Source organism: Vigna unguiculata, chromosome 3 (genome assembly GCF_037176805.1).
Source record: "Vigna unguiculata cultivar grain cowpea cultivar isolate G323 ecotype 2 chromosome 3, ASM3717680v1, whole genome shotgun sequence".
NCBI lineage: Eukaryota > Viridiplantae > Streptophyta > Magnoliopsida > Fabales > Fabaceae > Vigna > Vigna unguiculata.
The window spans coordinates 61,852,795-61,923,902 of NC_140794.1; the positions used below are offsets into that span (position 1 = coordinate 61,852,795).

The 71,108-nt window shown below is 30.0% G+C and overlaps 8 protein-coding genes across 10 annotated transcripts; 3 read left to right on the plus strand and 5 right to left on the minus strand.

Moving 5' to 3' along the window:
- The first annotated feature begins 11,526 nt into the window (after positions 1-11,526).
- Positions 11,527-16,141, plus strand: AVP1 (Inorganic H pyrophosphatase family protein). The gene is made up of 8 exons (XM_028062158.2): positions 11,527-11,914; positions 13,005-13,579; positions 13,685-14,064; positions 14,207-14,293; positions 14,385-14,715; positions 14,817-15,227; positions 15,340-15,399; positions 15,652-16,141. Exons 1-8 carry the CDS (start codon positions 11,665-11,667, stop codon positions 15,856-15,858), a joined length of 2,301 nt encoding a protein of 766 aa, XP_027917959.2. The 5' UTR covers positions 11,527-11,664; the 3' UTR covers positions 15,859-16,141.
- An 811-nt stretch (positions 16,142-16,952) lies between these two features.
- LOC114176958 (protein LATERAL BRANCHING OXIDOREDUCTASE 1-like) lies at positions 16,953-18,705 on the minus strand. The gene is made up of 4 exons (XM_028062160.2): positions 18,402-18,705; positions 17,961-18,208; positions 17,535-17,862; positions 16,953-17,370 (listed from the first exon to the last, which is right to left on the minus strand). The coding sequence occupies exons 1-4, from the start codon at positions 18,615-18,617 to the stop codon at positions 17,119-17,121; spliced, it is 1,044 nt and encodes a 347-aa protein (XP_027917961.2). The 5' UTR covers positions 18,618-18,705; the 3' UTR covers positions 16,953-17,118.
- Positions 18,706-18,982: 277 nt separating this feature from the next.
- LOC114176081 (pyrophosphate-energized vacuolar membrane proton pump-like) lies at positions 18,983-20,687 on the plus strand. The gene is made up of 4 exons (XM_028060992.2): positions 18,983-19,578; positions 19,684-20,063; positions 20,206-20,292; positions 20,384-20,687. The coding sequence occupies exons 1-4, from the start codon at positions 19,051-19,053 to the stop codon at positions 20,670-20,672; spliced, it is 1,284 nt and encodes a 427-aa protein (XP_027916793.2). The 5' UTR covers positions 18,983-19,050; the 3' UTR covers positions 20,673-20,687.
- Positions 20,688-25,414: 4,727 nt separating this feature from the next.
- Positions 25,415-27,165, minus strand: LOC114177178 (protein SRG1-like). Its single transcript, XM_028062435.2, has 4 exons — positions 26,857-27,165; positions 26,423-26,670; positions 25,997-26,324; positions 25,415-25,832 (listed from the first exon to the last, which is right to left on the minus strand). The coding sequence occupies exons 1-4, from the start codon at positions 27,070-27,072 to the stop codon at positions 25,581-25,583; spliced, it is 1,044 nt and encodes a 347-aa protein (XP_027918236.2). The 5' UTR covers positions 27,073-27,165; the 3' UTR covers positions 25,415-25,580.
- A 1,032-nt stretch (positions 27,166-28,197) lies between these two features.
- PHT4;5 (phosphate transporter 4;5) lies at positions 28,198-39,714 on the plus strand. Of its 2 annotated transcripts, XM_028060552.2 has the most exons (15): positions 28,199-28,716; positions 28,919-29,064; positions 31,760-31,859; positions 32,125-32,177; positions 32,417-32,491; positions 32,578-32,658; positions 32,792-32,853; positions 34,961-35,022; positions 35,667-35,782; positions 36,824-36,860; positions 37,697-37,792; positions 38,171-38,312; positions 38,400-38,452; positions 39,181-39,267; positions 39,356-39,714. In XM_028060552.2, exons 1-15 carry the CDS (start codon positions 28,369-28,371, stop codon positions 39,455-39,457), a joined length of 1,560 nt encoding a protein of 519 aa, XP_027916353.2. In that variant the 5' UTR covers positions 28,199-28,368; the 3' UTR covers positions 39,458-39,714. The 2 variants fall into 2 exon arrangements, with proteins under 2 accessions (XP_027916354.2, XP_027916353.2); XM_028060553.2 differs by lacking the exon at positions 32,417-32,491 and having other exon boundaries at positions 28,198-28,716.
- A 1,198-nt stretch (positions 39,715-40,912) lies between these two features.
- LOC114178696 (heparanase-like protein 3) lies at positions 40,913-44,136 on the minus strand. Its single transcript, XM_085670230.1, has 9 exons — positions 43,666-44,136; positions 43,312-43,348; positions 43,000-43,183; positions 42,730-42,875; positions 42,237-42,467; positions 41,973-42,162; positions 41,765-41,890; positions 41,445-41,544; positions 40,913-41,362 (listed from the first exon to the last, which is right to left on the minus strand). Exons 1-9 carry the CDS (start codon positions 43,909-43,911, stop codon positions 41,048-41,050), a joined length of 1,575 nt encoding a protein of 524 aa, XP_085526356.1. The 5' UTR covers positions 43,912-44,136; the 3' UTR covers positions 40,913-41,047.
- Positions 44,137-50,278: 6,142 nt separating this feature from the next.
- On the minus strand, positions 50,279-57,824 carry LOC114176199 (NAD(P)-binding Rossmann-fold superfamily protein). Of its 2 annotated transcripts, XM_085671655.1 has the most exons (5): positions 57,676-57,824; positions 53,401-53,559; positions 53,111-53,316; positions 52,782-53,011; positions 50,279-50,852 (listed from the first exon to the last, which is right to left on the minus strand). In XM_085671655.1, the coding sequence occupies exons 2-5, from the start codon at positions 53,490-53,492 to the stop codon at positions 50,574-50,576; spliced, it is 807 nt and encodes a 268-aa protein (XP_085527781.1). In that variant the 5' UTR covers positions 53,493-53,559; positions 57,676-57,824; the 3' UTR covers positions 50,279-50,573. The 2 variants fall into 2 exon arrangements, with proteins under 2 accessions (XP_085527781.1, XP_027916956.2); XM_028061155.2 differs by lacking the exon at positions 57,676-57,824 and having other exon boundaries at positions 53,401-54,847.
- Positions 57,825-65,457: 7,633 nt separating this feature from the next.
- LOC114177476 (uncharacterized) lies at positions 65,458-67,445 on the minus strand. The gene is made up of 3 exons (XM_028062844.2): positions 67,266-67,445; positions 66,167-66,219; positions 65,458-66,077 (listed from the first exon to the last, which is right to left on the minus strand). The coding sequence occupies exons 1-3, from the start codon at positions 67,365-67,367 to the stop codon at positions 65,726-65,728; spliced, it is 507 nt and encodes a 168-aa protein (XP_027918645.2). The 5' UTR covers positions 67,368-67,445; the 3' UTR covers positions 65,458-65,725.
- Between the last annotated feature and the right edge of the window lie 3,663 nt (positions 67,446-71,108).

Consider the following 71,108-nt stretch of genomic DNA (forward strand, 5'->3'; position numbering starts at 1 on the left):
TGGGGGGGTATGAAAACTTCCATTGTTCGACGAAACATATTCTTCTAAAAGATTTGAAAAATTAATAATACCTATGAATACAAATATATCACATTCATTAAATAATGCATAAACTTTTATAAATATTATCTTTAAATCTTTTTATTTATTTATTAAAACAGACATTAAAATCTCATTTTCATCTTTTTCAAATTTATTTATTCACTCTATTCTCTCCATAGTCCAAACACATTTTTAATAACTTAATAATGAACTGACAAATATTTGTATCCATCTATATATTGTACCGATGAATTTGTCATTAGTCAATTAATAAACACAATTTACCAACTAATTTTTATTACTAACAACAAATAATTAATGGTCGGTATGATTATTTTTGGTAATAGTGCATATTTTTGTGATATTTATCTTTTGAAGATATAATAATTCAATTTGTTGTTAAGATAATTATTATTCGTATGACCTACTATGTACTATTTTCGTTTGGGGTATTACTGTAATTATAATATTTTATTGATAATAATTAGAGAGGTATTTATTTTTTAATAAATTTTCTTTTATAATGTACTATTATCACATTTAAAAAAATATAAGTTACTATGTTGTATAATTAAATATTTTTATGAACTTTTTAATGTTGTTTTGAGGGATAAAGATTTATTTGATATATGTTAATAGATCAATTCTATAAAAACTGCATACTTAATTATAAACTTAAAAATAATAATAATTTTTTTAATTATAAACTTAAAAGTAATTATTTTTGTTTTTTCTATCTTTAGATGTTAAAAACTTTTTTTGTTAAGATAAACAAATTACAAGTATCTCAAAACAAATTGTTTTCAATATTTATTAATTATTGTGAATACAATTGTACAAAAGAAATATAATTTTATAATTGTTTTTATCATTTTAGTCGGATAATTTATTTTTTAGTTAGCTTGACTAATTTTATTATTTAACAAGATAAATATATACAACCATACAATCCTTCTAAACAATAACTTCTCAGCCCTTCAAGTATAAAATAAATATATAACTTTCCAATTTTGATTCTCACAATACTATTTATATTATACTTTTTTTACATATGAAAATACGACATGTTAAAAGACATGTATTTTTTTCTACTTGTTTTAAAACCTATTTTGATGAGTATATAATTTATTTCATTTTTAAGATATAGTTATTAACATGTTGTTTAGTTATATCCTCAATGGTGGATAATAATAATGATATTATTTATTCTGTGAAGAAATATTAAGAATCTTAATTGTGATGTACTAGTAAAATTTGATTTATTGTCATGTATGTTTCGTCTAGAGAACGTTATTCTCATTATCAATCCTTTGTTGGATTTACAACAATCAGATTCAACTCATAGTAATTCAATGATTATTTCTAATTCTCTAACATCTAATAAGATTTTTTTGTAAAAAAATTGAAAATAACTTTGATGAGTGATAATGTTATAATATCGAAGAGGATAACGAATCACTTCAAATTATAATAAAACTTGGTAAGAGTTGAAAAAATACAGAAGGTATAATTATAAATCATTAAAAGCAAATTTGTAAAAATTAAAAACTTTTTTGAAATGTCAAAAGATTGATAATAACATTTTTAATATGTTAAGAGATTTGATTTTTTTAGTTTAAAGTGAATGATTTTTGTGGAGAAAATTATAATTTTTTTTAATAATAACTTTTTTTTAAGTATAATATAATTTTATCATAAATTTAGTTTGATTTCTCTTATAATTTTTTCAATAAAATTTTCATAAAATGACATGTATGTATGAACTTATTTAAAAAAAAGGATCACGTTTTAAAACTAGTTTACGAAAACTGTTAGTAACACTGGTTAACTTTATTTTTTTCTCAACATATTTAATATTTTATATGGAAGAACATTTTTTTCATATATTAGTATTTTTTTTAAATATCAATATTTCTAGGATATTTTAATTATTATACAAAATTTGTTCACACTAAAGAAAATACAACAAAGAAATATAATATAAACCGCGCAGTCTAATAAACAGCCATCAATCGTTATACGGTTGCGAACATTTTAAAGTTTTAAGCAAACAATTTAAAATTTCAATTTCATATAAATAATTGATTTCCCAGCTTGCTTCTTTACTATTATTATGCATTATATCACTGTCATTTTAAGAATTTAAATATAGAACGTATATTTTATCCTGAATTTTTATTTTATTCTATTTACATATTATACATCTCCAAAATATATATTCTTTTATATTTTAAATATATTAAAATTAGTATAATTTGAAAATACAAAACAACAGAAAAGTAGGAATGTAAACTCTTAAATATATCTCTCCAAACATGTTTTTCCTTTCTCAATCAATAACAGCGGCTAAAATTATTATTTTACTGATAAAAGAATTGTAATTTGGGTGGCATAAAAAGTATTCTTTCAAGATATAATGTAAGAAATTTATTAATAGAAAAATAGGAACGACATCTTTTCAAAATATGGTTAAAGTTTGATTCTGTATTTATGTTAAGGTTGGCAAGTTGGACTTTTTTTTTATCATAGTTATTAATAGGACATGCATTGCGTAACCTAACTCCAATCACATTTTTTTCCTTATTTTCATTTTTTATATTGTCAATTCACAATCATTGACTGTCCAATTAATTACACTGCCTCTTATTCAAGCTTTCAATTTCAAATATATTATATTTTTATAGAACAACAGCTATATAAATATCTTCTGCACTGTGCCCAAAGATTTAGTGCATTGAAAAAGAAAATTATATGATATTGCTAAGATCGTACAACAATGTAAATATTATTAACTTCATTAATATTACAATTGCAACAGCTCAAAACATTTAAATGTATTAAAACATACAAATTACATCTTATTGATTAAATTGGATATATGGTATATACTCATATTACTTAAATTAAACATAAATAACCTATATTTATTTTTAGTTTTAATTTAGTTTTAATTTTTATAAAAATAAATTAATATTATCCCTTATTAGATTGACACTCAATTTAATCTTTATATATAATTTATGACGATATTCTTAATAAAATATTTGTAGAAATATTTTTAAATAAGTTTTTTCAGTTTTATTATTAAACAAAGTTAAACATCAAACTTAATTTTAAAAATTCACAATTTTGTTATCATATATAAAGGCATCAAGTGTATCATATTATACAAATTTAGTGAAGATTAAAAATCAAATAACTTGTCACACATAAGTTTATGAACTAAATTTCAAGTTTAAAATAAAATCAAAGTCTAATGTTTTGTATGAAATTTAAAGTTAATTAAAAATATTTAATAAAAACATTAATTTTAGCAAGAATATCACCATAAAATTTATAAAAAAGTTAATTTAGTGTCAATTTAAGGAAGGACAATATTACTTCATTTTTACAAAAATTGGGACTAAATTGAAACTAAAAACAAATATAAGGACCAAATTGAGTCGTTTGAAATGTGACAACTATGAAGTGCACGTGTAAATTTTTTTAAAAAAAACTAGAAATTGACACGTAGCGTTGACCTTAATACCGTCTGGTCAAAGTTAACGGTGAAGACCAAATTAAGTCATTTTTAAAAAAATGATGACCAAATTGAGACAACGAAAAACTTGAGGACCAAACTGAAATTTCATGACAAATAGAAGAATTAAAAGAGTAATTTAACCTTAACTATATTTCTTCAAATTGCATAACATACAATTTTAGTCATATAAACCACTTTTATTCATCTTAATATGTATAAAACATTCAATTTTCATTTATTTTTGTAATCTAAAATATTTTTTTTATCTTTAACTTGGTATATTCTCCACCAATACTCAAATTCAAACAAAATAACATAATTTGACAAGTCTAATTCAAACCCATATTTAACATTCAAGTTAAGGTCACTATATATATTTTTAGATAAGCATTTTAAAATTTGAAACTTATATATATATATATATATATATATATAGATATATTTGAATAATCATTCTACATAATAAAATTTACTGTTTCAATTAGTAAAATAGTTTTTTTTTTTCTTTTTGTTCTACAAGTTAAGTTAACAAGAAGCAAATGAAAAACTTTTTAACCAACTTTTGAGTGTCACGTGAAACTACTATAATGGAAGAGTTGCTTGCACCGATCAAAAGCGACCATTAAACATCTCCACATAGAAATGTTCTTGATGTGCTTAAGCTCTCCTTAATCAGTAGTTGTTTCTTTCTCAAGTAACATTAATTTTAAATTTAGAAAACAAATTATAAAAGTCCAAAATCTCTATAACCCCTAAATTGTACGATCAAACATAGTATGATCAATAATAAAACAAAGTAATAGTAAGTGGACTAAGAGAATAACATTTATAATTAATCGAACATGTAAGAGAATAACATGATATAATCCAACATTGTATACACACAATTATTTTTCTTAACAACAATCTTTATATTATAGTTGTCAATTTGGTTCGGTTCACATGACTTGATCGTAGGACTGTGTCAAAAAAAATTACAAGATCAAAAAGCCCTTGATTAAAAAAATTCACAAGACCAAAAAACCTACAAAAATCATATGAGTCTAGGTCAGTCAATGTTTCTTTAAAATAAATAAATATATATTTTTTAAATATATTACTAAATCTTCAACTTAGTTGTCCTGTCTTGACCTTCAACCAAATCGATCAAGGTTAATCTCTAGTTTGGACCACTCTATCTCAACCATTGATTCAAACCGACCTGTCTTTAACTTCAGTTTAGATCAATTCGAGTCAACCTTGGACCTGAGTGGGTCAACCAATTGCGACTTTCGTCCGATCCATCCCATATCGACCATCAATTTGATTTGGCATGTCATGACACCAAAATGGACAAACCCGTCTTAACATTTAGGTACAGGTAGGGTCAAATTTGGCTTAGGTCTATCTCAACCGAGTTTTTGTCAAAATCGACTTGGTCGAATTTGGTCAAAATTTAATTCGAAACAAACTTAACCAAATTTAACCAAATTGTGCTTAGAGACAACTTGTACAAAATTTGGTCAAAGCTAACTTAGTTGACTAAACCAAATTATACTCAAAAATATCTAATATTCTTTTATTTCTATTTATAAGTTTGTTTAAATTTATTGTAGAATTTCTTAATAATTGACTTCGTACTGTAATGTAAATTGCTCACTGTAAATTTAAAATACTCTTAACGTGTAGATAATGCACATTTATTAGAAAGTTAAACAATATAAATTTATATATTACATCTGTTAATGTATACTAAATGTATGCATTCGTACTTTCTTAATAGCTTAATGATTAGCATGTACTTATAATCAGAGTAATTATGAAATCATGCAAATTTAAATAAGGAAAGGAGAAAAGTTCACTAATAGTGGTTTGTGTGTACTTTCTTCGTGTATATATGAATTGGGAAGTTTTGATCCTAAATAATGCTTCAAAATAGCTCGGTTCTCTATGCTTCACACATGTCGTGTGTCGGTGTATTAGTTATGCGTAGTTTCCATGCACGATTCCTTTTTGTTTTTTCCAATAATGAAGCAATAGATTAATTCTTAACAAAAAATTAAGGTACTTCACCATATTTTATGTAGTCATAATAAGGAGATCAAACTCATGACCTGGAAAAACTAATTATTACTATACCTCTAATCAACAAAAAAGTTACCATAAACATTTCCCCTATTTCAAATACACAGTAACAATTTTTCACAGAAATAAAAAAATATACTCAAATTTATATATTTAATGATTATTATTAATTCAATAAAAATAAATATACAATTTAGTATAACTATAATTACAAAATAAATTATACATAACTGAAAGATTGTCCATCATTTTTTTTATTTTAAAAATTAACAATAATTGAATCATAACTAAGTTTTTTTTCAATATAAATAATTATATTATCTACAAACTATTCATATTTTATTTTATTAATATGCACAAATTAATTCAAAAGTCTTCGTAGACTTTCATTTCATTGTCATGTGATAAGAAATTATATTATCCTGTTTTCATATGGTGTATCTTTTATCACTTTTAAAAAATAAATTTATTATTATTTTTCATCAATATACTTATTTTAAAAAAGTTTAAAACTAAAAAATAATTTAATAAAATATTTAGATACATAATTACTATAATTATCAAGTCAAGTTACTTTTTATTTTATATTAATAAAAATATTAATATTAAAGAGTCATTAGATAAAAAATTAGTATTAAATATTAAACAAATATTTCATCATCAAACGAGACAGTATATAATTATCCTTCTTTCTTTAGAAATGGAAGAAAAAATGTGAAAATATGAGGACAAAAATATTATGTTCTTGTCTACCTTTTTTTTGTCTTCAATAACAAAACAAGATGTATACGTGATATGAGTGCAATAAACTCAAAAGATAATGAGATAAAAAATAGAAAAGTATCTTAATAATTTATTTTATTTGATTTTTTATTTTTTTCATTAATATTAAACGTTGTACTTTATAAAAAAAATACCTAATTTAAATTCTCATTTGATTTTCAGTATACTACTAACTAATTAAAAAAAATATATAATTTAAATTATCATGAATCAATGTCTAAATTGACCATTAGTATTAATTATCATATTAATTTTTCGACTACCAAAAAAATCAATCTTTAATTAGTCATCTGGAGATCAATTCTATTGATAGTTAAAACTTTGATAGCTAATGTTAGTAATCAATTTAAATACAAATTTATAATAAAAATTATTTTAATTACCATTAATTTTTAGTTTATAAATTAATTATTAATAACCAATTATTTTTGTGACTAAGATATTATTTAAATATTTTGTTATAATGAGTAAAATAATATTAACATATTATTCTTAATGAATAAATAATTTATAGGTTGGAATTTAATTCATAGTTAATGAAGAGAGACAAAAATAGCTATAACTCTCGTATATCCATTTTAAACCGATAAAATATGGGAGACATCAAAGAACATAATTAAGATACACAATAAACCAACCGTACAATAAACATAAATTTTAATATATTTACATTTATAATAAGTTAAAATCCAAATATGTCGTTAGTACAATTGATATTAGACTCCATATAAAAAATATATATTTTGAATTCGACTTATAAATACAAAAACTGTCTCTCGATAAATATTAGAATAACTTATAGAAGTTTATGATATTTATGATATTTATTTAAAATAATTTTTTATATTTTATTATTAGAAGACAACACTTATTTTTTCTGCTCTTTCAATTTGGTTGGTTGTCTAAAAACATTAATAGGTTTTATTAGATTTTAACCTTGTAATAATTTTAGATATTTTAAATTGAGTATCTATAGATTGATTTCTTTTATTAATGGTGTATATCATCTTATTTTGTTATCTTATTACTTGTTTTTCCATGTTAAAAAATTTGAAATTATGCTATTAATAAAATTAATACTTGATTAATGTAAAATGATAAATGATTGCCGTTGAATGGTGATAACGTACACCTCAATCAAATCTTTTACATGATAACTAATTTTAGTAAAAAAATAAAATAATTAGTCATTATAAAAATTATTTTAGATATTAATTTATAAAATTAAAAATTAAAAATTACTAAAATAATCATAATACAAAATTATATATATGTTTGTAAATTTATCTCTAATTTAGATATCAAACTTTCGGCTAAGAATAGTAATCAATTTAATAACAAAATTTTGGAATTTAGTTTTAGAAACTAATTAATAAAACTAATTATAATTTCATTTATAATAATGATTATTTTAATAATAAATAATTTTATTTTATAAATTAGTATTGACTATAGTTACTAATTATTTTTTATCATTCAAAGTGGTTATTATATAAAATTTTTCTTGTACTAGTACATAATCTTTTAATTAGGGTAAGTAACGCCGTAAAGTGTAAAGTTATTAGGAAGTAAGATGACGATATTAACAAATACATTTATTTGTTTTACTTTAGGTGCAATATCATTTTTGTAATAATTACAAAATCTCACTTTTTTTAGCACATGAAAACAAATAATTATGGTGACAAATTAATATAATAATCACTAGCCAGCTAAATAAAAAAATAAAAGATCAAAATATTTATTTATAAAATATCTAAATTTTGAGTATTAACTAGAATATTCTTTTAATAAGGACTTAGCTAAATAAAATACAAACAATTATCAAAACTTAAAAGTTAAAATCAAAATAATAAAACAACTCACACTCATATAATGAATGATTTAGTTAAGTTTTATACAAATATTTCATAAGTGGAGTGTGAATGAAACACAACATTTAAGGATATAATTACAAAAATGATGTAAAAAAGAGTCTTTCTAATGTATTGTGTTGATAAAGAGAGTGGTGTAATGTATCAAAATATGATTTGATTTAGTGCATATTTCGGATAGTATGATAATTAAGTTACGATACACAATTAACGAATCTAGATTTTTTATTATTTTTTTTGTGTTATCATTTGCTTGTATTAAAAATATACTATGTTAATATTTTTAATATATTTTAAAACATTAAAATTAATGATAATCAAAATATTATAAAAATCAAGTAGAGAAAACATAAAAAAATCCAATAAAAAATTCAAATTCAACGGCTAAATATGATATAATAAAAAATTTCGTTGTTTCTTTAACTATCTAAATCATGTAAGTTAGGACGTTATGTAGTAATCAAAGTAAGGGTTTATTTATACCAAAACTTTTAAATCATGTAAGTTAGGACGTTATGCAGTAATAAAACTAAGTAATAAAACTAAGAGAGAGTTTATCTATACCAAAACGTTTATATATATATATATATATATATATATATATATATATATATATATATATATATATATATATATATATATATATATATTTATTTATTTTTATTGAATTAAACCCATCCTAATCTTTAACTTTACGTTATAATATTGTATCAAAAGTCTTGAAATGAGTTAAATATTATTATTTAGTAAAATATATTTAATACAAATATTTTGAAAGGTATTGGTTTGTTCTTCTCTGATTTTCGTTCCTTCATGGTTAAGTTTAATGTTAATTCTATAATACATAATAAATATAATTGATTAATATATGAAATATGTGATGGAACAACTCGAGTAATATACAATTAAAACAAAAATAATCGATTAATACATGATATAGACGGTAAAAATGAAATAAAATATGTTAGTTATACTAGTGACACTGTGTTTTATTTATAATAACTTACCCTTTCTTTTATGAGTATGAGTAAATAATTATGTAAATTCACACACATGTGTGTATATACATGAGCGAATATTCTTGGTGATATGCAGTGACTCTCCAAACTTTAAAATTTTTGTATATGTAAAATGATAATTTTTGGATCTAATTGTGAAAGTTTTCAATTTTTTTATAAAATATATAATTTATTGTTAATAAATAATAAAATATAAAATTAAATATAAAAGTTTTAGAGGTAGGAAGATGTGAGATCCTCTAAACTGTGTAATGATATTTTTTTTATAATTAAATTAAGTAAATTTTTAACTTTTTTTTTTTATAAAACACGTGATTTAGTGTTAATAAAATAGTAAAAAATTAAATTAAATATAATAAAAAAACATTAATATATATATATATATATATATAATATTATTTTCATTTTATCTGTCTCTTTATTCACTTATTTACCTGTTCGTCTTTTACTCTTTCATATGTTCTGTATATTTATCTTTCGCTCTTTTACATGTTTTTCTTAATAGTAAAATATTAATTTTTTCTATTTCACGAGTTTTGTAGAATAAATTTTGTAAACCTAATTTCTTTTAACTATTACGTGTTTTCTTCTAATTTGGGTTTAATTGTTGTTTGATTATTATAACTTTTTCTTTTAAGAATTACGTTTCTTAATATATAATTAGATTTTTCATAGTTTATATTTTAGTTTTGATTTTTTTTAAATTGATAACTTATGAAAAATAAAATAATTAATTTATTTTTAAAATTGATAAGAAAAAAATTACAAATTAAAATAAAAATAACATAAATTCAATTTCTCCATTCATTATGAAATATGATGTTAATAAGCTAATTATTTATTTTTGTTTTATTAGTGATAATATGAAATATATAAAGTTTGTATGCATTATTTTGTCTTCTCAAATTATTAGTTCAATATCTGTCACTATAATATATATATATATATATATATATATATATATATATATATATATATATATATATTTTGTTAACGTTATTTTACATTAGGCTATGTTTATTTTATTTCAGAAGGACTATGTGAGATTTATCTTCTGCCAATTTTCATATTACTCAAAATCACTTTAAATTAAAATTAAATATATTTTTATCTTAAACAAATAAAGTAAATACCTTTTACGCATAATTTTTTGTTACAATAAAATAATAATTTAAACAATTACATCTAATTACTAGTCTGTTTTCAGGATTAAGAATAAAATAACATAAACAATAAAATGAAATATGGTAGAATTCTATGTGAGAGTCATATTAAGTAAAAACAAATCTAAAAAGAAACGTACATTAAAAATAAGACACACATTTATTGTTCGTTTAATAATTTATCAGGACTACATTTATAATATTTCAGATTTTCTTCTCAAATCTATCTTAGCTAGAGGGGTTTATAAATGTTAATTAAAGTTAAACAATTTTCCTGAGTAAATCTTATCTTCTAAACAAATGACGTGGTGTTGTTGATGACACAAAATACGCTTTAAAAGTGGTAAACTAGAGAGAGAAAAAAAATACTTAAATATCAATACTTACTGAGTCAACTATTAAAATTAAGTTATATACTCAGTATGACAACTTCAATACTGGATATTTTTTTCAAGTACTAAAATCCACATAAAACTGTAAAATCTAATAAATTAAAAATAAATAATTAACCGAAACAACGTAAAGCTTGTAAAATTTGTTAAAAGATTATTAGCTTTAAAAAAATATCTGTATAATTTACTCATTTTTTTTTGTCTTGAATTATTTATACATGTAATGTACCAGGGCATTAGGATAAAATTGGAAATACATAATATAGTAATTTATTAAATAATTAATTCCTTGTCTCTTGTATTACATGTCATAATATAATATAATATAATAATAATAATAATAACATAATATTTTTGCTGATATTGTTACTGTGTAAAGGAAAATTGAAGTCCTCCTCCAGTGGGATTGGAACGAGATTAGTGATTTCCGTATAATTTGGAAAATATTTTTGAAGAGTGAAATTAAAGAGTGTTAGAGTGAGGGTAATTATTAATAAAAAAAAGGAAAAAGAAAAGGAAAAGGAAAGTGAGAGTGTTTGGGAGTGAGTGACCTAAAATTGAGATCTGGCATTTAGGTATAGACAAATTACAGATATTGGTAAAATTTTCATATTGTGAGCCACACAGCCTCTTCTGTGTCTCCAGTCACCATACCATACCATTCCCACCCCTATCCTCTCTCTCTTTCTCTCTCTGTCACATATAAAACCCTCTCCACCCCTTCCCATTTCCCTCATTCACTCATTTCTTCATTCCTTCCCATTTTTATTTTTCTCCCTTTCGCTCTCTCTCAATCTTCAAGCCATGGGAGCAGCGATTCTCCCAGATCTCGGAACCGAGATTCTCATTCCCGTCTGCGCGGTCATTGGAATCGCCTTCGCCCTCTTCCAGTGGCTCCTCGTCTCCAAGGTCAAACTCTCTGCCGTCAGAGACGCTTCTCCCAACGCCGCCGCCAAGAATGGCTACAACGACTACCTCATCGAAGAGGAGGAGGGCATCAACGACCACAACGTCGTCGTCAAATGCGCCGAAATACAGAACGCCATTTCCGAAGGTCTTTCTTTCTCTCACTCCCACTCTCACTCTCCCTCTTTCTCTGCTGCCCTTCTGAGATCTACCCTCGATCCCGGGCCTTTCTCTTTCTCTTTCTTCCAAAAATGGTTTAAAGATTCGAACTTGTTGTGTCGGCGTGGCTTTCTAATTTCTGGGTAGATCTGGATCTTCTCGTGCTTCGTCCTTGTTTAGGTTTTTTGCGAAATTTGTGTTTTTGATTTTTTTATTTTATTTTCTACGTTGTTCCTTGTGTGAGTTTTGTTGTCTGTGAACTCTATTCTCCGACTTCGACAGCTTCCAGTGTGTGTTTTTTTGAACCCTGTTATGTCTATTTTTGGGGCTTTAATTTATGAACTCTAAAACGTTTTTGAGCTGCATGGTTATCCAGAACATGATTTGAGCCTCGTTTTATTATTTAACTATTAAAAAACCTATTTTGGTTATGTGATTTGGACCACACGTCGAAGTCCTGTGGTAAATTAGTAATTAGCTATGTCTAGTGCCATTTAGTATTTTTTTATGCGTGTTTTTTGTTCGTAAGGTCGAAAGTTGTGTTTTTTTTTATGTTCCTTGGTTAATCACTTCGATCTTTCGTTTTGAGTTGTATTTGTGTTGCTTATTTTTTTTTGTCTGCGGCTTTAAACTTGATGCTCTATGAACCCTTGTCATCTCGTTTCTCCGTATTTGAATCTTTTGAATACTCTCAGACGAACGTGTCACTTTAATCAATTTGTAGCCCCGAGGTCCCTCTTTCTAATAGGGTGCATTTACAACTTTTCTCCTCATTCCCTACATATTTGCAAAGTTTTGAACTTTAACAAGCTCTGTATTGCTTGTTAAATTTGGACCTTGTTATTGTAGTAGATAATTTTTCTCCCAAAACCCTGTGATCTGTTCTTTGGACCTGTTATACTTACCCTAAGAGTAGAGTTGGCTTTTGCTGAAACCATTGCTTGGCAGGTGTTTTGCATTTTATTTATTCTTTAAATTTTTGGATATGCTCTTGATTGCTGGTCCTTATTCCGTAATAGTGCTTATTGTTTGATGTTAAAGAATGCTTCACTTATTGACTGGTGTTTGAACTTGAACAGGAGCAACCTCTTTCCTTTTTACTGAATACAAGTATGTGGGAATCTTCATGGTGGCTTTTGCCATTTTGATATTCCTCTTCCTTGGTTCAGTGGAAGGATTCAGCACAAGCCCCCAGCCTTGCACATACGATAAAACTAAAACGTGTAAGCCAGCACTTGCCACGGCTATTTTCAGCACCGTATCTTTCCTGCTTGGTGGCGTCACATCACTTGTTTCTGGATTCCTTGGAATGAAAATTGCAACTTACGCCAATGCAAGAACCACCCTGGAGGCAAGAAAGGGCGTTGGGAAGGCCTTCATTACGGCTTTTAGATCTGGTGCTGTTATGGGTTTTCTCCTAGCTGCAAATGGTCTTCTGGTTCTTTACATTGCCATCAACTTGTTTAAGATCTACTATGGTGATGACTGGGGTGGTCTTTTTGAGGCCATAACTGGTTATGGTCTTGGTGGGTCTTCTATGGCTTTGTTTGGGAGAGTTGGCGGAGGTATTTATACCAAAGCTGCTGATGTTGGTGCTGATCTTGTTGGCAAGGTTGAGAGGAATATTCCCGAAGATGATCCCAGAAATCCAGCTGTAAGACACAGAACCCTGAAATCACTTCATTTCTTTTTGGGTTTTGAAACACTGTCTTGTTAATATATTTTGTTTGTTTGTCTGAATGAATTATTGTGTATTCAGGTGATTGCTGACAATGTTGGTGACAATGTTGGAGATATAGCTGGTATGGGATCTGATCTGTTTGGTTCATATGCGGAGTCATCTTGTGCTGCTCTTGTTGTTGCTTCCATCTCCTCATTTGGGTTGAATCATGAGTTCACTGCGATGCTCTACCCTCTCATTGTCAGTTCTGTGGGTATTCTTGTTTGTTTGCTCACCACCTTATTTGCAACTGACTTCTTTGAGATCAAGGCTGTGAAGGAGATTGAGCCTGCATTGAAAAAGCAGCTCGTTATTTCCACTGTGTTGATGACTATTGGGGTTGCAGTTGTTAGTTTTGTTGCACTTCCAACTTCCTTCACTATCTTCAATTTTGGAGTGCAGAAAGACGTCAAGAGCTGGTCAGTTTTATATTAACTCCTATAAGTAACCAAGTTTGTGTTCAAAATTATTTAATGATGGGTTCTTGTATATTTATACATCAATACATTGTTGCTTTTTATATCTGTGAACTCGTAAAGATATTTTTATTTTGTATTGCAGGCAGCTATTTTTGTGTGTTGCTGTTGGTCTTTGGGCAGGACTTATTATCGGATTTGTAACCGAGTACTATACTAGTAATGCATATAGGTAAGTAATTTAGGGTACTGTTTTATTATTTTTTTACCTTTGTGCAATCATATCATCAGGCTTTAGCTTGACTATTTGTCTGGTTTTGCAGTCCTGTTCAAGACGTAGCTGACTCCTGCAGAACTGGTGCTGCAACTAATGTTATATTTGGCCTTGCCTTGGGATACAAGTCTGTTATCATTCCAATTTTTGCTATAGCAATTAGTATTTTTGTTAGTTTCACCTTTGCTGCCATGTATGGTATTGCCGTGGCTGCACTTGGGATGCTGAGTACCATTGCCACTGGGTTGGCCATAGACGCATATGGTCCAATCAGTGACAATGCTGGAGGTATTGCTGAGATGGCTGGTATGAGTCACAGAATTCGTGAGAGAACTGATGCCCTTGATGCTGCTGGTAACACGACTGCTGCAATTGGGAAGGTGTGGATTTTTATGTTTTATTCCTTCTTCAAACCCATTCTGTAAGTTCACGAAAACATGTGTTTTGTTACTTATCTCATATCTGTATTATTCTGTTTTAGGGCTTTGCCATTGGTTCTGCCGCCCTTGTATCTCTGGCCCTTTTTGGTGCCTTTGTGAGCCGAGCATCTATTACGACTGTTGATGTGTTGACTCCAAAGGTTTTCATTGGTTTAATTGTGGGGGCAATGCTTCCTTACTGGTTTTCTGCCATGACCATGAAGAGTGTGGGAAGTGCTGCTCTGAAGATGGTTGAGGAAGTGCGCAGGCAATTCAATACCATTCCAGGGTTGATGGAGGGAACTGCCAAGCCTGACTATGCTACATGTGTTAAGATCTCTACTGATGCTTCCATTAAGGAAATGATTCCACCTGGTGCTCTTGTCATGCTTACACCTCTTGTTGTTGGGATCCTTTTTGGTGTTGAAACACTTTCTGGTGTCCTCGCTGGATCTTTGGTATCTGGTGTACAGGTAATGTTTCATCCACCTCTCCTTATTCCGTAGTTTACTCAAAAACCTTGCTGTCTGTCATCATGCCACATATTCTTTGCATTTAAGACATCTTTCCATGCCATGCTTACAGATTGCCATCTCTGCATCCAACACCGGCGGTGCATGGGATAACGCAAAGAAGTACATTGAGGTAATTATTTGTTAACTACTTTGAGCTGTGTAATTAATTGATCCACCCGGTTTATAATGGAGTCTCGACACTTAACTGGTTATAGGAATTTTTGAAACTAATCATCCTAATAGGAGTCATTTGGTATGACTATTAAGCGTAATTATTATGAAATTCAATAAATTTGACTGTATAACAGCAATAGCTTGGAGTTGTGCGTGATAAATCTGTAACGTGCATCTGATGGTGTATAAATTTGGTGTAATTTTACAGGCTGGTGCTTCTGAGCATGCTAGAAGCCTTGGTCCAAAAGGGTCAGATTGCCACAAGGCAGCAGTTATTGGTGACACCATTGGAGACCCTCTCAAGGATACATCTGGTCCCTCACTTAACATCCTTATCAAGCTGATGGCAGTTGAGTCTCTTGTTTTTGCCCCCTTCTTTGCTACCCATGGTGGTTTACTCTTCAAGATCTTCTAAAGAGTTTGAGAGAAAAGAGCATCGTTCATCAATTTTCTACTATGATGGCAGAACAAGGAAAATCAGTCCTTTTACCACCATGCCTTTACTTTTTTGTTAGTCTTTTAACTCATCTGTCATATCGACTTCATTGTTTTTGAAACAAAGTATATTTTGTCACTCATTTGTAGTTTTAAGAAACTTCATTAGGTTGAGTCTGCAGCAAAATTTTCCTTGTTACGTGGAGTTTCATGATGATGACGATGATTATACTATTTTCAGCGCGATCCATTTATTAGATGTCTATCAGTTGGCCGATTCTTGCACTTGCTTCAATTTTTGTCTTCTGTTTTTAAGAGATTTGTTGAAATTGAACTAATTCAATTAAAACGGAAAAATGGATATAAATTAAATATGTTTTTAGTCTTTAAATCTTAATAAAAAAATTAAAATTCGTCTATCTTAAGGTATAATATACTTTTATGACACTTAAAATAATGAATGAATATTTTGATATAATTGTTTTAATTCAGTTACGATAATATTATTTTGACGTTTTTTAGTTTACATTCAAGTTTTATGATCTACATTGAAGTTATATTTAAGACGCTCTCAATTGTTTTCCGATCTTACCACATTTGATATCAAATATTTTTTTGTTGTTTGCAAGCAAGACAACTGATGTTCTTTCAAAGCTTTACATGTAATTATGAAAATCACGAGATATTGAATCATTATTTCAGGTATGACCTTTTTCTGTTTGGTTAAACAGAACCTCATTACTCGTTGGGTTAAAGTACAAACGTGAAAGTGAAGTTTTATGTTTAGATAAATTTTTTTTTTGGTCGAGCCTCTCTTTATTAATCTTGTTGCCTTCGGCGATGGTGTACAGTTTCTTTCTTGTCAATTCATTATATTCTTGAAACTTCAAGAAACACAGAACATGATTTTCTGCTCATTGTCGAAGTTGAATACTGCGTGCTTTCATACACCACGAGCTACAATGACTTATTTACTTATTAAAGATTTGCGTGGTGAATTTTGAACTGATTTCTTAGTGGAAATTCAAACTTAGGACTCCAGAAGTCAAGTTAGGGACCACTCTTTTTGAAGAATTGCTATAAAACGGATTTAACTTGCTAACATTTTATTATATTACTAGTTATGGTTTCAAAGCAACTGAACCATACATGTTTATCTTTTATAGTTTGATTCAAATAACAAAAACATCAAAGACTTTTCCAACAGGTTGGGAATTCACATTTGAAAGTCTCACCACCTTTAATCAGAGTTATCTGCAATTTTGACAGTCTCAAGAGCAATCTTTCCCTCTTGATAGCACTTGTAGTTGATGTCACCATAACATTTAACATTTCTGTATAACCTAGGTCGTGTCTCATTTATAAGACCCTCTACAGGTCCAATCTCGTTCTCAGGATCTGGCTCATTAAACATTGCCAAAGACATCCTCATCTTTTCTGTGTTTGTCACAACCCTGTGCATTATGCTCTTGAATATTCCATTACTCATGATCTGCAACAGTGCCAAACTTCATTAACCATTCATCAACTGAACACTGATTCCACCTCAAAAACTAGTTAATGACGCACCACCAACAAGTAAGCAAGTACAAAAATAGCATCTTTAAGCTAGGAGAATTTTGATTACTCATCAACAAGTAGTAGAACAACGATTACCTGCATTTGATCGCCCAGATTGACAACAAAGGCATCGGGGATAGTGGGAACACTGACCCATTTTTCATCTATCAGAACTTGAAGACCTTCCACTTCTTTGTCTTGCAATAGAACAGTGATTCCTGATCTATCTGTGTGAGGTTTGACGCCAAGAACCAAATCAGGCCTAGAACAACGTGGATAGAAGTTGAACCTCGCTAGCATCAATGATTCTTCACCAAACTGGTCCAGGAAGCTACCCTCTTCCAAATTCAGTGACCTTGCCATGGATCTCAAGAGATAATCCATCATTGATTTCACTTTCGCCGAAAACTCCTCTAATTTCTCACTGCATTATATTAAGAAAATTCAGCCCAGTAACTTACTTAAGTAAGCTACAGAAATTTCTCAGGCAGAAAATGTATCCTCAAGAAATATCTCAGGTACCTAAAATCAGAAGGAATCTTGGGCCAAAGAGAAAGCCTTCGTTTTTCTTCTGGAAAAACTCGAAGTGATAGGCGATAGGACCAGTCAAGAACCTGCTTGTCTGAAACCACTCTATCATTCCCATACCCTTCAGATTCATTAACAGCTCGAGCATATTTCTGTTTTTCCTCTTCTGGGAGTGCAAAAAATTGTTTTGCAAGTTCACGTATTTTGTCAAGGTACGAACTTGACATTCCATGACCAATTGCCTGCATGTCAGATATGTATGCTCGCTATTACAAAGATAAAGACACTTTTTTTTTTTTTTTTTTTTTTTATCTTAATAACTCTTCAAAGGGAACTAGAAAGTACAATAATATGCAATATATGAGTTATGGTTCTTTGAAACACATGCAAGTAACAGTGAAGATGAGGTTTTTGGAAGGTTTTGTAGATCCACACCTGGAAGCATCCAGCTGAAGTTAGAGAAGATCTGAGCCTGTGTAGCTCACCTTCTGATGAGAGGAGACTTACATCAATGATGGGTATTGGAATGAGTGCAGAAGAATCTTTAGATCCAAAGCTATTTCCTTTAACAATATATTGCGGTGGTGGTTCATCACCTTCCATGGACATTTCTTGAAGGCTCTTGGCCACCGATTTCTCTTGGCCAGCCATGTCTTTCTTAATTGTTGATCCACCAATGGATGGTTTTCTGTTGTGTGAAGTTAGTGATTATGTGTTGATGAATATTTTATTACTCCACGTTTCTTTTGGAGACAATTTGTTTAGTGTTATATACAAAACAATGTCTGCAGTTTAGTCCAATGGCTCCGACAAGAACATGAGCTGTGCTTAGTTTTTCGTAGTTAAACTGTTTTAATAAGGAACATAAGAGTAGAGTTGGTTTTTGCTGAAACCATTGCTTGGCAGGTGTTTTGCATTTTATTTATTCTTTAAATTTTTGGATATGCTCTTGATTGCTGGTCCTTATTCCGTAATAGTGCTTATTGTTTGATGTTAAAGAATGCTTCACTTATTGACTGGTGTTTGAACTTGAACAGGAGCAACCTCTTTCCTTTTTACTGAATACAAGTATGTGGGAATCTTCATGGTGGCTTTTGCCATTTTGATATTCCTCTTCCTTGGTTCAGTGGAAGGATTCAGCACAAGCCCCCAGCCTTGCACATACGATAAAACTAAAACGTGTAAGCCAGCACTTGCCACGGCTATTTTCAGCACCGTATCTTTCCTGCTTGGTGGCGTCACATCACTTGTTTCTGGATTCCTTGGAATGAAAATTGCAACTTACGCCAATGCAAGAACCACCCTGGAGGCAAGAAAGGGCGTTGGGAAGGCCTTCATTACGGCTTTTAGATCTGGTGCTGTTATGGGTTTTCTCCTAGCTGCAAATGGTCTTCTGGTTCTTTACATTGCCATCAACTTGTTTAAGATCTACTATGGTGATGACTGGGGTGGTCTTTTTGAGGCCATAACTGGTTATGGTCTTGGTGGGTCTTCTATGGCTTTGTTTGGGAGAGTTGGCGGAGGTATTTATACCAAAGCTGCTGATGTTGGTGCTGATCTTGTTGGCAAGGTTGAGAGGAATATTCCCGAAGATGATCCCAGAAATCCAGCTGTAAGACACAGAACCCTGAAATCACTTCATTTCTTTTTGGGTTTTGAAACACTGTCTTGTTAATATATTTTGTTTGTTTGTCTGAATGAATTATTGTGTATTCAGGTGATTGCTGACAATGTTGGTGACAATGTTGGAGATATAGCTGGTATGGGATCTGATCTGTTTGGTTCATATGCGGAGTCATCTTGTGCTGCTCTTGTTGTTGCTTCCATCTCCTCATTTGGGTTGAATCATGAGTTCACTGCGATGCTCTACCCTCTCATTGTCAGTTCTGTGGGTATTCTTGTTTGTTTGCTCACCACCTTATTTGCAACTGACTTCTTTGAGATCAAGGCTGTGAAGGAGATTGAGCCTGCATTGAAAAAGCAGCTCGTTATTTCCACTGTGTTGATGACTATTGGGGTTGCAGTTGTTAGTTTTGTTGCACTTCCAACTTCCTTCACTATCTTCAATTTTGGAGTGCAGAAAGACGTCAAGAGCTGGTCAGTTTTATATTAACTCCTATAAGTAACCAAGTTTGTGTTCAAAATTATTTAATGATGGGTTCTTGTATATTTATACATCAATACATTGTTGCTTTTTATATCTGTGAACTCGTAAAGATATTTTTATTTTGTATTGCAGGCAGCTATTTTTGTGTGTTGCTGTTGGTCTTTGGGCAGGACTTATTATCGGATTTGTAACCGAGTACTATACTAGTAATGCATATAGGTAAGTAATTTAGGGTACTGTTTTATTATTTTTTTACCTTTGTGCAATCATATCATCAGGCTTTAGCTTGACTATTTGTCTGGTTTTGCAGTCCTGTTCAAGACGTAGCTGACTCCTGCAGAACTGGTGCTGCAACTAATGTTATATTTGGCCTTGCCTTGGGATACAAGTCTGTTATCATTCCAATTTTTGCTATAGCAATTAGTATTTTTGTTAGTTTCACCTTTGCTGCCATGTATGGTATTGCCGTGGCTGCACTTGGGATGCTGAGTACCATTGCCACTGGGTTGGCCATAGACGCATATGGTCCAATCAGTGACAATGCTGGAGGTATTGGAATGAGTGCCGAAGAATCTTTATCACCTTTAATTTGTGTATAAAGTTAAGAGTTTTGGGGTATTTCACACAGAATCTAATGTTAAAGAAGGTAATCTATGATTTCCTGCTAATGTAGAGTATGGCTTATTCAAGATGGTTTTGATAGTTTTCATAGTGAAAGTGTTAATAAGTTTATCTGGGTATAGAGAGAAAAGAAGACCTTAAGGAAACTCAAAGGTCCATAGCTCTTCAATAATCCGGCTTCTGACCCATCAACAACGAAAGGAACTTCAAGTGAGCTTGTAAATTCCTTCTTACCAGACCATTCCAGGGCATGAACCCATCTTGAATTACCTACTCATTGCCAAGAAAAGGTCCATCAATTCATTAATTGCAAGGTGTCCATCATTCATTGCAAAGTCCATCAAATCTTCATTGACAAGAGTAAATACGTACCAGCCAGTTGCAGATTAGATCATACACTGACAGCAACATGTCACACACTCGCTAAAATCTTGTTCCCATACAATGTTAATATAAAAAAATTCCCAAGGATCATACATAAATAAGATTAAAATTGTAATATCTATCGGCACTAAGTTTTTTAATATAAAAATATTCAAAATAGTTATAATAATAAATATGGATTTAATATGGCCTTGTCCGAGGTTAGTGTGAGTTGTGAGGTTCCCTTGCGGATATGTGGGAATGGAAGTGGGTAGATTCAGAAAGTGTCACAATTGCAAGGCAACATATGTATTCCTGTTAACTTCAAATTTGACAACTGTGGGCACTATGGAATATTTGGGTTAAGAATAGCTAAATTGATAAAATGTGTTCTTGCTTAATATTCACTTACAGGTTCAAAACTCTTGTTTCCTGCCGGGAAGAAAAGAAGAGTGAGGAATCCGTTGGGCTGCCAAGTGAAAATAGACAATAGTCACAATTAAATTGTCATATCTTTACTCAGTAAATATGGATTCATTAAAGGAATAGTAGATTCAAGGGACCTCAAATTTACCTTTACACCTCAATATACTATACGTCATTGACAACATAAAAATATAAAAAGTAGGGGAAGAATGAGAATGTGAGTGGAATAAATATCGCTATTTGGTCGAATATTATTGCAAGATATGTTCAGAGAGGTGCAAGTGTTACAATGGAAGAATCAATCATCCTCAACCTTATTAACAAGAAAGAACAAATCTCTAATCTTTGCTGCCATGTATAACAAGCAATGCTATTACAATGATTTGTACAAGAATTAAAACTAAGAACCAAGAACAAGAGTCCTGGCAGATATTAGGGAGTGTCAACCGTCCTTTGCCCTGTGAGTTCCTGCAAAAATGATAAAGGTTTAATGGTTATAAGTAATGAGCGATAACCTAGAATCCAAGATCGTTCGTTGATTTGTTAGAATTAGAACAAAAAATTATATAATTACCTGATAACAGAAAAAACAAGCGAATAAGGGGCATAAGAAGAAGGGGGGATAATCTCCCGTTGTGCTTCTTCTTGGAGCAGTATGGAAAAAACATGATCTATTGATGGGAGAGGATCAGAGAGAAGAATCTGGCCGCGAATATTCGAAAAAGACTCGTTGAGTCCCATAAGGAAGCACATTACATATTCAGTGTCGGTCTGATCCTGGAATTGTTGAAGACCACCGCATGTACAGTGAAACTCTGGTCGATAACTGGCAAGTTCTTCCCTGATGCACTTAATTTTCGTGTAATATGTGCTTACTGAGTCTGTACCTTGTTGGATAGACACCAATTGTCGTCGCAATTGGAAAATGTGAGGACCATTGTTCCTAGAAAATCTTATTTTTAAATCTTCCCAAATCTCTTGGGCTGTAGTTGCGAAGAGTATGCTATTGATGATTTCCTTCGAAACAGAATTGAACAGCCATGAGATGACGACGCTGTTCGCTCGTGACCAAGCAGCGAAAGTGGCGTCCGTCGGAGGTGGTTTCTGAAGACTGCCATCAACAAAGGCTACTTTGTTTTTTACTGTAAGCGCGACAAACATCGCTCTGCTCCACGTAATGTAATTGTTATGATACAGGGGCTGGGAGATCAGAACCAGATCCGGGCCGTCCGAGTGATGCAAGAAGAGAGGATTAGAGGGATCTTGAATGGGTTCTCTCACTAAAGCTGCCATGAGTTCCAAAGGAAGTAACAGAGATAGAGACGGAAGCAAAGACCAGAGAGTAAAAATGGATGGAATTCTGATAACGTACATAACTAAGCTAAACTTTCTCATAGTAAATTCACATCAATAGGAAAGATATAATTAGTCGTATAATATCGATTTTGGGGCTAGAATATTAAATAGGTATTCGATTTAAAAAGAGTGTCAATTGTATCACAATTTTTGAAAAAGTGATTCAATTAGGTACCTTTGAGACAGAGTTAACTAACGTTGTTAGTCAACGTGTGTCAGTTTTATTTTTTTCTAAAATTTTTTTAATTTAAAAAAAATAAAAATGTCACGTGTCAAGTCGTTGTATGTGACACATAACATTGTCAGTGCCACGTGGCATTGCAATGCCACATGTCACTATCACTATGTCATTGTGTTGATTTCGAAAGTTTCCATATATGCCTTTTTGTTTCAATTTAGTATCTAAGTATGTATATCTGATTTAATTTTATCCCAATTTCTTTTTAATAATTAAAATATTTTTGTAATTCATTTTTTATAACATTAAAAATAATTAAGTATAAATATTTTTACAAAATTAAGTACTAATATTTATATTGTTCCCCTCAATTTCAAACCAAATTTATTATTTATATAAATGTTATACTAATATTTTTTATTAAAAACGACTTTTTAACATATTAGTTTATTAATTACTTTTTTATTAAGTACTCATGTTTTGTTAAATTTTTTTTAAATTGAACAATATTGTCTCTTACTAATTTTAAACCAAAATTTTTATTGGTTTGAATTTATACTAATTTTTTTATTATTAAAAATGACTTAATAAAATGAATTTTACCACTAAATTTTAATATAAATATCAAATACTTAATTTTTGTTAAACTCTTATACTTAATTACTTTTAATTTTATAAAAAAATGGATTTTAATTATTAAAAAAAATTGGGATAAAATTGACTCAGATACACATCCTTAGGTACTAAATTGAAACAAAAAAACATATAGGGGGACTAAATCGAAATCAACACAATCTGATAGTGATATTGACACGTGGCACTGACAATGTCACATGTCACACACAGGGACTTGACACTGACATTTTTATTATTATTTTTTTCAAAAAGATTTAAAAAAAATTAAAAAAAAAATTAAAAAAAATTAAAAAAATCACAGACTGACACGTGGCATGTTGACTAACGACGTTAGTCAACTCTGTCTGAAAAAGACCTAATTGAAACACTTTTTCAAAAATTGGGATGCAATTGACACTTTTTTTAAACTGGGTACCTATCTGACACCCTAGTCCCAAACTGGGTACTATACGACTAATTATACCTAAAGTAAACTATCTAGTTTAGGCTAAATTTTTATTTTATTTTTGTAAAACATATTTATGAAAAAGATTAAATACATTTTTAATTTTCTTATATGAGAGTTAAGGTTTTTTTTTATGATTTGAATTTAAAAGTTATCTTTATAAAATTAGAGTAAACAGTCATTTAAATGACTTGTCATTGTTAGTCAGAGTCACCAAACCTTCAATGAAATTTATGATAAAGAAGTAAAACCAATATTCAGAAATTTTATTTTGGACCTAAAACAAACTATTGCAATATTTGAGAAAGTATAATTATACTTATTTTTCAAAAGATAACTCTTAATTTCTCTCTCATATATATATATATATATATATATATATATATATATATATATATACTAATTTATAGTTTTAAATATTTTTCATTTAATGATTAAAATATTATACTGACATAGACTAACATTATTTATCAACTACATTAGTATTTACTTTTATTAAATAATATATTAAAATGTTAATCAGAACCAAGTAGAGGTTTTTACGACATAACAAGCTCTTCATGTCTGTATTACCCAATCTAGAAATTTTCTTGTCATGAAGTCTGAGTCCCCTAAATACAGACCATTTTCAATCATGTTTAATCAACCTATTCAACTAAATTAAGTTACTAGCTTGGTTACGTCAATTATTTGGCTAGCCAACCATCATGCTAACCAAATCATGAAAAATAAAATAAAAAGATTGTTATAAACCGAAGAATGTGAATTCTATTACCTCATTATGGTGACCTTGTTGCAACTTTTATATTGGACTTTTATATTCAGAAATATTGTGAACATCTGATATCAAATATTTTTCTGTTGTTTGCAAGCAAGACAACTCATGTTCTTTCAAAGCTTTACATGTAATTATGAAAATCACGAGATATTGAATCATTATTTCAGGTATGACCTTTTTCTGTTTGGTTAAACAGAACCTCATTCCTCGTTGGGTTAAAGTACAAACGTGAAAGTGAAGTTTTATGTTTAGATAATTTTTTTTTGGTCGAACCTCTCATTATTAATTTTGTTGCCTTCGGCGATGCTGTACAGTTTCTTTCTTGCCAATTCATTATATTCTTGAAACTTCAAGAAACACAGAACACGATTTTCTGCTCATTTGTCGAAGTTGAATACTGCGTGCTTTCATACACCACGAGCTACAATGACTTATTTACTTATTAAAGATTTGCGTGGTGAATTTTGAACTGATTTCTTAGTGGAAATTCAAACTTAGGACTCCAGAAGTCAAGTTAGGGACCACTCTTTTTGAAGAATTGCTATAAAACGGATTTAACTTGCTAACATTTTATTATATTACTAGTTATGGTTTCAAAGCAACTGAACCATACATGTTTATCTTTTATAGTTTGATTCAAATAACAAAAACATCAAAGACTTTTCCAACAGGTTGGGAATTCACATTTGAAAGTCTCACCACATTTAATCAGAGTTATCTGCAATTTTGACAGTCTCAAGAGCAATCTTTCCCTCTTGATAGCACTTGTAGTTGATGTCACCATAACATTTAACGTTTCTGTATAACCTAGGTCGTGTCTCATTTATAAGACCCTCTACAGGTCCAATCTCGTTCTCAGGATCTGGCTCATTAAACATTGCCAAAGACATCCTCATCTTTTCTGTGTTTGTCACAACCCTGTGCATTATGCTCTTGAATATTCCATTACTCATGATCTGCAACAGTGCCAAACTTCATTAACCATTCATCAACTGAACACTGATTCCACCTCAAAAACTAGTTAATGACGCACCACCAACAAGTAAGCAAGTACAAAAATAGTATCTTTAAGCTAGGAGAATTTTGATTATTCATCAACAAGTAGTAGAACAACGATTACCTGCATTTGATCGCCCAGATTGACAACAAAGGCATCGGGGATAGTGGGAACACTGACCCATTTTTCATCTATCAGAACTTGAAGACCTTCCACTTCTTTGTCTTGCAATAGAACTGTGATTCCTGATCTATCTGTGTGAGGTTTGACGCCAAGAACCAAATCAGGCCTAGAACAACGTGGATAGAAGTTGAACCTCGCTAGCATCAATGATTCTTCACCAAACTGGTCCAGGAAGCTACCCTCTTCCAAATTCAGTGACCTTGCCATGGATCTCAAGAGATAATCCATCATTGATTTCACTTTCGCCGAAAACTCCTCTAATTTCTCACTGCATTATATTAAGAAAATTCAGCCCAGTAACTTACTTAAGTAAGCTACAGAAATTTCTCAGGCAGAAAATGTATCCTCAAGAAATATCTCAGGTACCTAAAATCAGAAGGAATCTTGGGCCAAAGAGAAAGCCTTCGTTTTTCTTCTGGAAAAACTCGAAGTGATAGGCGATAGGACCAGTCAAGAACCTGCTTGTCTGAAACCACTCTATCATTCCCATACCCTTCAGATTCATTAACAGCTCGAGCATATTTCTGTTTTTCCTCTTCTGGGAGTGCAAAAAATTGTTTTGCAAGTTCACGTATTTTGTCAAGGTACGAACTTGACATTCCATGACCAATTGCCTGCATGTCAGATATGTATGCTCGCTATTACAAAGATAAAGACACTTTTTTTTTTTTTTTTATCTTAATAACTCTTCAAAGGGAACTAGAAAGTACAATAATATGCAATATATGAGTTATGGTTCTTTGAAACACATGCAAGTAACAGTGAAGATGAGGTTTTTGGAAGGTTTTGTAGATCCACACCTGGAAGCATCCAGCTGAAGTTAGAGCAGATCTGAGCCTGTGTAGCTCACCTTCTGATGAGAGGAGACTTACATCAATGATGGGTATTGGAATGAGTGCAGAAGAATCTTTAGATCCAAAGCTATTTCCTTTAACAATATATTGCGGTGGTGGTTCATCACCTTCCATGGACATTTCTTGAACGCTCTTGGCCACCGATTTCTCTTGGCCAGTCATGTCTTTCTTAATTGTTGATCCACCAATGGATGGTTTTCTGTTGTGTCAAGTTAGTGATTATGTGTTGATGAATATTTTATTACTCCACGTTTCTTTTGGAGACAATTTGTTTAGTGTTATATACAAAACAATGTCTGCAGTTTAGTCCAATGGCTCCGACAAGAACATGAGCTGTGCTTAGTTTTTCGTAGTTAAACTGTTTTAATAAGGAACATGGATCGTCTGTATAGCCGAAAGTTTTGCATCCAATAGTTTTTTAACAAAATATTTAGAATGTTTTATGATAAAAATATGCGTTCGTGTAGTTTTAAAAATAAAAAATTTTGATTTTTGTTGAGTAATTAAATTATTTGAAATTAAAATTTTAAATTTCAATTTGACAGCAAGGTTTGAAATTCGTTGTGCTATTTATTTGATTTTGGTGGTAACTTGGTTCACTTCAATAAGATAAACGCATTTTTTAAATTAATTAGTTTTCTATATTGAAACACACCATCCGAGACCACACCGATCAAAAACCACTATCAATCATCACGTCACCACAAATACTTTACAAGGGTAATGTGGGTATTTTAAAAATTATGGGGATGCAGGAACAAAGAGAGGTGCAGGAAGAAGCTGTGAGCAAAGGGTGACCCAACTACACTGTTGCGGGATGTTTGACCCAACAAAATAACCTTTTAAAATTCTTATAAATATTCGAAGAATATATTTTGAATGTTTCTAAAATAGTTTGAACAAACAACTATATTTCAAAAATAAAAAATTAATCTTTAAATTATTTTGGATTATTAATCACAAACATCTATTACAGAATTTATTTTTACGAAATAAGATGTGTAGAAAGAAAAGTTTTAAAATATATTCTATAATTCTGAAAATAGAAGACTTAAAAGCTTTCGGACCTGAAAGTAGTGTTCGAGTTGGTGACATGGTAGGATAGGATTACTCTTTGCACTCTCTTGATATATAAATACGCAACAGGATGGCCCGGCCCATGTTTTCCCACATGTTAACATATCTTGACCAAAAACATTACAATGTTTGGAACCAAAAACAACATAAACATGTTATAGACTATGGCTTTGACTATGATTGTGCCTTGTTTATTCCAAATCTTCATTTTGATGTGAGCCACAAGCACCACCACTTCGTGGCCACCTCTTATAGCAACAATGTTAGTATTACCTATACGCCTCATGTTTTGTTATGTAATGACACTCCCTAACACACCCAAATATTGTTTCTTTATCTTTTTTTCCCCTTTCCTTTGCTTTCTGCAACATTTTAACCAGCATGGCCAAGCTCACGCTGAGACCAGACAATTCCTGCTTCATTTCACATACTCACAGAGCATACTCACACACCCCTTTTATCAGAACGACATCGTTTCCACGTTTTCACTTGCACCCCTCACCTTCCAGCTTCAGCTTAAGGCTCCGAATAGTTTCTAGCGCTCAACAAAATGCCAAAGAAACCCACAGAGTGGCCAAGGCCAAAGCTCTCACGGAGCTTCAAGTGGAAGAGGTGGAGAAGAAGCATGAAAACTTGTCCGGGACCTGGCCACCTTGGAAGAATCTTCCCCAAAGATACAAGCTCATTGGCACCACATCTCTCGCCTTCGTTATTTGTAACATGGATAAGGTTCTTACATGCTTTTGCAACCCCACAAAGTAAAATTGCTTCTTGATCACAATTAGATATAATCATATAAGCAAGCAAATGAAAGCACTTTCTTTTTTGGTGGTTTTTTGTTTTTAATGGAAAGAAAGCATTTTTAGAGTATAATCAATGAATTGCTTCATCAATTATCCGTGGGATTTGATTTTGATTTAATGGGGTGCAGGTGAACTTGAGTGTTGCCATAATTCCAATGTCTCATCAATTTGGGTGGAACTCGACAACGGCTGGATTGGTTCAGTCCTCCTTCTTCTGGGGCTATGCATTGAGTCAATTGCCTGGGGGTTGGCTAGCCAAAATATTTGGTGGCCGGTTAGTTACCAGTTGCAACACTTGTTCTTTCTTTGCTTTATTGCTATTTGCTTCCCGAAAGATTTATCTTGTGTTAGACTTTTAAGCATTTGTAGGAGAGAAAATAAGAGAAAAATTAAATGAATTTCTTCATAAGCTTAAGTTAGTTATCTACAAGTACAGAAATAATTAGAACAATTATATATATATATATATATATAAGAGAATTTCTTAATACTAGCTTGTGAAGAAACTTTTGTCCTCTTAGTTTTGTCTCTCACAAGAAGTTTGTCCAAACATCGCTTTATTGAGATATTTTAGTTCAAATTGCCCTGACATTGTAAATATTCTTTATCCTATTTTTCAATCATGTCATGGATTGACATAATTAAAAATTACGGACTTTGTATTATTTTAAAAGTTATATACAAAGCACCGTTCTAAATTGTGGCTTGCATGCACAAATAGTTGCGGTGTTTCCCAAAACTGCAACGACATACAACTGTGGTACTTTCCACAACCGCAATGACCTTCCTTGTCAGTGTGGTTTTCGTTCACACAAGTTATCACAATGCATCCACAACTTATCTTCAGCATTGCTCTAACTTCTAAACTGCCAATGGTAATGAATGTGACGACCATGTGAGATGTTAGGTGAGAACAAATGACACCGCATAGTGATGTATTGGGAAGACATGAGATGTGCTAATGCATAATTAGAAAAAATATTCCAACAATTAGAATAATTTATAAAATTCTTATTGCAAACATATAATAATTTCATGCTGCAGCGGTCACAGTCTGTATTGCAGCAGCTGCAATGGTTGCACCTGCAATTTATAACCATGATCCAAATTGTAAAGATCTTTACACTAACAATGTATCAAAGTTAAAGTCTGAAAGAAAACTGGAAAAGTACAATACTCCGGGGTGATAAGATGTTATTGGTTTTCTACTTTTCTCTGCCAAAAGAGTATGAAAACATTTGGCACATAAGTTTTAGTGAATAGAGAAGAAATCAAGGCCACTTTAATTTGGTCGGTATAGATTTGATAAAGTAATTCTACTTTATTTTTCTAGTTTACCTCTAATCTTCCCTTCTCTGTTTTCTGTATTTATTTTATTATTTTTAACTCAGAAAAAATATGTATCTTGTCTGCATCTGGAAGGAACATGCAAAACAATTGAAATGCCAAGAGTTGAGTGAAGCATCACAGAGTGCCACTACTAATATGTAGGTTCTTAGTGGCTTGTAATTTCACATTAACTAGAGATATGAATCAAATAAAGATTCTACAGTTTGGATAACCCTCATCTTAGAAATAAATTTGTGGGTTTGAGTTAGACCAAAGTCTAAATTCTAAGAAAGTTTCAAAGCATTTCCACGCTTTAGGATCCTTGGGTGAGGTGGTATGGTGTTAAATTGGGCCCTAACTCCAAATACGAAGATGGTTCATTTTTCCATAGTTAGGCCAGCAATGATCTGAGGTTCAAATTAAGTTGAACCAGATGTATACTCTTTTGCATATTGTACTGAAGTTTTAGGCACTTTGAACTCAAGTTTTAATGACTAAGTAATCAAATTGTAAAATTGGGACTTGCACCGATTTCTGATTATTCTATTAGGAAGGAAATGCTGGTAAATGATTTGAGTATTGTCCACTATAACGTTGAATTGATAATGAAACAATGAATCAATGGTTTGTCCGACTTTGGAAAAAATCAAATCTTTAAAATGCTTAGCAGCAAATATCTTGTCATGTAATCTCTTTGTAATCAAGGCTCAGGATGGATATGTAACATATGTTAGAATCTACTTGCGAGGCATTGAACTTTAATCTCACATTTGGAAATATGAGATTCTAGTATGGAGTTTATAAGGCTTTGAACTCTCCAAGTATCTTTTGTGGTGTAGTTCTCCCTAGGTTCTTACCGATTTTTATCAGAGCCTTTAATCATGTCTCTCAATTGCTAACGAGGTGCAGGTGGTGATACCAACATTGCAATGTTTTCCTAGATTATTCAAAGGGCTAGTGCATAGCCAGCCCCCATGGGCCTTAGGGTTGTGGAGCGTGGTGGGATCTTATAATCCAACTGTAAGGTGTGAGACTTGAGTCGAACATTGGAAGTGTGAGATATTATTGTGGGGTTTATAAGACCCTGGGCTCCACTTACAATAGCTAGCTTTTGTGGTGCGGCTCTCTCAAGATAATTATTAGGATGTGTCTCTTTCTACAGGTAGGAATTCTCATTTCCATGGAATGCTGACAGAACTGGAATTATCATTTTTTCATACCAAACCAAGCATTCTCTTAATGAGTTTCCCATTTCTAAATTTTTCTTCGTTGTCCTTTAAGCCATCTTAAACAATACCTTTGTCATTGTGCAACACATATTCGTCACGTTTATTTATCGGGTGAAATTATAATTACATTCCAAAGAGAGGTTCAAGATTAAACTGAGGTATTTACAACACGGCATTTACATACTATATTATATTGTTATTGAAATAATTGTCTAAGCATTCCTTTGTCTATTATTGACAATTGTATCCATCTATATCTTCCTTTTATTAAAAGGGAGTCAATTGAAAAACTCGTGTTCAAGTCCTAAAGAAAGAGATTGTAATTGGACAATTACCTCATTCAGAGTTGGCACTGATATTTCTATTTAGCTTCCGAGTTTATGATGTTACAACATTATCTTTCTTTTTCAGGACTGTTCTTGAGGTTGGGGTACTGATATGGTCAGTGGCTACCGCTCTTGTTCCTTTTCTTGCTGGATTTATGCCTAGCTTACTTTTGTCAAGGGTTTTGGTCAGTAATTTTTTTCAATCACCCAATGCATACTTTCTTTCTTTTGCTGATTTAAGGGCTACTTACACCCATGATTCCTCTGGTCTAGCAAAATGTTATTATTTTGATGTATTTATCTTTCCATGGGATTTTCTATCTTCTGCTGTTAGTATGCCTATTTTGGGTTTCTTTTTCGTATATTTATTGCTATTTAACCTGTACACTGGTTAACATTTGTTATTCTTTTTCAACACTACTAAGCTCTTCTCTTCCATTGAATATCTAGGTTGGGATAGGCGAAGGTGTTTCACCCTCTGCAGCTACGGATCTTATTGCCAGGCATGTATATTTGGTTGAACCGAATTTTTTCTTGCATTATAAGAATCCAAAGAAACATAAAGATGTTGAACACAAACAGCAATTGTTTGGAGCTTAACAAAAATACTTTAAGTTAATAATTCATTCACCTAACTCAGCCACAGATTTTTTACATATACCATACATGTCAGTCAGTTATAATATATATTTTTATCTTTTAAAAGACTTTTTTAACTGGTAAGGTTTATTGCCACATGCAGGTCAATACCATTGGAAGAACGTTCACGGGCAGTAGGATTTGTTTTTGGAGGTTTGAGTGTTGGAAGTGTTATGGGGTAGGGCATTTTCTAGCTTGAAGTTACCCATAATTGTAATTTTTTTTATTGTCTACTCTCAATTTTAACACTTTAATATCTGTCAGGCTTCTTTTGGCTCCTCCTCTTATCCAAAATCTTGGTTGGGAATCAGTATTTTATTTATTTGGTCTTTTGGGGATTGCTTGGTAAGTATAAATGACTATCTATTTTCCACTTGCCTCTCTATTAGTTAAAAATAGTAAATTTCCTATGTCTTGAGTTTCAAATATGGTTGTTAGATTCAAATTATGACTTGCTTTATTGGCATGATTTTTGAAGGTTTTTGGGGTTTCAAGTTCTTGAAGGAGGTGAAAAACAATTAAATCCAAAATCTCTTTCATGTGAGATCTTTATCTATTTTAATTTTTTTTGTGGCTTCTTGATTTGGGCTAAAATGTATTTTGTTATTAAATCAATGATGATAAATGACGCATTTCTATTAAAATAAGTTTTACAATCTATTAGGATTTATGATCTGCTGGAATTTATATTTATCAAGTAATGTTTGCTTGATGATCTTATTGTTGGAAACATTTTTTTTTTCTTTTGAAAAATACTTCGGAGGTCATCCTTACTATGGTACTACCTGCCTGCTTAATCTGCTTTGGTCTGAGTGGAGTTATCACTTTTTCTTTGCTTTTCATCTTCATCAACACTGCTGGAAAATGATAAATTTTGTATCAGCCTATAGCTTGGTTTGCTGTTGCTTTTGTCAACGCTAATCATTCTGTGAATTTGCTCTTCTAAATTGAAAATTTCACTTTAGAGAGGAAGAGGAAGGTGAGGCAGGCATCTCAGCTATTAAGGAAAAATCAAGGAGTAGTTTCTAACAAATCCATGTGCATGATATTCTCACCATTGATGTTGGCATGAATATTGAGATTTCTTACTTTTCCTTCCAAAGTGAGAGCTGACTTTAGTGGAGTCAAATTCAATAATAATCATTTAATAGATCTCCAATGTTACCTGACATAAGATATGGGTTACCTACATATTTACCAGGTTATTCCTTGTGTCTGTGGTTATGTGTGATTCAATAATTAATGTTGAGTGACCACCGGATAAGTTCTGAACTTGCAAGCATTTGTCCTTTTAGTCCTTGACATTTCTAAACCCTCACTTAGTCCATCATTTTGTAGAAAGTCATTCAGTTTAGACCTTTTCTAAGCTTTTATTCATTGGCATTAAGGATTTAAGTGAATAACTTTTTGCAAAGTCAAGAACTATATGGGAGTTTAGAAAATTCAGGAACTAATGTCTATAATGCTTACAATTTCATGAACTGAGTGGTTCACAAAATCAATGTGAATTTGAAACTATGACATGTCAGCAAGGATTTTAAGTATATGTTAGGTTCTTGAGGTAAAAAAAGGGTTAAGAGGGAGAGAGAATCAAAAAACACCCTAAGCCTTTCTCTGGCAATGGAAGAATCCCTTTTTCAAATGTGTGAAACGGTTTTATTTCTGTCCCCATAAAGAATGCCTATTTTTGTTCGTAAATTATGTGCATATGCCCTTCGACCTCCAAAATCTTCTAATAACTATCTGTTATACCTAATCTATTACACGTTTCTAATATAAGTATATAACCAGTAACTACTTATACTTAGGCTGTGTTTGAATAACCCTGTTGAAAGCCAATAAAATGTGAGAGGACGATTGGGTTCAAACGTGCTTTGAAAAGTCGGAACTCTAATTTTTAAAATCAATCTTCCACCCTCTGCTGTATAACCAAGACCAAGTTGCTCCATTTACACAGTATCTCTCATCAATGGGTGTGTCCCGTGTCCGACACGTATTGGACACTCGTATGATACTCATACGACACGTATCAGTAAAGTGTCCAATTTGAAAGATAATTTTTTTTTGGTCTTTAACATGATTTTGACATGACTCCAACACAATATTAATAATCACAAATTCAATGATTTTCTAAAAAATTCATAAACTTGTAAACTTATCACATAAGTTTCTATTATGATTCTAAAAATAAGGAAAAAATATTATATGATCACTACTTTTCACTTTTTTTTATATTAGATAAATAAATTAGATTCATTTCTATGTTAGTTGACAATGTGTTAGTTGAAAGTTAGAAAATAATATGTATATACATGTCGTGTCCTGTGTCCTATGTTTTTCAATTTAGCTGTATCTTTGTGTTCGTGTTGTATCCGTGTCCGTGTCCGTATCCAGGCTTCATAGCTCCTAACATCATGTCAGTACTCATAATCTGCACATTTGGTTAAGAATTAATAAATTATAAATGAAGATAATATCTTCTACTTTTTCATTTTTCTTATGTTATGTGTAAAAGGCAGTTTGCATGTTCGTATATAAGGTGTCTTTGTTGTTCAGTTGAAGGCTTTCATTCTTTTGTTTAGAATTTGAAGCCTTACGTGGTTAAAGTGGTTGTTTTTAACTTTTGTCTTTCACTGCCTCGTTACAGCCCCAGACACCCTGACAAACTCATGGAAAACTTCTCTGACCGAATTGAATGGCTCTTTGAAGGTACAAGTAAAGAAATTTACGGCAGTTTTGAAGCTCATTCTTTTTTTTAAATTTGAATGACCGTAGGAATGATTGGGCAGTTCTGCTTAATGGCTTTAGATATTCTTATACTTTTTATTGGTTGTGTTAGTTATTATAGATATTGTCTCTGTAAACACCTTTAGGAAGAAAACATTAGAGGAAAAATTGAAATCAGTTTCTCCATAAGCTAAAATTAACTCATGCACTAGATAATTTGTAAAAGCTCTCTCATATAGTTTCTCTGAGTTTTTATTTTTAACTCATGCATAAACTAATTTTAGCTTATTGAGGAGTGAAGTTCATTATCTTCTATTTTTTTCCCCCTGTAAGTGCTTAACATGTCCGTCATCCTTATCTCATTTGGCTACAATTTAGAATTTATTAAGGATTTTCATGGTAATAAAAATTATTTATATATATATGTATGTATGTTTGTATTTATGGATGTTCATTTTGGAGGTATTTTCTCAAGCAATTCCAATTTCCAAGTATTCTTAAGAGTTCAAATACCAGATATAATTTTTTTTTCCAGTATGCGTGTAAGACTTACACTTGGTTAGATTAAGTGAATGCTTACAATATCTGCTAAGTAACATTGTTTTGTGTCTGTTCTTATAATACAGGATGTACCTTGGAAGGCCTTTTTCCAAAATCGTGCTGTGTGGGCTATGATATATGCTCATTTCTGTGGTAGTTGGGGTCACTATAATTGTCTATCATGGCTTCCCACATTTTTTAGGTACCCTGTTTCCACTTTTTATCTTTCACTGCAACCAAGCCACCATTGAGTCAGTGGTGACCTTTCGAATGAATAATTGTTTCTTTAACTTTTTTTGCCATTTTAACATTTACTCATTCATGACATATTTTTACTTACAGAAATTTAATTAAATTATCATATCATGATATGCTAGAAAGAAGCGGATTTACCTTTTATTTACTCTTGTTACACACACACACGCAGAGGAACCAAAGTTATATTATTACATTTTAGAATTTTACAGTCTGGGAATTTCAATTTGAAATTGACGACTTTACTGCTGCTGAGCCCTGTTGCTATGAGATGATGCCATAGTGTTGATCACACACTTCGATTGCTTTTTCTTTTATAAAATAATTCCTCTTGTTTAAAGATTGATGAATTTGGGGAAGAAAGTAATTTTGTAAATAATTTATTCATAGGGTTTAACAATTGGATCTTCGGCATAAAGAATAGTAAATTCTAAATTTGTCTTTTTCTCTTTCATTGTTCAGAGAGAATCAATTTGAGATTTCGAATATTCTCAGGTCAAAGAAATTATGTAAAGAATTTTATAGCACTCTGCTAATGGTTTTAACATATTTATGCGTCGAATTCAAACTTCTCTACAGTTGCAAACCATGGAAAAGCTTTGTAGTACCTTGGAGAAAACCATAGTTTATTTTAGAAAGTGAGTTTAGGTCTTATTCAATCCTACAAAATTAATTTATAAGATGAAGTTTGCACCCTTTGTCATATCTCAAGACAACTTGAGATCTCCTTTACTTTGTGACTGCTTAGCATTATTTTGTAGATTCCATACTGATGTATAGTGATGATCACTGACTGCCATTTGGCAATATATTGCAACTAAGATTAGTTATGCATTTTGAAAATTCTTGAGAAATTAGATAATTTTGTGTTATGCATGATTGTCAGATCTTAAAATTTTTGTTTTAAAGTTGTACAGAATTTAGTGATAGTATTGCGTACAATTTTGATCACTGGAGAATCTAATTCGTCCATCTGTATGATATGTAGTGAGGAGCTGAATCTAAATCTGACTGAAGCTGCATGGGTAAGACAGTTATTTTTTCTTTCTTGTTTTAGTGCCTATTCATGTCTTGAGTAGGGAGAGTAGCTATTTTCATTCTTTATGTCTCACATTGACAACGAAAGAAATGTAGCAATTTACTCTTTCAAAACATCACAAATAATAAACTGACACATTAACTGCATCTTGCAGGGCTATCATACCACATATTTAACAGTACTACCAAATTATGCTATGTCTTTTATTTTTCCTAACACAAATTTTGAATGGCCTCGCACCATCTCCTTTAGCTAGCCCAAAACTTGGCCAAAAATAATGACATAATTGAAATAGCAAATTATATGTTGAATAATATTAAACTATTTAAACTTAATAGATAATAGTTTTGAAGAGTAAACAATCATCACCGTGTAGATGTCATAATTCATAATGATACTTAACATGAATTTTCTTTAAAAAAAATAATCATTACTATTTTCGATGTTCCAACTTGGGGGTGTGGTACCCCAACAAGTGGAGAGACTGTTTTAAATATTTTAACCCATGATCTCCATGTCAGAAGGCAACAACCTTACTGTTTTAAATATTTTACCATGGCTCTCCCTCAATGAAAACATCTTTTTCCCAATTCAATATGGACTTTCCTTTTACCAATTTAACCTAGTTTTTAATGGCTTTGCAAGTTCTTGACAATGTGACTGGACTAACTGAACACCAGGCTAGTTGAACCTATCAGTTTAGTTTTTTTTTTTTCTTTTTAAAAAAAAGTTTATTAAAAGTTCTATTTTTGGACTGGGATCTTGCCTAATATTCACACACATACGGACATACTAACCATTGGGGATTGTTAATCGTTTCAGGTGTCTATACTTCCTCCATTGGCTTCAATATTTGTGACTGGTCTTGCAGCACAATTAGCTGACAACTTGATTTCAAGAGGAGTTGAAACCACTGTGGTATGAGAGGCACTGAAATGTTATTTGTTATTGTTGTTTATTATATGAATCATTACTACATATGATATGGCAACAAATGTACTTCTTCATGATAAAGTTGACATCATATTTTGTTAAGAAATGGAATTTCATGTTCTGTAGCCATTAGTCCTTCTCTAATACTAAATTTTGCATCCAAACTGACTGTATACACAATGCATGTTAGGGTAAAGACAAGACTATTGACTACACCTCACTGGATGTAGGCACAGTAGATATTGTGACTGTTGACCCAATGCAGACATCTAAATGACAACTGACAAATTATTTGAACATATCTATCTTGACTTTTATTCTTAATTCCTCAGCTGCCTGAATTTCTTTTAAAATTATTTATAGGTTCGAAAGATCTGCCAGTCTATTGCATTTTTGTCCCCTGCAATCTGCATGACTCTTTCCTCACTGGATCTAGGGTTACCACCTTGGGAGATTGTGGGAATTCTCACAGCTGGTTTGGCCCTCTCAAGCTTTGCCTTATCAGGTACTAGTTAATCCTGCTGCAAATATACCCTGTTTGATTCATATACTTTCCTTAGCCTTCACTGTCTGTATTTATCTGCTTATCCAGGGCTTTATTGTACTCACCAAGACATGTCACCCGAATATGCAAGTATACTTCTGGTATGTGTGCTTCCACTTCTTTTCTTTTATATGAAATTGAATATTGTGAAATTTTTTAACAGAATACCCAGAAGAACAAAGGGTCTATTTGAACAAATTTTTGCGCAAGTACTTTTAAGATGAAAAAATAATAAGAACCATAAATGAAAATTAGGGTATGCATAAACTAATTGGTAGAAGCTTTCTCATGTTAATTCTCTAAGAGGTGATTTTTAACTTTATAAATTATGTCATTTCAAAGCTTTTCTGCAGTATTTTCATTTTGAAGTTTCTGCACATCTTTTGTTGTTTTTAAGTCCTCTGATATCCACCCTATAAGAATCTTGAAGCAGGTAGCATCATTCACCCATCAAATTTGGAATAAGAATGGGACACAGTTATTCTCTGCTCCTTTAGAATTATATTAATTTTATCCTTTTGAGTAAAGGATTTTAATCTATAAGTTGTCCTGTTCATGCAAAAAGGCGTAATGTATTGTAAGTTTTAGTTTAAAATTATTAACTTTTGATGGACTTCTGTTCCATCCTAAGTTTGAAGACTATCCAATTTTCCCAATCCAAAAGAAACTCCTCTTCACCCAAGTTAATAACTTGAAAATGGATAGACTAAACCATACTCACTATTTGCTATTAGGGGTTGGATTGGAGCCACATCCATAATTTTTTTAAAATAAAAAAGAAAAAAATCTGAGTTGCATCTTACTTCTTTCTTGTTCTGTTTTGTCTCAGGGTATAACCAATACTGTTGGGGCTGTTCCTGGAATTGTGGGTGTAGCACTCACTGGTTATCTTCTTGACTTAACTCATTCATGGAGCGTAAGTTGCTGCTAATGTTAGTTGTTTTCTCAATGTATGCTGTATATCATTATGTGAATTTGATTTATATTTCATCTCTGGCATGTAGATTTCACTATTTGCACCATCAATCTTCTTCTATGTGACTGGTACCATGGTATGGTTGGTGTTCGCCAGCAGTAAGCCTCAAAGTTTTTCTGAGCATAACTGATTCATGTTCCAGTCATTCACTATGTATGAGAAGTGGATTTTTGACACGGGGTATATCCTTTGATATTTACAAATCAGATAATTTAAGTACAAAGAAATGATTGTATAGGTATATGTATGTATGTATTCTTATTTTTCAATTGTAGGATATTATAGAATTTTGTATATTTTTCACAGATGATGTTATGGTGGTTGGTCACCAAAAAATGTCCTGACAACTTAAATCCTTGAAAGTCAAGAATCAGTTTCCTCTACCAACTTTTGGTGCTATGGTCTTCTCTTGCAAGTTTCAACCAGAAAGTGACCTTTGATGAATAATTTTAACATTTTAAGCTATGAAATCTCTCTCCAAACTCTCCATGTCATTGTTTTTTCCTTTTTTTAATTATGTTTTAGGCTATATTTATTAAGCTTTGGTTGTGAGGTCAACTGATCATTATTGATGAAGAACACCTGCTCTGCTGAGATTTCTCTCACTCTCATTTGTTTTTGAGATTTTGTTGTGTTGTATTTAAGATTGTTTTGAATTGATGATGAAAAATGGATACAACTATAGTTGAATAAAATGTATTGGAATACAATGAAATAAAATGTAGGTCTTATTTTTTATTCAATGAATATCCTTTTAGTTTCTTTAACTATTATAATTAAGTTAAGAACTGTGTCAAAGATTTTAATAATTAAGGAATAATAAAATAATATAATTAAAAATTGCAATGAAAATTAATTAATGACGTGAAATGTTATACTTTTTAATAAAGAATATTCCATAATTAACGTCACATTACAAAGTGATTGTTTAGATTCATCTATTACAAAGTGATTAGTGATTAATAACACCGTTGTTAATAAAGGATCATAGAAGAATATATTTGAAATTCTGTTCTTAGATTTTAAAAGTTTGAAAAACGATGAAATAAATATGAATAAAACACGAAAAACAAAATGATTTTTCATCACAGACTTTCTCTTCATCTACAACCTGATTTGCAACTAAAAATAGCAGTACCTATTATCTTATATATAAAATTATATATTAATATTGTAATTTTTATATATGTTTCCGTATTATAATAAATATATAGAATTAAAATAATAAAACAATTTAAACTTTTCTATTTAGTGAATATATTTTAATTTGTTATTTAAAATATTATTTTTATTAAAAAATTATTATGATTTTTTAAAATATATTTTATTTATTTAATACTTCTAAAAGTTATTTCATATATTAATTTTTTATTTTATCAATCAAATCATTTTTAAACTTTTATTTTATTTTTCTGAACCTCACTTTTCACTTTTTCAAATTTATCCTTTAATCCATGTAGATGCTAAATGTCTCATCCACATGTGGCAAGAGATTAAATGTCACTTTCAATTTACCTGAGACATTTAAAATTTGCCACTAAAACTGAATGGTAGGCATTAGAAAACAAACAACTGGTCAAAGTCGTGTAGGCCCCCATTAGGGGAAGAGAAGATAAAATTATCACCAATAATAAGCTTAAATACAATTTCATGTATTCTATCTCTTATTTTATGGACCACCAAGTGAAACCAATTTTCGGATCCACCTAGTGCCACTGAGCTAGCTGCATGCTGCAAGAAGAACATTTGGTATATGAGCAAATACAATAGATACAGGACCAACTGTTATTGGCTTTGTTGAGTCTACATATATAGGCTCCAAAGCAGGAATTTCACCAGCTGAGTTTACACTTAAAACTTTTCCATTTAGCAACATGATTTGGCTATGTAAATTCCTCTCTGGTGCTGTTAAATGGTACTCTCTTCTGGCTGGTTCATGCACTCCACTGTGAGGTAAATTGTTAAATTTTAAGGCCACGTTTACTTCAACTGTGGTGCTGTTGTCCAAGTTCAGCACTAGTATTGTCACCCCTTTCTGTAACAGAGAGTATCACATCAGATTTCAAGTATATTACATCTACCATGTACAAATACATACACAGAACTTCTTCACTTACAGATTCCTTTGCACAGTGTGCGTAAGTTCTTATCTTCTTTGTACCATAGAAGGTGGTTGAAAGGACACGCCCTCCCATGAGTCGGTGCCAAAGAAGTGCACTGTAAGAAAGAAAGCACAAATCCACAAAAATGTACTTCAAATGGGACCCCACTTTAATAAAACCTCTTGTTCTTTATAACAAATAGGTTCCTTAATAAAGTGGCAAGCAATTAATGAAGCAAGTATCACACATGGGATGACTGAATATGATAAATCAGACAATATTTAATTGGTGATGATGATGCTCGTTGTTCAACTATGAAATTCATTTTTTAGTACCTATAATAGTCTGGATTTGGCATGAAAGTAGTAGTATTCAGTAAACCATAGTTTCCTCCTATCAAACTTTGTCTGCAGTATGTTCTGGTGTCATAAACAGCTGACATGCCAAGCTGGTCCAAATACCTGTGTTTAATGTGATAGCTTTAGAAATTAAACCTGTGGGAATCTCTTTGTGTATTGACAAAGCAAGGGGAGTTACACTAACCAGAAACTGTAGACAAATGCATCAGACACAAGATGATGGCCACTATTATAGGCCCCTCCTGCCTCACCAACCCATGCTGTTACCTTGTTTGTTGAATTTTTAAGTATACCTTTGAGCCTTCTGAATGTGTCAGCTGGTCCATCCAGTTTGGAAGGGTCAAGAATAGTTTGAGTTAAGTGGTCATCAACTCCTGTAAGTAGCTTTGAGTTAGAAATGGAGACAAGGAAAACATGATAAATTTATATCCAGTTTTGAGGAAGATACCTGGCCCAAGATTATAAATGTGGTGGGTGACCACATCTGCAGATTTACCAGATTTGCTTATAAATTCCTTGAACCAATTTTCGTCAAAGAAGCCTCCAGGAGCAATAACTAGTGGCTTTGGTTCAATCCCTCTATATTCATTTTCAACTATACTTCTTAAAGCAGCTACATCAGAAGCATATTGATCTGCTGCAACACTTACCCCAATTCCATTTCCACACAATTCATTCCCTGTCCGTAACAAAAGACTCCCTTGTGGTTAGTCCACACACAAGATGGCTTTATTCACATTGCTTATACAACACCACAGTTAATTCTAAAGAAGTAAAGTTGCCATTTTCTTTCTTTTAGCAAAATAGTTTGATGATTACAACTATTTATGTAAAAATTTAAATTTGTCAGGTGAATTCATGCCGTGTGATAAGGGATAATGATAGCATTAAACCTTAAAATTTTCATGCCTAGTCTTATTGTTCCAGCAGCATAGTCTTACCAAGTTCCCAACCATGAATGTGGTACTTCTTTCTGACAGTGTATCGTATTAAAGATTCAGCATTGGTGTAGTTCCAAGGTCCAACAGCAAAACCAGACTTTATAGATTTTCCGGCAAGCTCATTTAATCCAAAGATAACCTTAGCCCTGAAATATAACTATCATTGATGTTAAACTTGTCAAAAACACAGTTGCCAAATCAACAAGATAAGTCTATTTAGTCCCAACCACACTCATGGTTGATGACTTAAAAAGGGAAAACTGATTTTACCCTGCTTTCTGGAAAAAGCTGTTTAGCTCATCCCACCTGTTCATCGGTAAGCACCCTCGAGTGAAACCAAACATTTCATTAGCATTAAAAACAAAAGGAGTACAGGGTTGTCGATTATCTTCAGTTCCGTATATGACCTTGTCTTGCAAAGTGCCACCTACTCTAATTTTCAATGATGAAAAGGCTGCAAAACATTCAAAGCCAATGATACCTTAATAAACTACCAAAACTACGACGAATCATTCAATAATAAGATCTGAAAAAAAGAAGTAAATTGCTGCGAAAACAACCCAGTTGTGAATCCTTTCATACCTTTTACTGCATTTAACAAAATTTTGTTGTTGAGATCCTGCAACAGATAAAAGTTATAGATGTAAGTTTGTGACAAGACTAGAACCTTTATTGCTGGTAGAGAGGATAATCTCATCATTAAATGATCAGAGAATTATTATTTTAACAAATAAATAGGTCTTTTTTAAGAAGACAACCTAGACATGCATTCCAGATAGATTCGAGCATCATTCCGAAGAGGGAAAAAAAGTCATCGTACAGAAAATGTTATTTATAAATTAAAAGGAAGAAGACGCAAAAGCCATCTTATTATTCCGAAGAAAAAAAAGCTTTTAGCAGATTCAGAAACCATAAGAACAAAATAATGGAACTAACCAGATTAAGCAGAGAAGCATGCCCCCAACTACATTTTCCATAGTCACATTTCTGAGGAGGCCACCAATCCAGAGTTGCACAGACAAAATCATCATCAATCCTTCCAATAGCAGTTTTCCCATGAACTAAAACAATCCCTTTGTCAACTGCACCTACTCTTGCACACAAAGCACCCACTGAGATGAAGCTCAAGCTTGCCAAGTACACCCATAGACACAGACCCAGAAGCCTTATCTGAAAACCCATTTCCAGATTCAGCAAAATACAAGATCTTTGTGACTTTTCTCAAATGGGCTGCTAAGAATTCATGGAACCGAGGCTTTGCTATTGCTACAGCAGCAGATTTTACTTGCTGACCACAGAGACAAAAGAGTGCTGATAATATAATGACATAAAACTTCCTTCACAGGAAAGTTATGTTATGCTGGCTGTTGCAAATGCTGGTGGAAAGACACTTCATTTCATGCGTACAATGCAGCACTTATATACTTGAGAATGCTTCCTCTGTGTCATCTTTTTACAGGTATCAATTTCAGAAGAATCTTTAACCCCACAAGCTAATTAAGAAATCACTGAGACGGCTAATTTTTAAGTATTGCATATAAGTTATTGAATAAGTATTTCCCAAATTAGCATTAGAAATAATTGAGAAAACTCGTTTCTTGTGTACAACTGTCCCTTTTATTGAGCCACTTGCTTTTTTAATTATTAATGATCAGCAAAACTTCTACTTGTGTGTTAATTTACTTTAATTAATTCAACCTATCTGATTTGATTATATCTTTATTTTTGAGAAACTGTAATTTAATTTAATTATTTATCATTTCTCAGTTATCATAAATAAAACAACTGTAGAATGCTGTCTGATTAATCTCTGAAAAACCAATTAAACTTTGTTGTGCAATAAAATAAAAATTTATTATCTTCCTTTTTTGCTTAGACTTTACTTTCTTGTTTAAGCTGTGTGAAATCAGTATAGAAAGCAATCATTCCTTCCATGTTAGTGGTAATTAACAAAAAAGATTATAATGATAGCTATTTCTAAAGGTATATAGCAGCAGTGCTTTGATGTAAAATGAAGAAAATAATGGTAGGTTCTTTTTATAATTTAAAGAAAATCTCTTGTTGTTTTTCAAGTGAACTTTTTTCCAAATTGAGAAATTTATAACGGGAGAAGAAATTAACGCGATTTTTGTTGCTAGTGGGGTCAGGATGAGGAAGAAAGTACACAGAGGGTGAAACGGTGGACAGAGAAAGTTTCTCTGTTTTCAACTTGCATGGAATGGAACAAAGATAAAAAAAAAAAAATGGTATCAATTATTTGTATTTTGCAGTGGGCAAATCGAATATTGCATTTATATTTTGTTTTCTTTGATCATTTTGGTTGTATACAACACCATGAATTTTCTACGCTATAAATGGTTGCGCGCAACGAAAAGATATGGATATGAATCATGATGGTTACGCTTGAACCATCTTCATGTGACATATTGTTTCATTTTTATTTATGTTAAAGTGATTCAGAAAGTTTTAAGCTTGAAATGTTCATTTGGTGCATAGTTCAATAATGTCAATATCTGGTAATGACTAGGACTTGGGATGAACTAATCGAGGAAGGCTCGATTTGGTGGTCATGTCACGGAATTATTATTTTTTCTTTCATTCATTCATTCAGACATTGCTTTCATGGCCACAACCACAACTTGTGTTCTCTTAGATTGGTTTGGATTGGATAACGTTTTTGTGTCAAACAATTATTTTGAAGGTTTTGATTACAGTTTAAATCATTTTGTGTTTTTGTTTTCTTCTTACTCCATCATGCAACACTCTTTATTCTATTCCCCTTTAGTTTTCTAACCATTTTTTTTTTCTCAATACTTAAGGTAAACGCTTGCATCACTCGTATCAAATTCTTTGCTCCAACAAAAAAAATGATTTGATTGAGTTATAAGTTATAACCACATCAGTATGTTTTTGTTTATTGTGATTACAGTGATTAAAAATAAAGAAATGTTACATTCTTCACATGTTTCTAACAACAAATGGATCCGTTTCATACAAATTCAAGAACAGATTCATGCTGGTTCTGTGAAAGTAAAATGGTTAGCTGGCACAAGAAAAAAGAGACCATTAGGTGATGCATGAACGAAACACCAAGGTCTGAAATTGGTGCTGCGCCCACCTACTATTTGTTGTTTTGCAAGATAAAAGTTAATTTACTAGAAGGGGTTAGTTTTTTTTTAATATTATTAATCTGAGTCGTTTTTTAAAAAATTATGGATCTGAATTAAGTTACTAATATTATCGGAAACTTTTTCATATTAAGTTCTTAAGAATAAATACGATTTCAGTATTTTTAAGATTAAAATCTCTAATGACATTGACGACTTAATCCATATCCGTAATTTTAAGAATAAATACGACTTCAGTATTTTTAAGATTAAAATCTCTAATGACATTAACGACTTAATCCATATCCATAATTTTAAAAAAGTTTAATTCAGAATGGTACTATCAAAAAGAAATTAACTCCTTATAGTAAATTAATCTGAGATCAATGTATAGAGTTGATATTCACCTAATGTGATGAAAATTGAAAGCCAAAAAGTGTTCCAATTTTATGAAGTGGAAAGTGTCTCTCTCAAATTTACATGTCCCATTGAAGTACTACAATCATCTCTACTCCATTATCACTAGCTGGTGGTCCAAAACATTGATTTGTTGAGCTACTACTATACCTTCTCATATGCACCTATGGTTGATGGCTATAATTGGTTGATTGGGTCCATCTTTGCCAATATTGTTTATAATTTAAAAGTATTTCAGACACTTTGGATTAGGATGAATGGGAGCATATACACACACAATTATTCTTTGTTGTTTTGTTTTCCCTTGTATTAGAGGGAAAGGTATCATTGTTTGGTGAAATATTAGTTCAGTCCAAGTTGACCTAAAAGATACAATTACAATTCAAAAACAAAATGTATTACTTTCAGTTGTCATCCACTGCGCCACCTTAATCTTCATAAATTATAATTAACAATGGGTATCTTAGGATGACAACTTTAAAAAAGAGTTTTCTATTAATAAAAATAGTATTTTGATTTTGATATGAGTTTTTTAGAATTGGATTTTTTATAGAATGAATTTCTTATGTATAAAATTAATGTACATTTGAATCGTAGTTGTGGATCTGAATCCATTGTTAGGTGACATTTTTCGAAATCACAAATACATTAAAATCACAAATACATTAAAGAGTGAAAAAAGTAATGTGATTGTTTCCCTTTTTTCTAGGGTTAGCTTTTCAAACCTTTTGACCCAAAAGGTGGAACCTTTACGGAACCAGCACCGGTTAACTAGATTAATTACAATTTTATATACATTAATATTTTTATGTTCCAAAACAAAGTAATCGGTTTTTTTTCAAATGTATAAGGTCGTAGGTTTTAATTTCAGTGTGATTATTGTATAAAAAATTAAAATAAAAACTTCATGGAATTTTTTTGGGCCAGTATTGTTGTCACGGCCCTGTACTGTTGAGTTAACCATAGGGGATTTCTTCATGCACTTCCAAAGCTTTTTTTAGTATCTCCAAATGTAAGAATTTATAACTATATTAATCTTACATACTTTGTATCGTGGATATCGACGTTCACAATAATTTTGAAACAGATGTCATTTCTGTATTGCGAATATCAACATTTGCAACCTTTTTATTTTTCAATTTTTATCTTGAATTTTTTTTTGGCTTTGATTCTTAATCCATTTGATGCAGTAACCACACTATAACATGTATAAATATTAATATAGTAGTTAGTTAATTTATTTTAAATTATATAAAACTAATTTAATTTTAAAAAAGTTAAAAATTATTTTTATGAAAAAATTGTATTGTGGATGTCGACATCCGCAACTCATAAGTCTAAATCAAATGTTGACATCCGTAAATAGAGCTGTCAAAATTGTTGGAACCTACGAGCCAACCCGGCTCACCACGGGTTTGGACCAAATTGGGTTAAATTTTTTTTACAAATTTCAATACGGGTTGATTTTTGACCCGGCTCATCTAGAACCTGGAACCCGAATGAGCCGGGTTGGCTCACCAACCCGCAGATAAAAGGGTCATACAAGTGTTTTTTATTTTTTTTTATTAAGTTGAGCTTTACTATTTGGTCATGTTAGGTTGTTTTTTTATCCAACACATAAATAATTTGTACTTTTTTTTATTTTGGTTTGTATTTGGATTGTTTTAAAATTTATTTATATTTTAATTAGAATTACAATTTAGTTTTGATCGAAAAAAAATAAAAAAAAATGTATATTTTGTAAATAAGTGAACCCGTGAGCCAACCTGTTTAACCTGCCAATAACACACATATCTAGAAACTTATTTTGTTTTATTTTTGTGAATAAATAGAAAAATTTCAATAATTTTTCCAAGTAAAATAAAATAATTAAAATTAAGCAAATAAATAAGATTTAATTGAGCAGCATAAAAATTAATTTAAAATGTGACTTTTCATACTTGAGTAAGTATGATCTTAAAATAATATAAGAAGCACAACCTTTGTTTAGGTGTGATTTTTTTTTATCACTTTAAGTGAGTTGTGTTTGTGGCTTAAATGAAAGTTTCCGGAAAAAAAAAATATATTGTGGGGATTGAATAGAATTCCTATAAAAAAAAGATGAAATTAGGAAGAGGTTTTACATAACTTTTAATAGACAAAATAGATTTGAATTTCTCAAAGTTAAAGGTGGATTAAATATTCATCTCAAATTGATTCTCACTTATTTGGATTAGTTTACTACTTTTTACTTCACTAATTGAATTTGATTGACACGAGAAAGGGATTTAAAATATAAGATATTAGAGAAAACACCTAATTAAAAGCAATGCTTAAAAACAAATTAAATTTTAATTAGATATATTTAAAACTATTATTTTTTTTAATGGTGGTTATAGGTTATGATTTGCAATCGAAATGAAAATCAATCAACGTGTTATCATTTATTTAAAGAATTGAAATTTGAATAATTAATCAAATAATTATATGATTGAAATATATTAAAATAAATTTATTTTTATGTATTTATATAAGTGATAGTTGTTTAAAATTCAACCCTGACATTACATGTCATGATTTATTACATCTCATTCTTTCAATATGTAGGTCAATTATTTTTTTACTAAAGATTTAAGATGCTTAAATTTTATGTCAGTTGTTCAATAACCATTTGATATGTATTTCTTATATGCTTATATTTCTATCTTTATATGTATTTCCTATCTTTTATCTTCTACCTTTAATTTTTTTTACGTCTTTATCTTTTATTATTGATTTTGATTTTGTTTAAAACAATATTTAATTTAAAAATAATAATAAACAAGCGTCATAAAGTACGAATATTACATTAATAACATGACTTATTAACTATACTAAAACATTGTATTTTAGTATTTTTTTTAAGACAAGAATTCATAATGATAATTATTTTAAGAACAGAGAATTTATTTACTATACTAAAAAAATGTATTATAGTATTTGTTAAGACAAGAATAGTGGGTAAGCAATGATTTTTCTTATACTATGAATCCATTTTTTCAAACCAATGAGCACATTGATTGGACTCACAAAAAGACATGTTGGAATGACTCCAAAGATGATTATGAAATGACCTTATATGGTTCATAATTATAGCATAAGGATGACAAAGATCTTCAAACACCACCTTTAATCATATACAATAATACAATTCATATACACGACAGTTTTGAAAACCCGTATTCCAAGTCAAAATAACTATTTTATCAAAATTTTGAGTAAGATAAACAAAAATTTACATATTCAAACTCGTTAAACGCACTCAAACAACATAATGATACCTTAAAATAATTCCTAATGAAGGTTTAATGCCTAACTTCTTTGTTCTATTTTATTAAAAAAATTAGGAGAAACTATTAAGCATTCATAGGTATTATGTTTATAATAATTTCAAGATAAATACCTAAATAGTCTCCACAGTATCTTATGCCAGTATTAAAATTTATATTATAATAATTGTAAAAATTGTATTTATTTTTGTAGTAGTAAGAATATGAACCACACTTACACATGCAGAGGGAGACACGCCTAGGAAGATAAAATCAAATTATTAAGAAAAAATTTATGTAATATCTTTAACGATCACTGTAAAATGTTAATTTTAATGATTATGTTTTAAGAAAATGGATAATGAGAGGTAACAGTTGAAATATCTTAAAAACGTTTTAAACCATGATATTCAATAACGTTTTAAACGTTTTAACCGGTTTTCTGCAATCTATTTTTAAAACAGTTAGATTAGTACCCTACGTTAAACGTTTCCTCTGTCAATCGCACGTAACATTCTCAGTGACTGCTCTGTTTCCTTCTGTAGTAATCTCCCAACAACAGCTTGCACGGGAAGAGAAAGACGTCTATTAAAATTTCTAAATATATAACCATTAAGGAAGTGGCAGTATATTACAAACAGATTCAAAGAGACTTGTGGCATAACATGAATTTGAGAATGCTTCATCAATGATTTAGTCAGTGAGAGATAGAACTTTATTTATGGAAACACACTAATATTAATGAATACTTTATATATTTTTTATTTGCTTTTTCTGGCATACTACCTGCTATAAGATTGATGGATCCATTGCACACAGTCATAACGTCTCCACAAACCTTAACAAATCTGCAGCTTAACATAAGCAGTTACTTTTTCAATTGCACATAACTTAATTGAATACCCGGACATAATTTTCGGGGTTGAAGGTTTAAGATTTGGATTAGAAATTTAGTCATTTCCTAAGAGCAATGATGCAGGAAATGTGTATGGCGGATCATTCCTTGAAAAAATCCTTTCAGCGCCAGCATGAGTCACATAAAGGAGCGCATGCGAGGCCTGGTTATAGACTGTGCCCCATCTACGTATATGGTTGTTCCAGTCATGTAGCGTGATCCATCACTGATTAGATAGATAACCGTAGACGCCAGATCATTCTTAGCATCAAGCCATCTCTCAAGCGGTGCAGCCTCCTTCACCAATTTCTCTGCTCTTTCCCTTCCCACGGATAATGGAAATTCATCTTGCAGGTGCAGGCCTCGGGCAATGGCATTAACTCTGATCTGGTACTTCCCTATCTCCAAAGCCGAAGCCTGAAGAGAAACAAGTAGTATTAGATAGGAATAACATCAAAGTATACCAACCAACCTGTCTAACTTTTCCAAATTTGACATGGAACTACTAGATTGTGTGGTAGCCTACTTAGTTGATTATTCAGCAGTAGTAAATATCAGAAGTTCAGTGCAGAAGAATAGGAACTTCTACTACTTTGGTGTACTACACTAGTATGGGCTTTAACTTTAACCAAAGTGCAACAATGAAAGTTCATGGTCAATCAAGAACACATACGATGAATTTTATGATCACAGCCTTATCATCCAATTCAATTACCAAATCAGATCCTTTATATCCATGAATTTTCTACAGAAGTTTAGAATAGAAGCGGTCTTCCATGTAGAAAGATTACAAGAATAAATAACATTTGATGTATGAGATAGATAAAATAAAGGCAAGAGAATTACAAAATCGATGGGGTTAACTATTAAGGTAGATGAAACAGAAAGGGGATCAGAAGTTTTAAGAATGGTCATGATGAGAACATAAGGAAGTGGATTGATTATCTCAAGCTTCAAGGTTAGAATCCATGGTTTGGTTATAGGGTGTTTATTGGTTCATTGTTATTGAATCTTGGAAGGTTTCTTGAGGTGTTCTTTGTGGGTCTGTGTAAAGGTTTATGCAGAAGCTTAGAGTAGAAGATGATTTCAAGAACTCCTAAGGGTGGGAGTTTAAGGTAGGATTAGTGAGGGTTTTTGTCGATAGCCAAATTCAAGTTGGTGGCTAGTGCTTTTGGGTGGCCAAAGTATGGCTGTATTATGCACGGACTCGAAGAAAAATAAAGACAAAGAAAAGGAGAGACTTAGAAGCTGATAAAAAAAAGGAGAGAATTATAAGAAAACGAATGAAAAGATTAAGGAAGAAAAGATTGCCTTCCGAAAGTTAACCAAGATTCAAAAAGAGGATAGGAAGTACAAGAATCTTGCACCACTCCAGCTCAAGAGATAAACAAGTATGATGATTCCTATTGAGACCTAACTATCAAGATAAGAATCTTAAGGGGAGAAACTCTCTACTTTTCACAAGTTCTCAAGCTTAAGTGCAAATGTTCTCAAATTACTTTTTATTTCTAGTCAAAGTAAAAGTGTTTCCAAAGTGACCTAAGACACTCTTTATATACGAGACATGTGGGAAGGGAAGGACGTCAAACACTTCCCTTCCAATACATGTAACCAAACAAAAGACTTTTAACTAAAAATTATCATCTAACATCTTTCCTAGCTAACCTTATAGCTGAACAAAGAGTTTATTACACGTAAGTTCTATCTATTTTCTTCAGAGTTCTTTCACCATATAGAGCTCTTCCTTTACCTCCTTCTATTTATCTTCATCCATAGTTTGAAGTGGTCCCTCCATATCCGTCATCACATTATATTCCTATATTTTTACCCTTCTGTAGGGTGAGATAGTGAAGAAGGGATTCCAATTGAATCATCCTTCTGAAAATTCTTATTTTTTGAACAACCAACAAAGGCAAAAAGAATGATTGGGGTGTAATTAGTTTCAATTGCATAGAGAACCACGTTCTCTGAACAAAGTGTCAATAAAATTTTGTAAGAAACATCGTTACTCTAGGACACATCGTATCTCTAAGTCATGAAAATCTCACTTTCTACAGGAGAAGAATACGAAAAGCCAAAATAAATCTACCTTCTCGTGCAAAGTAAAATGCACCTCAAAAGTTAAGCTATATAAGTTTATTTTAACTTACGAAAAGAAAGTTTAAATTTTTGTTCTCGTATAAATAATTATGGAAATACTTATGCAAATAAAACCTAGATATAAAATACACGAAATTTGATACATCGATTTTAAAATAAAAAATTAGACAATATGAATCACAATTACGACTTTATATGTAAAAGCAAAAACTAAAACTAAAAAAATAAAGTTATAATCAGTCTTACCCTCACTAATTGCTGCACTCCTGCCAAGACAGAGGCATATGCAGCAGCTCCAGGATACAATCCCCTTTCAGCGCCAAGTATGGAGGTTAAAAAGACGACGGAGCCCCCGGCGTTGAAATCCCGCATCCTTCTGCCAACAGCTTTTAACAAGAACCATGCAGCCATAAAATTTATCTTCACTATTTTCTTAAACTCACTCTCAGCTAACTCAATATGCTCTTGCATTTTCCCTGTCAAGAATTATCGGAAGCCCAATTCAAAAGTTCAAAGGTTCACGTTCGTTCCTCAAGCAACAATACCAATACCTCATTCATGTCATAATAATTTACCTTCGTAACTGTAACAGTTGACGAAAGCATCCAATTTCCCCAAAATCTGGCATGCCTGATCAACAGAGTGTTGGAAAAGCGATTCGTTTTGGTCTTCCATGTTCAATTCAACGACCTGCACAGTGCCTCGGTCGGATAGGGAGAGGGAATCCATGATTTTGTGCGCGATGCTCCGCAGACAACTCTCATCTCCCAGTAAAACCAACCTGAAGGAATCGATCATGCATTAACAAATAAGAACTTAATAAAGGAAGAAATAGAAAAATGTGTTCAGAAGCGAGAGAGTTCACCTGCATCCTTGCTTAGCTAAATGGAAAGCTATGCCCTGCGAAATTTCGTCGCCATTTGAGGTCAGTAGCACTTTCTTCCCTGACTTCTCCATTCTTCCTCAACAACTTTCTGCCTTCAAGTGAACTCCAACACCCTTTCTCAATCCAAATTCCTAATTACTATATCAAGTTTTGATTTATATCAAACTCGTCAAAATTATTAAAAATAACTAAAATTAAAAAAAAAAAAAAACGAGAGTCACGTGACATGCCGTTAATGTATTAATAATTTTTTTTAAAGAACTTAATTGAAATACCTTTAACAAATAAGGCTTCAATACCTTTTTGGTCATCATTTTGTAGTGTTTGTTGCGGATGGTCCTCATTTTGACAGAATGTTTAAAATGGTCTTCATCTTTACAGAATGTTTAAAGTGGTCCTCATTCTCCTAATTCGTGTTATATTTGGTCTTTTTTCTGTAATGTCGTTTAAATCATTAACAAAGCATTGTAGAGGTGACACGGTTTGTATTAGTGTGTGTTATGTGTACTGTACATACAAACTGTGTCACCTGTACAGGAAATGACCAAATAAAACACGAATTGCGAAAAATGAGTATCATTTTAAATATTCTGTAAAAATGATGATCATTTTAAACATTATGTCAAAATGAGAACCATTTTAAGCATTATGTCAAAATGAGGACCATCCGCAACAAACACTATGAAAATGAAGACAAAAAAGGTATTTAAGCCAAAACATAATGGATGAAATTAAAAAAAATTCAAAAAAATTTCAAAAATGAATATTAAATTGAAATTTTTAAATAAAAATAAGTACCATTTAAATTAAATCAATTTATTGAGTAGCCACTTACTAAGTGACTGTTAAAATTAAATAACCATGCACTGTGTAGCTCTACAAAGCACAAAGACTTACTTCTTATAAAAGGGTTTCTTAATCTATGATCTTTGTTAAGTTGTTTTATTTTATAATGTTTTTATTTTGTTTTTCTATTTTTTTCTCAATATTCTCTTCTTCTTTTTCAGTTAGTGTGATTAGGAATAAATTGTTTAGGCTTGTATGGTAACAGCGTGACAGGTTTTGATGACACCTTGTATCTCTTTCTAACCACTTCCTATATATTAAAAATATAGACAGACAGACTATTATTTATTTGCGGTGAGAAATGTAATGAAACGAATTCATTAACATAATGCAATAAAGCTGATAATAAGATCAAAAGTAAAATAAGGAAAAGAAATTAATGACCATCTAATGTGCTTGGTAACAAATATGACATTTTCCAAACATTTAGAATTCTGTAAAATCAGTGGTTAGGTTGGCAAGTACTATCTATCTGTCTTTTGTTGTCTATCAAGTACAAAGTTTTAATATTGAAAACCACATTCACACATACCAAATTTTTGATAAAAAGGAATAAACATGATTTTAATTTTTAAATTTTGACACAAAAATAAAATTTGTTTATATTTTAAATTGTAATATAGTTTAATCTATAAATTTTATAAATGAATGATATAATTCTTTTAATTTAATAATATTAATTTTTTTACATAATACTTTAGATCTATGATGCACGAACACTATACCTAATACATATGCGATATATGAATATTGAGAAATGACTACGATAATTCTTAAAAACATAATAAATATATAATTGTTATTGTGTTAATCCAAATTAAAATCATATGTACTAAAGTTATCAACATAAAATATATAAATTATTGTCATCATAAAAGTACCACCGTATAAAAACTCTTAAATAGTGACTAATTTTAATAATAAAAAATATGTTAGAGACCAATTTCATAATTAGAGACCAATTTATAGACTAATATTGGTGACTAATTTAGAAATCAATTATTTTGATAGTCAGAATCTTGGTAACTAATGTTAGTAACCAATTTAAAAATCAATTCATAATAAAAATTATTTTAATTATAATTTAGAGATTAATTATTATTTGACATTTCAATCATGTTTCATAATAGTATTTGACATAACATTAAAGCAAAAATGTGTCAAACAGTATAAACAACTCAAATATAATCCTAAAATACGTACGAAATGTCAAATAAACCTAACAAAATTTGATTAAAATGACTAAATCCATGTATTTTTTTAAGATGAATGACTAAATTGATCCAAAATTTCGAAATGGACTAATTCCAAAATTCACTAAAAGTGAAAGTTAAGAGACCGAAAATATATTTAATCCTTTAATTTATAATTCCATGGATGAAATATATGAATGATGGTGGTGAAAATCATATACATCTACAAGACTTTCAATGTAGATAGATATAATTTTGATTGCTTTATATAGGCTTTTTACTTCTACATGTTGTTAAGCGCGAAATATCTATACTTTCTTGTTCTGCGGAGAACTCACTTTCTATAAATAAAAATTAATTTAATTAAAATTTATGTTCTTAAACTTTTAAGGTCATGTGAAAATTTATTTATTTTTTCAATAATTCATTTTAGAAGAAAAGTAAAATTTCGACCTAAAATTTTTGTAAGAAATTTCAATATTGTTCCATCGTAATGAAAAATACACATTATTTAATTAAAATTTATAAGATAAAATTTATACATACTTATATATTATAAATTTATCTTATTTTTAGTTGATATAAAATTAAACATTAATGAATAATCTAATAATAAATAAAATAATAGATCAAACAAATAACAAACTTTTCTAAAATATACTATAATCTAATGATATTATATTAAGAAATAAATTTCAAAATTAACTAGACATTATAAAATTAATTCATAATGTGGAATTTATATTTATATATTATAAAATAATTTACCTTTAGTCGAGTAAGACTTTTGTCAAAAGATAACATATGAAAAAGAAGTTCATGTAGAGGCTTATGTTGAAGGGCTTAGAAAGAAGTGATATTTTGTTGTGTTAAATTTATTTTGCTTAATTAGTCGAATGATATCTACTTTTGTCTAGAAGTTTCAATATCCATTTTTAAAAAAGTTTTAATTTCGTTCAAACTTTTGAATAAGTATTTTAATTAGGTCCTATTTAGAAAAAAAATATTAATGTTGTTAATGACGTGTCACGTGTCAGTCTCTGTATTTTTTTTTAATTTTTTTCTGATTTTCTTTTGCCATGTGTCAGATCTTTGGTGTGACACGTGGCATTATCAGTGTCATGTGACAAGGTACTGCACCACATGTTAGTGTTCTTGCTAAGTGTCGTCTTAATTTCAATTTAGTCATCACATATATCTATTTGTTTTAATTTAGTCTCCACATATGTTTATTTGTTTCAATTTAGTTCAAAGGACCTAACACATGACAAAAATAAAAATAAAAAAAATCAGAAAAAAAAATAATAAATGAAAAAATGAAAAAAAAAAACTAGAGACTAACATGTGATACGGTGTTAATATTTTTTTAAAAAGAAACCTAACTGAAACATTTTTAAAAAAAATTAGGATAAAATTGAAATTTTTTTAAAAGACGGATATCAAACCTGAAACTTTAAAATAAAAGTGGTACCATTAGACTAATTAAATTAAACCAATTTATTGAGTAACCACTTATTAAGTGACTGTTAAAATTAAATAAACATGCACTGCCTAGCTCTACAAAGCACAAAGACTTACTAGGGTTTCTTAATCTATGATCTTTGTTAACTTGTTTTTTTTAGAATTTTTTTATTTTGTTTTTCTATTTTTTTTCTCAATATTCTCTTCTTTTTTTCACACAGTGTAATTAGGAATAAATTGTTTAGGCTTGTATGGTAACAGCCTGACAGGTTTTGATGACACCTTATATCTCTTTTTAACCATGGTAGTTAGAATCGTACGAATCGTACGATTCGTATCGCGATACGGTTCAAAATTTTGATCCAACGAAACGTATCAGTAGATGAATCGTTTTTTGACTTGAATCGTATTCTGAATCGGATGAATCGTGTAGGAATCGTATGATTCCCGATTCAGTTTCATTTCAGCCGATTCTGACACGTTTACACTTCCCCAAAATATTTCTCAAAATACACATCTCACGACACACTACCTACACGCTAGTCAGACCTGCTACTCACACCGGATGAGCTTCACGCAACATGCAATACACATCGAAAATGAAAAAACCCAAACTGAAGAGTCACATTTGGAAGGATATTTGGTTATAAATTAAGAGGGGAAAGAAATATGAGATGCGTAAGGTGGAGAAGAAGCAGTGAAAGAGAAAAGAAGAAGCAGTGAAAGAGAAAAGAAAAAGTATAAAAAACCTGACCCGTGAAGAAGAAAGCACCGCGCGAAGGTGAAGAAGAAAGCACCGAAGAAGAAAGCCCGAAAGCATTTTGAACAGGTTTGATTTCTGCTAAAATTTTTTCTGCTCAAATGCTTTTCGCGTAAACGTTTTTTGCCCAAATGTTTTCTGCCACTAGCTTTTCATATACTGCTTTTTATGAAGTTTCTAGATTTTTAATTTTAATAATATTTAATTTAATATACATCAAATCAACCTTTTATTTCACTTTCGGAAACCTTCACAGTGACCTCTTGCTTTACGTTTTTATTTTTTTGTTTAAATTCATCTTTTTAGCATAAAGACCATAATCAACGTTTCTTTTTCTTTTTCAAATAAAATATGTTTTATACTTCCTTTTATATTTTTTTTATTCTGAATGTTAATTTAAATTTTTTTATTCTGAATGTTAATTTAATTTTTTTTATTCTGAATGTTAATTTAAATTTTTTATTCTGAATGTTAATTTAAATTTTTTTTATTCTGAATGTTAATTTATATTTTTTTATTTTGAATGTTAATTTAAATTTTTTTTATTCAGAATGTTAATTTATATTTTTTTATTCTGAATGCAGAATTAGAAAGAGTATGTCTCAAACAAAGAGAAAGAAAGAAATAGATATTACATGGAATCATTGTGAGAGTGTTCCTCCTCATAGACTTTTAGTTAAGTGCAAATATTGTTCACATACTTGTTGGGGTGGTGTAGCAAGAATGAAACATCATCTTGCTGGAACAAAGGAGAATGTCATTGCTTGTACATCTGTTCCTAATGATGTTAGAGAAATGTTTTTGAAGTTATTAGAAGATAAAGAAAAAATAAAAGAAGCAAATCGGGTAGACTGTTTTGAAGAAACAAATATTCAATGTAGTAAGAAGGGGAAACAAGGAGTTGCAAAACAGACAACCATAAATGAAATGTTTAAAGATAGAGAGTTGGTGATTCAAGATATTTGCAACTGCATATATGGGAATGCTTTGCCATTTAATTTGGTAAGAAGCTCCTTATTTACCCAAATGTTGAAATCTGTTGGGGAATATGGAAAGGGTTTAAAGCCTCCAACTTATCATGAAGTTAGAGTATCTTATCTGAAAAAAGCGGTTGACAATATCCAAGCTAGTTTGGAGAAATATAAGGTTGAATGGCAAAAATGGGGATGTACTTTGATGTGTGATGGTTGGACAGATGGAAAAGGGAGGTCTCTTACCAACTTTTTAGTTAATAGTCCAAGTGGAACAGTGTTCTTAAAATCTATTGATACCAGTAATGTGATCAAGGATGCTAAACAAATGTTTGAATTGTTAGATTCTGTGATTGAAGAAATTGGGGAGGATAATGTCGTGCAAGTTGTGACAGATGGTGCTTCTAATTTTGTGGCAGCAGGAAAAATGTTAGAAGAGAAGAGAACTAAACTATTTTGGTCTCCGTGTGCAGCTCATTGTCTTGAAAAGATGTTAGAAGAGAAGAGAACTAAACTTAAAAATTTTAACCACTTCCTATATATTAAAAAGATAGACAGACAGAATATTATTTATTTGTGGTGAGAAATGTAATGAAACGAATTCATTAACATAATGCAATAAAGCTGATAATAAGATCAAAAGTAAAATAAGGAAAAGAAATTAATGAGCATCGTATGTGCTTGGTAACAAATGTAACTGTTATTATGACATTTCCCAAACATTTAGAATTCTGTCAAATCGGTAGTTAGGTTGGCAAGTACTATTTATCTATCTATCTCTATCTGTTTTTGTTGTCTATGAAGTACAAAGTTTTAATATTGAAAATCACATTCACACATACCAATTTTTTGATAAAAAGGATTATATATGATTTTAATTTTTAAATTTTTACACAAAAATAAAATTTGTTTATATTTTAAATTTTAATATAGTTTAATCTATAAATTTTATAAATAAATGATATAATTCTTTTAATTTAATGATATTAATTTTTTTTACATAATACTTTAGATTGATATTTGAGGTGAATATATATAAACAATTCAAAAATTTACTTAAAATATCTTTTAACATATAAAAACATTAACTTAATTAAATTAAAATAATTATATCAAACTTTTAAAAAATTTGAGATCAAATAATATCAAAATTTAAAGTAAAAAATATCAATTTTATAACAGAATTTAATAACTTATAAACATATTTAAAAATACACTTTAAAATGAAAAAAAAAACTATAACAAAACTTACTTTAACTTCACATCAATAATAACAAACAGTTATATATATATATATATATATATATATATATATATATATATATATATATTTTATTTATTTATTAGATCGAGAATTTCCACTCCACTTGTACAGTGCTAACTCCATTAAATTTAATAGGTTGAGAATCCTAAACCAATATAAATTTATTTGATTAAGAATTACTGCTCCATTAACACGTCGTATGACTAACAAATGATAGATTAGGGAAAAAAATGTGCGCAATCCAATAACTTTTAGTTAAATCATTTCACATATTTTTATTTTTGTAGCGAGATCTCAAGTAGGTCTCCTATTTTTATTTGATTCAATTGAGTTTCTATTTTAGAAAATTTGTTACAATCAGTTTCTTTTCGTAAGTTGTATAGTAACGACATTAATTATGTGTCACGTGTTAGCACGTGGTTTTTTTGATTTTTTTTTAATTTAAAAAAAAAATTGCCACGTGTCAATTTGACATTGTGCCACGTGGCAGAGACAATGTGATGTGGCAGTGGCAGTGCCACGTATCACTATTGGATGTGAAAAGTCTCCATGTAGTCCTTCTATTTGTTATTTTGTCTCAATTTGATCCCAATTTTTTTTAAAACTGAATCAATTTTATCCCTATATCAAATTTAATTTTTATATAAATTTTACAATGATATTTTTATTATAATTGATATTTTTAACAAAATTAAATTTATTTAAATGTATATTTTGTATTAAACTTTATTTAAATATTGTTTCAAATATTTATATATCAATAATTTATAGACAAATATTAGAATTGTTATAAATGTTTTTTAAAATTTTATATTTGAATTTATAAAATTTTTATTTTTAAAACAACTCTAACATTTATCTATAAATTATAGATATATAAATATTTAAAACAAAATTTAAATAAATATTAGTGTAAAATATATTTAAATAAACTTAATTTTGTTAAAAATATCAACTACAATAAAAATATCATTGTTAAATTTATTTAAAAATCATATTTGATACAGGGATGAAATTGATTCAGTTTTGAAAAAAGAGGGACCAAATTGAAACAAAATAACAAATACAGAGACTAAATTGAGATATTTCACATCCAATAGTTACACATGGCATTGCCATTGCCACATCAGATTATCTCTGCCACGTGACACAATGTCAGATTGACACGTGGCAATTTTATTAAAAAAAATTTCAAAAAATTTAAAAAATAAAAAAAAAACAAAAAAAATAATAATAAAAAAGCCACATGTTGACACGTGGCACATAATTAATATCGTTACTGTACAACTAAGGAAAAGAACTGATTGCAACGAATTTTCCAAAATAGGGACTCAATTGAGTCAAATAAAAATGAGAGGACCTACTTGAGATTTCGCTACAAAATTGGGTACCTCTGAAATGATTTAACCTAACTTTTACTGATGAATACTTTCTTTTATATTATTTTAAGACAGTACAGTTAACATTATTATATATTTAATTATTTTAAAATTATAATTTTAAATTATATTTTATAAATATTTACAGAATTAATAGTTTAACTAGTTATTGTATTTAGCACATATTAGAAATATTTTTAACTAAACAAGAAACTTGTATTTGTTAAAATGTCAATGAAAAACACAATTGACAGCATGAAAAATGCATTTAAAGTAATATATAAAGTTTTAAAAATAAAAGTGAAATTTTTTATAATGATATACTTATGTAGAAAATAAAAAATAATTAATTTCACCACTACATATTATAGTTATGAGTCATGTTTTCTACGAGGATATCACAAAAAAATCATTTAACTGGCACATAAATATACTCTTATCCATAATTATCCATAATGGAGACAAATAATGAAAATAAATATTTTTATTCTCTCAAAAGAATATTAGCTTTATTTAGAAAGGAAACATAGAACTAAATACACAAAATAATAATTAATATTATAGGAAATATATTTATTTTACATTAAAATATATCACAAAAGTAGAATTAGAAATTAGAAGTGGCAAAACGGACCATCTCGACATGTTCTGATCAATTTCGTCTTTGGCTCGCCAAAAAACCGGTCAGGTCAGACTGACCCGTCACTAGAAAAAAGATTGGACACTATAACCCACCTTGTCTCAGGACGGGCCAACGGACTGGTTCGTAACTTGTTTTATTTATTTTATTTTTCTTTTAACTTAAATTTTTGTTTATAATATTATATATATAATTGTTTATATAAAATATAAAATTTATTTTTTTTAATTATTTTTAACTTTTAAACATGAAAAATGAGTTGGCGAACCATGACGTGTTGACCCATCTTTGGCATGTCAGTTTAGTCCATCAATTTGGCATTTTTTTTTACTATTTTAAAATCATTACTTTAACATGCACTTAGTGAATAATAACAAAAGATATTATTTTTGTATGTTAGAGTTGGATAATTCATTATTATTATTTTTAAATAATTATTATTTATATTTTCATACATATTAATGCATTCATCATTAATGAAGAGAATGAGAATGCAGTTGATATAGACTATTTCGGATAGGAAAAATATAATATATAAAGAGACAACAAAACATAGGTTTTTATACGGGTTATGATATAATAATGCAAAGAGAGATAAACATAAATAATGATGTTAGTTAATTATTTAAAAATAATAGATATTAATACTCTTTTTGCCTTATGTATCATTGTATTGTGTATTAAGATATGAGTATTATTGCAAAACTTATTTTTTTTTAACAAGATGTTAGGGTAAACAAGTTTTTTCTTGAAAAGTTTTATAATGAAAAATATTTTAATATTGAGTATATTTAGTTTAATATATTAAGAAAAACTTTGTTAACGAGTTGTTGCGACCATGTTGTTATTATTATTGTATTGTTGGGAAAAGTATAAATTTTTCGAAAATATTTCTTTGACACTCGTTATAAAATAAACGCTCATGTGACAACCTGTTATCATGCATAAAGGTATATTTGTCATAGTTAGAAGGGTAATATGGAAAAAATTTTGGTAGAGAGTGTATGATTAAAACAAATTATAATTTTCTTTAACAAATTTATTGAGAGTTGTTTAATTTTAGAAATTGTTTATTACTTAATTAATCTTGAAATTATTTATTATCTTATTTAATGACAATGATGTTAAAGTGTGTGCTTAATGACAATGGGAGAAAAGGAGAGGAAAGTGGTTGCTTTTGTAACGTCCATTAAGTGTTGCTTTGGTGGGTGTCATTAATATGTTCCACAATTCCTTACCAACGAAGATAAACACATTGTGCAAGTTGGAGACCATAGCAACCTTGTTGGAACATTAGATGCGAAGGTTATCTATGAGTTCATTTACCTCCATTTATTGTGATCATATGTAGGAACAAATTTATTCATTTTAACGCATAATTGTTTTAACAGTTTTGAAGATAATATTGTCAGAGACGATAATGAAGAGGTTTCGAAAGTTAACCCTTTAAATTGATGATATTCCAAAAAAAGTAGTAATACCACAAAATGTAGATACTATGTGTGGAATAGATTATGTTTTTGTAATGCCTTCTTGTGACAGTAATAATGTTCCAATGTTTTATGTCGAAGAAGATAACATACATACACTTTTGTTATGTGTTTTAATAATTTTATTACAAAAAATTTAGGATATTAACTTATCCTCGGGTGAGACTGAAATGTTTGATGTGTACGAGAGATCAAATGTAAAAGTAGATGACACATTATGTACAGACCAAGTAAGCAGTCTAACTATTGGTATGTGTTTTGATAGTGTTGATGAGGTGAAGACATATTATAGACAATATGCCATCTCCAAAGGATTTGGCGAGAACTAGAAGTTCAAAGAAAGGAAAAGATAAGGAATTAAGTTATTTCATGTTGGTTTATGCCAAAGTTGGAAAATATGTATTCTAAATTCCTAATGAGATTAAGATAAATCCAACATAAGCAACGGAATGTTCGGTGTGTATTTATGTTGGAAGGAAAGAAGGAAAGTGGTATATTATGTCGGTAAATGATATTCATTCTCATGACCTTAGCCCGCAAAATCTAGGATGTTTCAGAGGAACAGAAAAATAAATCTACAAGTTAACTGAAGTCTAAACATTAACGATGAGGCTAAGGTTAGAATAAATAAGAATTTTCATTCATTTGTTTGTGTTGTAGAAGGTTATGAGAACTTAGATTTCACGAAACAAGATGTCCGTAATTATGTGTGGAAGCAAAGAGGTGCTTTAACAAAAGAAGGCAATGGAAAGGTGTTGTCAACACATTTCTCGAAGATGAGGGAAATGAACAGAGATTTTTTCTTTGATATTGACATGGACGATGACAATCGTATTAAAAATGTCTTTTAGGCAAATGCTCAAAGTAGGGTTGCATGTGAGTATTTTTGTGATGTTATCTCTTTTGATACAATATACCTCACCAATAAATATGACATGCCTTTTGCATCGTTTGTGGGTGTCAACCATCATGGCCAATCTATTTTGCTGGGATGTGTTTGTTATCTTCTAAGGATACCAACTCATTTGTTTGAATATTTCAATCATGGCTTCAATGCATTTCTTACAAGGCTGACATTGTGACCGATCAATGTAAAGTTATGAGGAATGTAATCCAATTTGTATTTTTCAATGTTCGACATAGATGATGTCTTTGGTACATCATGAAAAAGATACTTGACGAATTGTAAGGAGATGCACAATTCAAACAGACCAAACACCAAATGAAGGTGATAATATATGACTTACCTACACAAGATGATTTTGTTTGTCATTGGGATAATTTTATTTCAAAGTTTGGGTTGGAAGACAATGAATGGTTGACTTCGCCCTACAAGAAATGAGAACGATGGGTGTTTTGTTTCTTGAAAACCAAGTTTTAGGTTGAGATGTCAACAACACATAGAAGTGAGAGTATAAATATTTTTTTTATGGATATATAAATTCTCAAACAACTTTGTAACAATTTGTGCTTCAGTAGAACGATCCATTGCAACACAAGATTGAGAAGGAGCATGAGGGGACTTCATATTATCGAACAAAACTATTCCGTGTGGTTCACATTGATTGAGCAACATTTTCAAAATCAATATACACATGGTACGTTTGTTAAGGTTCGATTAGAATTTAGAAATGAATTGTGTTGTACAAGACATGATTGTTGAGGGTCAGTATTGTATTACACCGTTATGGAGGAGTGCATTCATAATGCATTGAGCCGGGAGAGGCTTTACATTGTTAAATTTAACCATGGAACAGTGAATGTGGAATGCAATTTTTCTTGCTTGAGTTTGGAGACTTTACATTGTTAAATTTAACCATGGAACAGTGAATGTATCACCCTTAACTTTTATATGTTATGATATAAACTTAAAGCAATGTAGGTTGCAGAAAGTAAAAGCCTTGATATCTAATACATTGATAATGCCTCTTGATGACTAATCCATTGATGATACCTCCCAAGGTAAGTTTAGAAGAATTTATTTACCAGAGATTTCTTAATGGCTTAACAATTCGTTCCAAAACTAGAATCATTCTCCAGAATGCTACCTCCAATACCAATTGAATATAAATCAGAATTACAAAACGAACATTTTTTGTTAACAATAGTATTAAAATAGTTTCTAAAACACTATTGTAACATGAGAATGCACTAATGATAGTCCATAAATTATAATATTAAACGACAAAAACATGGAGTGACAGGTCCAAGATGATAAATCTTTGTCCTAATACCTAAATTTGACTAAAATCTAGACAGTACTAACAATGGCACATGAGAACTTGTCTACTACAATGTTCTCATTTCCTCTTCTTAGTAGGTGGTTGAGGAGATTCCTCTTCCTCCTCTTCTTCCTTCTCATCTTCATCATCTTCATTTTCATCTTCTTCATCATTATCGTCTTCGTCATCTTCATCATCATCATCATCCTTGTCATCTTTCTTACCTCCAAAATTGGCCTCGGGATCCTCATCAGAATCATCTTCCTCCCCACCTTCATCACCAGAGAAATTCTCATCGTCGTCGTCATCATCTTCTCCATCATCTATGTCATCTTCGTCTTCATCATCGCCATCATCATCTTCTGTATCGCTACCATCCTTATTTTCTTCACAAGTATGTTTTCTCTTGCATAGTTGATCAAAGGGAAACCTAACCAAGAATTTTAAAAAATAAGTACAATTGGACATTCCAAACCAAAACAAGGACAACACCATCGAGGAATATATGTTCACCATTACCTTCCATCAATTGGTGACACTAAGTTATCCACAGCTGTAAGAAGAGATCCAGTCTGAGGAAAAAACAAAGAAATTAAAACTCTTTACATCAACACCAATGTAACAGTTTGTATACTGAACAAGTTACACTCTCACCCAACGAAAAATGGACCTGTAACAAAGCTTATGATAAAAAAACAAACGCGCAATTATACTACTTGATCTCAGCATTGCGGTTTGATAATCTGTACACAGCTTAAAGCAGATGTGCAGTGATGCAGAATCAGTGTTCATAACGGGTAAGAATTCCAATAAAATTTATGGCAGAGCTCTCTACCTTAAGAAAGAAAAGAGGGACAAAGCAGGACATTGATACAGTGAATTATAGAGTTTATAAAGAAGCTAAAACTTCACAGATTGACAAGTTGAAACAGCAAAACCATATAACCATCAAGCATATGGTGCAGACATAATCAACTCAATACACTGTTTAAGAAAATTAAAAACCTTCCAACCATAGCCAAACGTTTTGTTAGAATCCTTCTTGACATATTGTTAGACAAATTATCAGTGATAAAAGTAACATTAGAGATGAAAAAACAGCATGAACCACATAAAACATGTTGAGCAGCAGTATATAGTTCTATGCAAAACATTACTGAAAGCCAACAAAAACAGCAGCACGAGTGGTGTCAAAAAACAAAGAGATCTAGCTTCATAAAGTGCCCTTTATTCATTCCTAGAATGAAAAATGTAATAATGAAGAATCAGTATACTAAGAGCAGTTTTCCTCCACTGTTCCAATATACAAGCTCTTTTCACCTACTCTTTCTCTAACAAAAACAAAGTTCTACATTTTACAAAAAAACAAACAAAAATGTCCCAGAAGAAATACACAACCTGATTATCCTTACAAGAGGATCTAACACTGAAAGCATAAGGAACATTTCAGTGAATGACTTAAACTATAAACTGAAACACATGGAAAATTATGTAATCCCACATTAGCCAATAAAACTATAAAACTTATACTTGTAGCAAACATAGATAGGTTTATGGGAATGTGAACTTAATGAAATTAAAAAAAAGAAATAAACTTCTTTGAAAAAAAATATAGTACCATGAAGAGAAAAGTGAACAGAGATTTGACAGTGGTAAGAAGAGTATGAACCACCAAAGCCTCCACCAATACGTGCTCAAAGGTAACAGACTGAACCTCCATTGTTTCTGCTACACCTCAAATTTGCTTTAGCATTTAACTATGAAACTCAAAATATATAGAGAGACAGGATACAAAAAACAATCTGCGGGAAATGGGGTTGGTCCCGTTAGGGTTTGGGATTCAAATTGATGTCACAGTTCCCAATTATTAGTTGCCACTTCATCTCTAGAAACATCATATAATTTTAAAAGTGAGATACAAAAATATTTTAGTACAGAAAAAAAATTGTATTAAATATTTGTCATATTAAATCTGTGTCTATATTCATGTCCATATAAGTATTTATTTTCTTTCCAATTTTATCTATTAAATAATACTTTTTAAAATTAAAATAATTATTTTATTAGTATTATTTTTTAAGTGAATTTTTATTTAAATTTAATAATTTTTTTCTGATTTGATTGTATTTTTAAATTTAACTATTTTCTAATTAAAAACTTACCTATAAAATAAATAAATATTATTTACAATAAAATCATAAAAAATATTCATACTTATTTTTATAAATATAATAATATCAATAATAATAATATAAATTTAATTATTTTTTGTTATTAAAAGAAAAAGTTAAAACATATGTCCATATTTTTTTCATAGTATATATCTATATATTTATATATAATTTTTTTTTCATTTTTAATTTTATCCTTCAAATAATTTTCTTTTAAAATCTGTAATAATATATAAATTTTTTGGATATTTCACCTTTATTTTCCAATTTTCCAATATTATTTTTAAATGACCTTTTTTTTTAATTTAATAATTTCTTTTATTTGAACTTTTATTAAATTTAATTATTTTTTAATTAGAAAATTACCTATACAATAAATAACTATTTATAATCTACAATAAAATTATAAAAATTATTTATATTTAATTTTATAATAATAATAATTTTATTACTTTCTATGATCATAACAAAAATAAACACACATTTTCACTAATTAATATATATAGATGATTAGTTTTTTACGTTCATATTTATTTCCCAAATCTTTTTAAAATTCAAAATTTTTAAATTAAAATAATAATTTTATAAATTTTACCTATTAAGTAACATTTTTTATATGAACATTTTTTAAACTTAACTATTAAGAATTATCTACAGAGTAAATATAAATAATTTATAATAAAATTATAAAAGTTATTTTTATTTAATTTTATAATCATAATAACAATAAATTCGTTACTTTTTACAATCATAAAAAAAAAAATACATATGCTTTTGTATAAAATATATTTCAAATTTTTCTTTCATTGAAAACTCGATGATAAAATTATTCAAAATTTGATAACAAATAAATTAACTAAAATCAATTTTATAAAATAAATAGTGTCCAAATTTAAAATTAAATTATAATTTTGTTGATATTATATAATTTCGATAAAAAAAATAAGATGCAATCTGGGACATTGCACAAATAAATAAATAAATTCTTAAATTAATGAATACATAAAATAAAATCAGCTAAGAACAAACAAATTGTTCTTCTCAACGAACACATTATGGAAAACTTTTTTAAGGTTGTTACTGTTATTAATTCACGAATGGACCTAACACAAATTATGATTGAAGATTTATTCAGACTGAAGATTCACTAGCTTCAATTTTAAAAATTATTTGATTAATATCACATAAAAAACTTATGAATACATATTTCTATTGCTAATAAACTATCGCGATTGAAAAGGTCACTGATTTAGTAAGATATATTGAGAAAAAAAAAAACGTGTGAATTCTTGTTAATTCATGATATATATTTACTTTTTAGAAATACAAATATATAAACTCATGTTTAATTAGATTTTTTTTTAATTTAACCTTTAACTACAATGTTGCTTTATTCATGATTATAAATCGGATTATTATTATTATTATTATTATTATTATTATTATTATTATTATTATTATTATAATATGATATATAAATGTATTGTTTATAAATAAACGACTACTTTAGTTATTTAAATGTGTCGTTTATTTGGGTTTAAGTTTTTTTTTTTTTACTGTATTTACGTCTTTATTTATTTTTTTTGATTTTATTTGATTTTTTTCAAGTCACTGATTTTAATAATAATAAAATTATGATAAAATGCTATAAAAAAAAGTAATAAGATTATATCGATTAATATATATTTAAAAAAATTAAACTAAACTGGAAAAGACATGTCATCATTAATTTTACCTAAAATATAGAAAAAAGTAAAATTAATTTTAATTCAACAAAAGATTTTAGGATTAAAATTTATAACAGTTATTTTTAATTCAAACAAAAGATTTTGGGCTTAAAACTTATAATCGCTTAATGAGTTTGTTTCCATTTATCTATTGTTTATGGAAGTGATATACAAATGAGTAAGTTGTTTGTTTTAATATTTTTGAATGGAAATGACAGAACAAATTAACTATTCATGTAATGTTTATGAGTAAGTTGTTTGTTTCAGTAGTTTTTAATGGAAATGAAGGAACAAATTTATTATTCATGGAAATGATCTCAACAATTTGTCATACACTTCGATTCTATGAAAATAGCATACATACATGACAAAATTCTCACCATTTCTTCAAATGAATTCAAATAAATGTATTTTAAAAAAATAACTCATGCAATAATAATAATAATAGCAAATTATATTTCTGTAATTTTAAATAATAATTTCAGTTTCGTTTTAATATAATTTCTAAATATTTAAATTTATATCATTATTATTCTCAAAAGTAAAATGATAACCATGTAATTTTATTTATTAAAGTATTTTTTTAATTCTATTTAACCCTAGTTGAAGTTATAAAGGATGAGAAAAAAAGTTAAACCCAATGTCACATATTACACCTTCAGTACATGTGATGTGACCTTTGTCACTAATCCAACATTAAATTATATTAATTATTTTTTTTAGTAATCATTTAAAGTATGACTCAAAACGATTTATAAATTGACACTTCATTAAAATTTTAATAAAACAAAACTTACCACATATGTCTAATGCACAAGTAATCATATTAAGTTTATTATAACACCAACTTTATATAAAATTTGCAATGGAGAATTTTCAGCACACTTGTTTATGATGAAGTATACTAAGAGACTAAATATTAATATATGATCCATAGCATGTGATATGATAAGTCTATTAAATAATAGATATTGATATGACAAATTTGGAATGATTTTGATATTATATTAAAAATTTGATTTTAAATATAATTTAAAGTTATAAAATTAGTTCATGATATTTATATTTATTTGTATATGCTATCTTTTTTATCTCTGATTAATGTATCCACCATGTACTTAAGTTGAAATATACATATTAATCACAAAACTAAATAATATATGATATAACTAGGGATTACAACGGGGCGGGGCGGACACGGGTTTCGCTATCCCATACCCATCCCCGTAAAAGAAAATTCATCCTCATCTCCATACCCAAACCCAATGGGTATTAAACTTTTGACTCATCCTCATCCCCACCGAGTAACGGATATAATCTCGTACCCATACCCATACTCATTTTCTTACTACTTCAATACTAATTTTAATTAATTTTTATAAAATAATAAAAATTTTATGATAAAGGAAACATAATATTATCAAATATTCAATATTAGAATGATGATTATTTCTTCCATATCAAATACTTTAAAATAAATTATAATTATTTACATTTTATATAATAATACCAAATAAAATTTCATGAGAGCTAAAACAATTATTAAATTTGCAAATATTAATG

What these genes read in the sequence shown, in the direction of transcription:
- AVP1 (XM_028062158.2), top strand. Translation starts at nt 11,665, where the DNA reads ATGGGAGCAGCGATTCTCCCAGATCTCGGAACCGAGATTCTCATTCCC. An exon ending in CAGAAAGACGTCAAGAGCTG is followed by an intron (nt 14,065 to 14,206) that starts GTCAGTTTTATA and finishes TTTGTATTGCAG; the next exon opens with GCAGCTATTTTTGTGTGTTG. An exon ending in ACGCAAAGAAGTACATTGAG is followed by an intron (nt 15,400 to 15,651) that starts GTAATTATTTGT and finishes GTAATTTTACAG; the next exon opens with GCTGGTGCTTCTGAGCATGC.
- LOC114176958 (XM_028062160.2), bottom strand. Translation starts at nt 18,617, where the DNA reads ATGGCTGGCCAAGAGAAATCGGTGGCCAAGAGCCTTCAAGAAATGTCC. An exon ending in CTTCAGCTGGATGCTTCCAG is followed by an intron (nt 18,209 to 18,401) that starts GTGTGGATCTAC and finishes TCTGACATGCAG; the next exon opens with GCAATTGGTCATGGAATGTC. An exon ending in AAGATTCCTTCTGATTTTAG is followed by an intron (nt 17,863 to 17,960) that starts GTACCTGAGATA and finishes AATATAATGCAG; the next exon opens with TGAGAAATTAGAGGAGTTTT.
- LOC114176081 (XM_028060992.2), top strand. Translation starts at nt 19,051, where the DNA reads ATGGTGGCTTTTGCCATTTTGATATTCCTCTTCCTTGGTTCAGTGGAA. An exon ending in CAGAAAGACGTCAAGAGCTG is followed by an intron (nt 20,064 to 20,205) that starts GTCAGTTTTATA and finishes TTTGTATTGCAG; the next exon opens with GCAGCTATTTTTGTGTGTTG. An exon ending in TATACTAGTAATGCATATAG is followed by an intron (nt 20,293 to 20,383) that starts GTAAGTAATTTA and finishes CTGGTTTTGCAG; the next exon opens with TCCTGTTCAAGACGTAGCTG.
- LOC114177178 (XM_028062435.2), bottom strand. Translation starts at nt 27,072, where the DNA reads ATGACTGGCCAAGAGAAATCGGTGGCCAAGAGCGTTCAAGAAATGTCC. An exon ending in CTTCAGCTGGATGCTTCCAG is followed by an intron (nt 26,671 to 26,856) that starts GTGTGGATCTAC and finishes TCTGACATGCAG; the next exon opens with GCAATTGGTCATGGAATGTC. An exon ending in ATCTGGGCGATCAAATGCAG is followed by an intron (nt 25,833 to 25,996) that starts GTAATCGTTGTT and finishes GCACTGTTGCAG; the next exon opens with ATCATGAGTAATGGAATATT.
- LOC114178696 (XM_085670230.1), bottom strand. Translation starts at nt 43,911, where the DNA reads ATGGGTTTTCAGATAAGGCTTCTGGGTCTGTGTCTATGGGTGTACTTG. An exon ending in ATGCTTCTCTGCTTAATCTG is followed by an intron (nt 43,349 to 43,665) that starts GTTAGTTCCATT and finishes TATCTGTTGCAG; the next exon opens with GATCTCAACAACAAAATTTT. An exon ending in CACACTGTGCAAAGGAATCT is followed by an intron (nt 41,363 to 41,444) that starts GTAAGTGAAGAA and finishes TCTCTGTTACAG; the next exon opens with AAAGGGGTGACAATACTAGT.
- LOC114176199 (XM_085671655.1), bottom strand. Translation starts at nt 53,492, where the DNA reads ATGGAGAAGTCAGGGAAGAAAGTGCTACTGACCTCAAATGGCGACGAA. An exon ending in TTAGCTAAGCAAGGATGCAG is followed by an intron (nt 53,317 to 53,400) that starts GTGAACTCTCTC and finishes CGATTCCTTCAG; the next exon opens with GTTGGTTTTACTGGGAGATG. An exon ending in GAGTGCAGCAATTAGTGAGG is followed by an intron (nt 50,853 to 52,781) that starts GTAAGACTGATT and finishes GTTTCTCTTCAG; the next exon opens with GCTTCGGCTTTGGAGATAGG.
- LOC114177476 (XM_028062844.2), bottom strand. Translation starts at nt 67,367, where the DNA reads ATGGAGGTTCAGTCTGTTACCTTTGAGCACGTATTGGTGGAGGCTTTG. An exon ending in TGTTCACTTTTCTCTTCATG is followed by an intron (nt 66,220 to 67,265) that starts GTACTATATTTT and finishes TTTTTTCCTCAG; the next exon opens with ACTGGATCTCTTCTTACAGC. An exon ending in GTGTCACCAATTGATGGAAG is followed by an intron (nt 66,078 to 66,166) that starts GTAATGGTGAAC and finishes ATTCTTGGTTAG; the next exon opens with GTTTCCCTTTGATCAACTAT.